This window comes from Amblyomma mixtum, chromosome 8 (genome assembly GCF_055824585.1).
Source record: "Amblyomma mixtum isolate Tamu chromosome 8, ASM5582458v1, whole genome shotgun sequence".
Classification (NCBI taxonomy): domain Eukaryota; kingdom Metazoa; phylum Arthropoda; class Arachnida; order Ixodida; family Ixodidae; genus Amblyomma; species Amblyomma mixtum.
In genome coordinates, this window is record NC_143019.1 from 45,225,450 (window position 1) to 45,297,538 (window position 72,089).

A 72,089-nucleotide genomic window follows, 5' to 3' on the forward strand; every position below is an offset into this window, starting at 1 on the left:
TCGTGTTTTTTTTGCGTTAGAATTTTTTTTTTTTTTTGCCTGTACCGCTTTAACGTTATGAGAAGCAGGCGCCCATTGCCATAACAATTCAGCCCTATTTCGTTCAGCTAACCGCAACTTAGCAAAATGCTGCCTTTTGCACTTTGACCCGACGGAACGTTTGGATTATAGCAATATGTAAACGGTGCAACTCTTTCCTGTCCCCTCAAACCCCGAGCACAGCAAGAGAAATTTAATTCTCTCAGGCAATGCGAACTGGTGTTACATGAAACCCGCTTGTATTTTGCCGCGTTTGTGCCGTCTCGTAGCTCAGATAGTCAGGGCCGACTTGGCACGCAAAGCACTCGCCTTCCATACACGTGCTTTGCAGGGCGACGTCCTTTTTCGTAACCTAGCGTTGTATAAGAGGTTTGACACCTGTGCGGTCGCCGCACACAGATCGCTCGTTTCGAGCGTAACCCAAGAGGTAAGGCGATGAGTGGAGACGCAAAAGGCGTTTAGACTCCACGCGAATTGCTCCCTTTGTAAAAGGTGCTGGGGTTGAACGTCTTGCGTGGCCGGTTAGACTTTATTCTTATTTTTCCCCATGTATTGCCTTTTCACTGCGTGTTGCCGTACCCATTACAGAGTGCCGTCCCCTTTAATTGCTGTTACGTAAACGCGATGCCTGCATCAGTAATCCGTGTGCAAATCTAGCCGGGGAGATTTGTTGAACTTATGTGCTCAGGAAGTACAGCGACAGCTTTCGCTGATTCTAGCGCGTTGGGAAGCACAGCGGAACCATATATGGCATTGTTTTCCTTTAGCCACAACCAGACTGCGGGCTATAACATACTTCGTAGTGGACAGCTGCGGATTATTTTCAACGCCCAGTTGTTCTTTAACGGGCTCTCAGATGTCAGCACAAAGCTATTCTTGCATTTGTACTGCTGTAGAATGTTTTTGTCGCGTCGCGATCCAGCCCTCGAGCCTGTCTTCAGCAGCCGAACGCCACATCCACAAGGTCACATCTGTGAACATTCTGCTGTACTTCTTCAGGGTGAAAACTTCACTTTTGTCCTGTTCATGTTCTAACACAGTTCAAAGGTGCTACGGCAACAACACCCTACGAAAGCCCACGCTAGACCGTCTGTAGGGCGAGCTATTGGATGGCTTGGAATTTACCCCGGCGTACTTTTGAGATGGAACAAGATAAAAATAGAAACCCTCTCTCTCTTGACGGGGTGCACTGTCTCCAACACTAATGAGTTCGCACGTTCACAGCACTAATGAGTTCGCAGAAGCGAAAGCCCCTTTGATGTTTGTCTCCGGAGGTGCGCCGTGCATGGATCAAAGCCTCCGCCGCCTGTCTTGCACACTTTTCTACTCCTTTCTTTCTTCGCCGTGCTACCGCTTTTTCTGGGAGCAATGCCACTGCTTTCACTGTGTAGGCTTTAGCTGCGCTGCTGTAGCTTATAATGAAGCGGAGGAGTTAGGAATCGTGCAGCTGCAATCGCACAGCGCTAAGCAAATGCAGGAATCACGAGGTACTGGGACATAGTGCAATAGCAGTGGTTTAATTTTTTTTTCATCCTTCGATAGAGATGTTGATCGACCCGTAGGGGTAAAATACGGTGTTTTGTTGTGTTGGGTTTAGTGGCGATATGCATCTAAAGCTGTCATGCGCCAAATTCAAGATAAATATTTGTCCAATAACATACCAAGCGTAAATAAGCTGCAACATGTCTTAAGCACCTCTCCTAACACACGCTTTTGGTTCATAGAAAGCATTCCGTGATCTGTCATCTTCGCTCATGTAAAGTGCGGAGGATAGTATTTCATCTTATCATGGTCAAAGTTGGATGCGAATGAGCACAAGGTAGTATACGATGGCTCGGTGCAGTTTATGTTTACAGGATGTACCCGAATTTCGGTGCAAAAGGCACTCGCCTCCGGAGCCGCTATATGGCTGGAGGGGTGGGTTGTTTCCTTTCGAAACTGCCGACTTATCTCTGGGCCACTCCTGGTTCATCACCACAAGAGTGCGCGGTGCATGGAACGGTACAGTGCCTGGCACAGTCTTGTTCTCGCTTGTAGAAGAGTATAGTGCCAGTTTGGGCTTGTTGATAGCACATCACGTGCAAAATAGCGCAGCCAACACAGGGACACGAAAGAACACGAACGCAGTGCTCATGTGCTACCTTTCTTTTCCTTGTGTCCTGTTGCGCTGTTTTGCATGCCACGTAGGAGAGTCATCTGTCTCCAAACTCGAATGTACAAGCTCAACATTTTTGTCTTCTGTTTTTCTGTTAGAATGCGAAACGACTCTCGTCGCCTACATAATTAACTACTCACAAGCTGAATTAAACGCATTACATGACAGATGAGTTAGATCTGATCTCTCCTACCTACAGAACATTAGTTCGTCCTCGCTCTACTGACAGCTTCGTTGCCGACTGTCTCCCGTCTTAACGTATTTATTTTGCGACAGTAACTCAGGGCTTACCTGAACTGTTGAGATGACTTAAAGTTAATTAGCATATTCCTTTGACAACTGCGAAACAGGAAAGCGTAACCGATTTCGTCACTTGACCGTGCACTGGTGAACCTAGAACAATGAGCAAACAGCTCCGAACTTCCAGCATACAGTCTTAAAAAAGCGCTACCCTCGCATGAACTGCATGACTTTTTTTCTTTATTGAGACAAATGCCGCTACGATTTCGCCTGTGTAAAGACGTTTACTTACCCTTGGGGGAACTAACATCTTTTAATTTTACTCATAATTTTGTTACATAATGTCTTATGTCTTCAGTTGAGAGAGGCCCCGGCCGTTCACAAAAGTGTAGCTAATAACCGGTTGTTGCCCTAGCTTGTTGTCTCTATTGTCGTTTGGTACGAAAACTTCAATGAAATTGACGGTAAGCGGCGTCTTGAACTGATGTTGCCAGGCTAAGAGTTAAAGCAGCTTTCCGTCCAATTACCTCAATATTCTGCACAAGAACAACATCATACTTGAAAAGACTTTGCGGCATAAATTAATAACACGTATTCCTTTGTTTGAATGTGCGTAATTTTGACATCATGATTATGTGTATATATATATATATATATATATATATATATATATATATATATATATATATATATATATATATATATATATATATATAGCTTTGTGTATCTTCTTTCTACTTGATTTGTATCTCGGTTGATCATAAATGCGTTTCCTGTACATAAAAGTTTTGAGCAGCTTCTTTTGTCAACTAATGTCGAGTGATAACGGAGGCATAACATCATGCAAATGTTAGTGTATACATTTTGTGGCTGTATTTCTTTAATGCTTGTGAGTGCGCTCTTCCACTGCTGTTGTGATTAGCTGCTAGGCTATAGAGGGCGCAGGGTGGCCCTCATGCTGCACGAACGCAGCTTTTTGCCTTGCGTCCTCTCTCCTCTGTTACTAATGTAACCTTGTGAGAGTTAATAAAGATGTATGAATGTATGAAATATAGCTTTTAGTTCTCAATCGAAATACTAACAAATAATAAAGTAGTTTTTATGTGCCAAAGCGGTGATGCAACTGCACCTACGCTTTATTGGTGGTCTTCGCAATAATTTCAGCCTCCCGGGTTTATTAATGGCACCAAAATCAGAGTACACGAGTGTATTTGAATACAGGCTCCATTAAAATGTGGTCACTTTTTCTGATTTGAGGCCGCAACCTCGTGCTCATCTGCACAAAGCCACTGCCACGCATTCGCCGCGGTGGGTGATTTAAAATTTTTTGCCCCCATTTCGATTTACAAAGGCAGCTCTCAAAAGTCACTAGCCAGGGGTGACCACGGAAACAAGCAGTCATGAATATTATGCTGAAACCAAACGTTTTCATTACGGTCGTTGTTCTTGCTGCTCTTTACGCTAAATTCATCCGCACTTCGAAGTGCAGTCATTCTTTGAAATGATCGTCGTGACAGTATCGCATGCATCTGCAACTATCAATGATTCCAGGATCAGCTCAGCAAACATACTCTCAAATGACATCGTAACTTCTTTTATGTTTGTTCTTCTGTATCACAATTTATATTTGTTTCCTCGATGATATTGCTATTGCTTTGATTTTTCTGCGTCTGGCAACGTTTACAACGACTGACGCTTCTAGTATGACCACTCCATTTTTGGCTTAAATGTGTACTTGCCATATGCCATGCATTCATGCTCCTATTAAGCATCTAGTACCTTTACATATTTATTTCGTTACGTTTAGCTGTGTACAGAAGTTTGTGCTTAGTTTTTGACTTGCATTTCATGTTTTATTGTTCGGCTTCTCCCGTACATACGTCGTTTATTTGAGCAGCTTACTCGACGCCCATCTGTGCCCTGTAAGGTAAAATAAATAAATAAATAAATAAATAAATAAATAAATAAATAAATAAATAAATAAATAAATAAATAAATAAATAAATAAATAAATAAATAAATAAATAAATAAATAAATAAATAAATAAATAAATTTTTTCAACGAAGAAGTGCACGCGTGGCAGTGGGACTGCTCTCGGCGGGCGCGTGCTTCTGGTTGGTGCTGCTAGAACCGCTGACAGCCAGTGAACGCCATTCTGTTGTGCTGTGTGCTTTGTGCCCAAAAACTCATTGCAAAATAAATAAATAGATATGCAGGTGGTTCCAGCGCAGGTTATTCGTTGAAGAATGTAGCTGTGCTTTCATTCGCAAGCTCCAGTCGTACTCTCCTATAATTAAATTGCACTTTTGCCAAATGCGAGAACTAATTGATGTATATCGAAACCGTGGGACTAGCATAGCACAAAAATGGTGATAAACGTAGACTTAAACGAATCGATCAGCATTGATTCATGGTGCGCCGAGGCAGATTTCACCAAAATCAACCAGAGTGCACGGAATCCCGGGTTCGATGGCAGGATCGTCGGTGGTCGAGCAGCGAAGGATGCGTTTTTGAAGCGAGCGAAATTGCAGTTTAAAAGCGCTTCCTTCCGTCCGAATCGAGCGCTCCACCATCTCCATGCTTCAGCAAACGTGCAAATCAAGCTTCGGAATGCGGAAATGCACCAAGTACAAGTGAAAGAAAATGGCACCGTGCAGGCGACGCTGGGCAAGAGAGAGAGAGAGAGAGAGACAGAGAGAAAGAGGAAAGGAAGAACGAAACGAAAAGCGTCTTTTACCGTCGAAAAATTTATTGGACGATCTTTTTCCAGGACGTAGCGAAAAGCTCTTGCTTTTTTCGGGTGTTCACCTTCTTTCACAGTCAGAGACATTTACAACGAACGTCTGTTGTACGAAATGACCTGCCTAACAAAGCAGACAGCTTGTTCCTGCCGGATTCTTGTTCTAATAATTTGCTGTGAGCGCTAAAACAACGAAGACTCCTTCAGCAAACTTGCCGGTTTGATGGAAAGGTTTGGCGCTCTTTATCGAGTCTTCTTTATAATGACCCTGCGTGGATTATCCTGAACGCTCCTTCGCTAACAGTTTCACGCTAGCAATGTGCGACTATTAAACTGCAAAGAGAAGCCACTGCATCTCGATATAAAAGCAGCTCGCTCTTCATCTCTCAAAAATTTACTCTCTGCGCAGACCTCTCTTCCCGGTTACAACATCCGCATTCACGAGAACGCTGGTGATGATCACTGAGGTACAGGGTCGTCGACAACAAGCGGGAAAGCACATGTCTTTGCACCCTGCCACACGCAGCTCTAGCTAAGGGGTCCACACTTGGACAGCGAGACCAGACGACAGGATGAGATATTGTGACACAGCACCATTTGCATGAGTGCCAACCACGAAGTCGCGTATCCCCGCTAAATGTGGTCCACCTTTTATACAATGGTGTACTATGATGGCACGATTCAGAGGCAACCACATCTGCCAAACATCACGGGTTACTCTTGTCTACAGGACGTAAAAATGACTGAAGATTTACACCGTTTAAATGTTATTTGTGTGATGGCGTGTGCCTTAGCAGAAGAGTCTACCTGCCATTTGCGTTTCTTGCCCAGAGGCTCAGATGCATGGATGACCTATCTGCGTCTATATGTTTGCTTTCTCCACGAAATCCAGGGTTTCACGGAAACCCGTCCATAGGTTTGTGGCTTCGGGAGGTTTCTGGAGCTGTCTGGGTTTGTGGTGGATGGATCCCTCTGGAGATTGGTTGGAGATGGGTGGAGGAATCTGGGGAGTTGGTTGGCGGGTTGTCAGAGGGATCTCGCAGGCGGAAGATGAGTCTTCACACACCAAAGCCGGACTCCTTCTGCGATAATGTGCGCTGAGTGATTGGTGGACGGAGCCTCTGAAGTATGGATGGCGATTGGTGGAGGCTCTCATTCTGCCGGAGTCATAGCAATGCATGTTGAAGCAGGTGAGTTTTGATCGGGTAGAAGTCAGAGTGAACAAGGCTAAGTTGTTTCGGCGACTTTAAACAGAAAACTCATGATCGAGCTCATGAAGGATGTTTTTTTTTTTTAACCAAGTGAGTCAATTATAAGCGCGAATTTTTTGGCCTGCGAGTAATCTCGTGGCTGATCAGTTCTAACGAATGCCTGTAGAAGTTGCTCGCATGAGAGCACCAATAAAAAAAAAGCATTACACCAGTTACAACTTGCTTGCAGCGAGTTTTTAAATAGCATCCGAGCAGGCTGAAACTATTCTTCACTTTGCATGTGCCTTCGGAGAGAAAACCATTAGCTGTCACGTGCACACATGCTCGTTACGAATGTAACATCTGACCTACAGTCCGGATGGAGGTTTCGATAACACAATGCTCAGCAACCTACTACGTCCTTCATTTTGCTTTTCTTGCAGAAGAGAAAAGCCACACACAAGCTTGTTGGTGCATGTGACCATTGGCTGACAAACCCGCTGCGCGATTGACAAATGCCACACAGAGTAACTGCCACTGGTTTCACCACGCAGTAATGATGGCACAGACGCTCTGGAAACGAGAGTTCTTCTCTTGCGTCGTATTCAGAGCGAGAAAGAGTTAAGAGTCAGTAGATTACTGGCTAGTCTAGTGAAGGTGGGCATGGAAAACGTAGTAAATCGACGTTTCCTCATGCGTATTTGTGCGCATTTCAGAAATCGATGAGCGTATACGTCCCCTGCGGCTTTCAGTGGTGTATTCGTTTTCGCTGTGACAGAAGGCCCGACTTATCTGTGCATGTCATTTCTACCAGCGGACCATAACCTGACCGCGCGATTATTTCGCGACTATGGGCTGTATTGAGCGGAGTGGTCATGAAAAATAGCTCTCAGGAAAGCTGTCGAAGACTACTAAATCGGTGCATTCGGCGCTCAAACTTTCAACCTTGTATCTCGCAGGGTGAACAGACATGAATACGTCAACAGACACGATGTGTTTGAGCGGCTGTGGCAGACGGCTGCAGCGTTCGAGCGTTGAAAGTCGTGTAGATTTTGAGGCGATTCGCGTCTTGCTGAACACAATCAGTGGTTACCCAAATAGCGCCAGAAACTTTTCACATAGTGATGCAACACTGAAGCTGGCTGAAGCAGGAGCTAGGCCTCAGTCAGCGGACCTAAGCCTTTCAATGATAGTTTACCAGGAGCGTCCTTTATGTTCCTGTTTCCAGCTTCAAGTGTGAAAACAGGGCGGGCGTTGTTGGTGTTAATCAAAACTTCACCTTTTCGTGCAAACAAAGGGTTTGAGCGTTAATTTTTTTAATTACTTAACTATTCCTTGTTAAATTTTAAAATTTGACGAAAATAGCGCTCTTTTAACTCAAAAGCCTATTATTCAAACGAAGTGTCTAGCGTTCCGTCCAGACGGAACATTTGCTGCTGCTGCAGTTCCGTCCAGACGGAATATTTATGCAGCTATAGTTCCGTCCATACAATAGACAGTTTTAGTTTCACGTACGTAGCGCTTACGGGTCACCAGTGCGCATGCGCAGAACGTGAAGTGTCTGCGTGGGTCGCACGGACGTACGTGAGATTCGGATTCGGTACGTGAGCGTTGCGGTCTTCACGTTGCTTGCTTGCGTACGTGGCGTTGGCAAGATGGCGGCGCCCTGCCCGCCCGCTTCAGAACGATATCAGCTTCGTCGCTAATCCCTCGACGTGATATTGTGCTGTAAACTGCTGTATTTGCCTTCAGTTGGTCCATTCTTGCTCTCGCATGAAGTTTTAGGTGAGAACTAGCTTTTGTTTTCCACATAGAAATCCGTTTCAGCAGCTCCTAAGCCTGACAGAGAAGAGTTTGTGGTCGTCATAGCAACGAGTGTGCCGACGGTCTCGCAAGACCACGCGAAGCTCAAAACCTCGCGGGATATCGCGAGACCCTCGGCACAGTCAGCGGGAAAAGCAAAACGGTGCACGTTTTGACTCCATACGCACACGTCGTCAACATGAGTGGGACACCAGCGCGCCTTCGCTTCTCGAAAAGCAATGATTTAAATATGCCGCGGGACGTAAAGGAATGCAATCTCTTTGAAGATAACATGCAACATACAGTTCGGTGGAATGAAATCGCTCAACGTTTGTCAGAAGAAAGGGGGAAAGTATTATAGTGCCTAGAATATACTGTGGCTTGGCCTGGCTCCGCTCCAAGCAGCTCGATTAAACAAAATTAGTTTTCTTTATCTGTACTAGATGGCGCGGCACAACATGCTAGCGCATTTTTTAGGTTCTATGGCAGATCTACACAGTTAGCGTCCCGTACGTGCAGCTAAAACTGTTCGAAGCGACACGAGCGTACGCTACGTAGACTGTTCACGGTTACGTGCGTGAAGGTTCTACGTACGTAAAACTAAAACTGACTAATGTCCGTATAGTCCATACTATATAAAATGGGTGATTTCTACCCACATAAAGCATTTCTTTGCCTCTGGAATAACCAGTTGACAAAGCTGTATCCAGATGTTCTCTCTACGCATGTATACAGCACCGAAATATCTGTCTGCGTACTGCGTTTAGTTACAACCTCGAAGGTGTAACTTCCGTGCATGCATGCAGGATCGGGAAAATGACACTGTTAGAAGCAGAGTGCATAAACTCTTAGCGAAGTGATGTGAAGCCCTGTCTCTGTTTGTGCTGCAAGATGACGTAGCGCGAAAAAGACTAAGACGTACACATACGGTCAACAGGCATTATGCGAACGCACCAACAAACTAAGCCAAAACTCGTTCTATTGCCATTTCTCACTGACTGCTTGGAAAATAAAATGATGCAGCGGAATATCCTGTCACACATTAGGCGGAACAGGATTGCCACTTTTTTAAACGGACATGCAAAAGTCTGCAAGCAAACTGGTTTCCCAATCCCTAACGCCAGCTTTAATCCGTCTTGACATAACTCTTGTGGCAGATAATGCTGGACGGAACTGTATGGTGTCAGATACAGTTCCGTCTGGACGGAACCCCATCGCTACATGCAGTTCCGTCTGGACGGAACTTTAGCGCAAATTGTAGTTCAGTCTAGACGGAACTCTAGCGCAAATTGTAGTTCCGTCTGGACGGAACTCTAGCCACAGCCTTATTCAAAAAGTTGTAAAGACTTAGGTGAAAAATCCCTTAGCTCGTAAGCGCATGAAGTTGGGCTCGCACTCTATAAATAGTAATTCAAAATAAATTCCTCAGGTGGCTCTGCTTTATTAGAAACTAAGAATAAATCCTCCCTTGAAGCCCAAATTCCAACGTTGGAAATTTTTCTCGAGTTTTCTTTTTTGTTGCTTACGCTATGATTTAAAGTTTCTAAGATTGTTTGTGAGGATTTTCATTATAAGAGGTACTCTTCCTGAATGATTGCCTACTACGCACGACAAATTATGGTCGGAAAACACATCGGCGAAATCCTTGATAATTGAGAAATCAGAAATTGCCTCAAGGCTCCCGTAAACTTGAGCAAAGCGGTGGGAAGAGCTGTAAAGCATGCTGTATGGCCACCGCTCAAAACGTCGTGCTGTTGAAATGCGTTGGGGCATTTGCGCGGTACTCAAGAATTCCCCACGTATGTTGACACGCTGCAGAATGCTCGCGTCATGTTCACTTTTTATTCGTTTCTGCGGTGCCATATGGGGCAATATTCACTTCGTATACTCTCACGTTCCAGACATGGCGGACTCTGTGTTGAAGATAACTTCCGAAAACGAAAATAAGAAGAATAAGCCAACAGATGGGGACAAATTGCCGACAGAAACGGGATACCGAACGTGTGGTTCTCAGCGGATTTCGCGAGGAGGCACATTCGACTAGAAATTCGATGCCGGCTATATCGTCAGCGCGAGCATATTGGAATCCGCTCGACCGTGGCTCTTTCTAGCGGGGGAAACAAAATCGCACATGACGAGCAAGGAGAAAGAAAAATGCGACGTTTCCGAAGCTCGGCGAGTCTGAGAGCGAAATCGCCGTGCCATAACAAATGGCGATGGCCGTCCTCGAATTTCAGCCATTGCGTCCGTCGTCGAGAAGCTTCTAATGAATGAAACTCTGAACGTGTCCACTCGGCGGGCAAAGCAAGTCGCAGGCTTACACACGCACACAAACCGTGCAACACAAATACATAGACCGTATTGGCGCGAAGAACCGCAGGTGTTTAGGTCCTGCGCTTCATCGAATATTCTTTCCCGATAATTCAACCACTTTAGTTGGGGCAGAAGGGAAAGGCAACGTATGTTTTTATGTTTTTCTCGCGAAAGAGTCCGCGACCGGCAAGGCTCGTAATGTGAATATGTGACTCGACGGGACGTATTGAAGGTTTGGTAAAAAAGAGGGAGGTACGAGAAGATGAGGAAAAGAGGCGCAGATTCGTCTTGTTCTTTCTTTATCTTCTCATGGTCTGAAAGTTTAAAAGTTTATTCAGAAGTAATTACAAATGCTATGTTTATACAGAAGGTTACAAAAAAAAAAGGTCTCAAAGTTTGACACTGTAGCGGGACCTCTATGCACAAACGCAAAACTGAACAAATAGCAATATGAAGCAGCATTGCATATCAATACAAACTTGTTAGCGATATTTAAAAATACAACGATATGAAGTGCAAACAACAATTGCACTAAAAAGTGAAGTTACAATCAGAAAGCAAACCAGATAGGTATAATATCGTTTTTTTTTTTTTTGGTGCGGTTATTAACACTAAGACATGAGCTTTTCCAGTGGTTTGCGTTGATATTTTCAGAGCTTTTTTACTGCCACCTCCCAAGATCGTGTTCTATGTTTTTGAGTAGGCAATTGGTTCTCAATTAAACCCAATTTCTGCCAGCATATAACAAAAAAAAGACGAGCAGAAGGCAGGTGAGTCTACGTGCCCGTTGGGAAACCGATGAGTACCCGGACACACCGCAGTCAGCCACAAAATCTCCCGAACTGGAGGCGGATGCTGTACCACAAGTCCGCCGCTTCTGTTAGAGCCTGTCAGTTTCGAAAAAAAAAAATTTGTCAGGCTTAATGAGCAGCTACATCGTTTGCAGTCAAGCAATGGGCTCCGATTGCGACAGTTTGTAGTGGTGTGAATCGCGTACGCCGCCCTCTTTAAACACTACGTCCTGCTACCTTCATGCGTTAGCACTAAGTTAATACTATGTTAAAACTACGTTTATGAATCCAATGCGAGGAATGCGGTACTCTCATCCTGCTCGCTTCGAGAGGACGATGCGGTTCAGTTCTTTTGAAAGCAGGTCAGGTTTGAAGCATTTCTTAACGTGGTCTTTGACAAAACATATGCCACCACACACTATTTCGCTCCAAATGAACTCAAGACGAGGGAGGGGATCGAGAGTGATCTATGTTATTAACTGCATTACGGCCGAAAAAGTGTGCCAACATATACATTTCTAGCACAGGTGAAAACATCAAAATCGTGGTGAGTCATCATACAAGCTGAAGCTCTGGGCCGGTGCTCTGGGTTGAGGAAAGAACTTCAACGAGGTACTCGAATTGCCAGGAGTCGCATCGTTTGCTGCCGTTTACAAAACCTGCAGATTATACGAGGGTCATCCCAAAATTAACGTCTCCAGTTCTTTTATAAATTGAAATAAATGTTTATTTTAAGCAATTTACAAATCACTTAAAAGGCAGACCATTCTTCTACTTTTCCATGTAATAGCCGTTGCGGTCTATGCATTTTTGCAGACGCTGGGGCAGTTTTTGTGTGCCCGTGTCATACCAGTTCGCCACCATGCCATTGAGGAATCGTTTGAAGTGTGACCGGCAGACTGTGTTCGCTTGAATTTTCGCGGCTTAGGCGAAGAGGAGTGCCGCTACTCGCGTGATTCTTGTTTGGTCTCAGGTGTGAAGAGGAATGCCCAGGTTTCGTCATCCGTAGCAACTGAATCCAAAAAAGTCTCCTTTTCATCTCCATACCCCCGAAGAAATTAGCGGGAGGAGTCAACGCGTTGCCGTTGATGGTCTTCTCTGAGCATTCGCGGAACCCATCTTGCGCACGCCTTCCGATATTTCAACTTTGCTGTCAAAATCCTATGAATAGTGCTTCTAGAAACGCCAGGAACCAAAATTCAGAATTCGTTGAGTGGGATCCTTCGATCTTGCCGCATCATTTCTTTGATATCCGCGACTGTCTCTTCAGAAATTGACGGTCTCCCGCTTCTTTCTTCCTCGTGAATTTCAGTACGACCAAGTGCGAACTCCCTACACCACTTGCGGACGTTTTTAACATCCATGCACGACTCTCCATACACTTCCGTAAGCTGGCGATGATTTTCGATAGGTGGAACGCCTTTTGCGTTCAAAAATCGAATAACTGCGCGAACTTCGCACCTGGCGGTAGCGACCAACGGTAGGTCCATTTCAAATGGCTGCCGTGCCAAGACTGACAGTCCCTTTCGTGCTGAGTCATGGCTTGTTTGGAAGACGGGGAACAATGAACACAGCAGTATGGCTAGCAGCCACGCAAATAGTTTCCCTTCGGCCGCAGCCCTTTGGAGACCTTACTTTTGGGATTACCCTCGTACCACCTTATTATTGGCAGAGCACAAACCTGCACCTTTGTTCCGGTATATAAGTAAAGCCTTTCTGCGTATTTTTTCTAAGCCTGTGTGCAAGATCAGATTTTGCCTTTCAGCGAGCTATATGCTATTTCCGATGCATAGCACGCACCAGCGTGTGCAATTTATACACTGTAAACACAAATACATAAGAGTAAACTGGGAGTAAACTGTCCTTTACTTCCATTCTAACCTTTCTGTTTAGAGTGTATTAGCTAAATTGTTCTGGAGTGAATTTGTCACATCTGCAGCGGAAAGAAGCGCCTTTACGTTCTTACGCCAGCTGCATGGCACATACAAGCCCGTACTACTAAATCGCTCCAGCGGACGCCAGGCTTCAAAGTCTGTGACGGCTTATCGGCACTGCTGAGGTCTTACCAGTGCACTTTTTTTCCGATGCATTTGTGCCTCCCACCAGGGTGTGCTCTCAGGAGTATAACCAGATAAGGTCATCATTCGGTCTGAATTTTGGAGGCAAGTGCTCTTGTTTTATGATTGGCTTTGGGTCCTATGCTAGCAGGAAAGTAAATACGAGAAGGCAGCAACCTGCAGAAGACTGCGAGAACTCCGGCGAAGCCACGTGATTCTGGCGGCAGTAGATGCCAACGCACCTGATACATAAAAAGCGAAAGAACACGACCACATATGAAAATATCACGGTGCTTGGAGATGCCTACATTCCCCAAGAAATAGCTTCCATCTTGGCAAAAGGTCCGAAGTTAGCTCCTGTCTTGTTCCCTATATGGGCTGAGCTAAAAAGTATTCCGCATCGAAAAAAAAAATAGCTCTCATACTCTCTATCTCTCTATGCAGGTGTTTCGGGGAAAACTAAGTAAGTTTCAAAAATAGGAATTTTGAGGTAAAATTATGGCTTTTGCGGCATAGTATTGCCAGGGTCGGTAGACACGAGAAAACCAGTGTATCATCTTAAGTACTAAGCTGGTCAACTAACATCCAATAATTAACTTTTTAACTATTAGAGTTAGGGGCCCGGTTGCATTTAGAGATTTGTAGCTGATCATTAGTAACCGTCATGCCAGTTTCTAGAATTTCGAAAACGCGATTTCCATTGACGCTTTGTTCCAACAAATTTCGGTTACAACGTGCCGAAATACATGAGCATTCAGAGAGCATGCAGGGAAAGCAACCCTTCCAGCGCAGTAACTACTAACTAGGCGAAATGATGCACGATGGCGCGTCATTTTTCGCTCTATATAAGTCGGATCTTGAAAAGACACATCGAAAAAATTCATTAAGAAGCGCAGCTTACACGCCGTAATGTCTATACGGTAACTATAATGGCCCTCCTGACACGTCCTGTACGCTGACGATTCTTGACTGCCGCAAACCTTCCTCGATAATTGAAATTACTTGCTTTTTGTGGTACTCACAGTCACTACACCCTGTTCTTTGCACAGCCCAACAATCACTCGCAGCCAAGTTTATAACAGTGAGCGGATTAGAAACCGATGGCGTTATAGGGAGTTCGCGCTTTCTACCATTACCTTCGGTAGCTTCTTAGTTTTCACAGTCGCTAATCCCTGAACGCTTTTGACAGGTCGCTATTACACTGTCGACATAAAGCGCATTCGATGCATTAAACAGTAGAAAGGTCGGCTCCCTGGCGGTGCTTCGCCTGTACCACCTGACTCTTCTCCCGCTCTCGTCACAAAAACAATAAAAACAGAAATCCTGAAAAGCAGAGCAAATCCTGTTCCTCACGTCCTTGGAAAAGCACTTGATTATGGTATCGAGAGCTGCTCGTTTTATTCCAGATTATTCAGGAGCGGCAAGACTGCGTGAGAAGAACTTTTAAACATCTCCTTTTCTCTCTGTTTTTATTTTGTGAAATTAATGCATACAAAGTTGATTGGACCTATGACAGCTCGGCTTGCAAAAGGTTCAAATACAAGATATTTACAAAAGAATTACAGACACTCAAACAACAAGTACAAAAACAAGTTAAGTACTTCAACGACGGCATTACAAATATGCAAAAAACGAACTTGATGATGAATTGTGCATAGCCTTTTCGACAAAGTGCGCCTAGTTCTGTTCATGCATTAACCCTGATACGCCCCATATTTCTTTCTGCAAATGCACCGCGAGTTTAAAATCAAAGAAATAAGTACCTAAAATATGTTTCGGAGAGTGGGTTCCCATCTAGACGAGCGAAAAAATGTTCATGGCAGCACGCAAAAAAAAAAACTGCTGTATTGCGAAAGGCGCGCATTGTATGCCCTTTTTTTCTTTAATCTCACGCTGAAACAAATGGATGCTAAGCAACAGATTAGGCAACGCTGCTACGTCATGGTTCAAACACACTTAAAAGAAAAACAGAAAAGCAGGGTCCTCGCGGCGCCTTTTAAGTAATTGAAAAATTGCATGCTTTAGGCCGTTCTTGTCGGCTTTAGTCTCCTTTCATACGCTTCGAATGATTTGTCGCGTGCCAGAAGCAAAAAAACAGACGCGGCCCACGCGTGACGATCAATCCGAACATCGCACGCCGGCGTGCACGCTATTGACCGTTCCTGCATAGTGCTTTTGCGCAAGTTTAAAACACTGTTTCGCTGCCGCGGTGGCTGTGTGGTTACGGCGCTCGGCTGCTGGCCCGAAAAACGCGGGTTCGATCCCGGCCGCGGCGGTGGAACTTCCATGGAGGCGAAATTCTAGAGGCCCGTGTACTGTGCGATGTCAGTGCACGTTAAAAAACCCCAGGTGGTCGAAATTTCCGGAGCCCTTGACTACGGCGTCCCTCATAGCCTGAGTCGCTTTTAGACGTTAAACCCCAATAAGCCAATAAAACCGTCTTTGCTAGATGTAGAGCGCACCGTCATTTTGTTTTTATGAATTTCACAAATGAGCTCCTTTTAGCGGTTTTTTTTTTTCGGAAGAAATGTCATTTGTGCTCTTGCTTTCGAATTCCAAGTTGCGCATTGGGTAGCATACAGTTTGGTAGATTTGCTTCTTCAAAATTTCTTGTCACTACCCCGCACTCTAAACACGCATAGACCTATATAGGAGTGAAAATAGAGTAAACTGTCCTCTAGCGCACCCCTTTCTAGGGGTGCGCTAGAGGACAGTTCCTGTGTAGATTTCGATCCTTAAATATACAGAATGCTTACTCTTGGAAACGGAGGCGTATCCCCATCGCAAAGCACAGTAATCCGATGCAGTTAGCAATGGGAGGAGGCTTTTAAACGCCGAACTGGAAGTCTTGAGGCTGGCAAATAAAGGAGGTGGAAACCTCGGTGATAGCAGCTGCATCTGCGGAGTCTTATGGTTAGCACTGTTCGTTCAGTAAGTTTCGCTACATCGTTGATGGAGCTGACTTAGCGCTATTCTAGAGTCAGGGTTTGCTGGAAGTTCCTGGTTCGCGCCCATTGCTGACTTGCTCTTTGGTGCTCATCCCTTCATACTTTTTGAAAGTAATCTAAAGCAGCCTTGTTTTTCTGCTTGCTGGAATTGGAGCGTTAGAAGCTGCTTCTTGGTGTCTACTTCATCTTCCTGACCAATACTTTACCTTAGTCATTTTCGCAGTATTCATCTTGGCACCCTTGTCTTTATACCTCCGAAGACCTTGTAGCTGTCAGTTAGTTGCCAGATCTTTTCCTGGTGTTATTCATGGCTGAATACTAAATATAACTTTGTGTTAGCAAGACTCTCCCAACGCAAAGAAACGCATCGAATCTTGGTTAGCAATTGCGGCGCAAAGATCACAATAGTTCAAATAGCCAGCCTGCACTGCGGAACACTACACTTTTCTTCAAAGCAACATGCTGCCATGATATATACAAACGTTTCTGCATTAAAGCCGTTTCATTATGTATATGCAGAGTGTTTGAAGTTATTCAGTACAGAATTTTCTTTAAAAAAGCAGTGAAAGATATTTCGGTGCAGTGTATGTAGTTTGATTTTACGCCAAAGGGGGTATTATTTGTGCAATGAAAATATTATAATATAACTAAAATTAAATTTTCATTGTTAGTTTTATGGCGCAACGTTATATCGCGAAACTGAATGCCGTCAAATTCGAAGGAGAGCCCAGTTTTTTTTTTTTTAGTTCTACAATCGGCACCATGTTTCGAGATATATAACGTGAATAAAACGCTTTTGAGATCTCTTTAAGTTAGCTTTCCCCCATTGTACATTGATAAAATAAGTGTTCATTGAATCATATGTAGACGCGGTATACGACTTTTGTGGCGTAGATGATGTTGACGTGGTTGCTGCTACGATACCATGTAACGCGGAAAGGCAACTTAACGAGCTGTCAAACTCGTATTTTCTGCACTCCATATTTCTAAGCCCGATGCTAATGCAGATATATTTTAAACTGGGTTCGCCTTCTCTATCGAGGGCCTTCAGTTTCTTATCATTATCTCCTGCCTTAAAGCCAAAAATAAAGTTTTTCAGTTTATTTTATTCAATTACTCGTCTTTTCGTTGTACTCTGTTACGTCAATAATATCCGCCATGCCGCATAATAAAATTGCACGGACCGCACAGACGTATGTCAGTGCATGTTAAAGAACCCCTGGTGGTCTAAATTTTCAGAGCCCTTCACTACGGCGTCCCTCATAGTCAGAGTTGCTTTGGGACGTTAAACCCGCATAGAACATAGACGTATCTTTCAGGGCTTTACAAAGGAAAATCTGTATTGAATAATTTAAGCCGCCCTGAATATTTGCATTATAAGAGTATAATTTATAAAAGTCTAACAAGGTCACAATAATTTCTTTTTTTTTTCACTGAAGGAAGAAGTACTCCCAAAGGAGTACTTCATACAACTTGTACTTTGTAATCTTAATGAATAATTTGAAACCAGTAGCAGCTTCACGACAATATCTATATTTTTGTCCATTTTCTAAATGTTATTAAACTTGAGCTTTCATGTGTTGGGCGGGCAAGACGTTAGTCTGCGGAATTCTAACGCCAGCCGACGCATACCGCTGTTTAATCAAGTTGGCGAGGCCATCGCAATTCTCTGACCGAGCTGCTGGCGTCTGCGCTTCCGCCCTGACTCTGGCACGAAATTGCGCTTGCCTCATGAAAATTTAACTGCATAGCTAGTCTCGCAAAATCTGTGCAGCACTGCCAGAGCTATAGCCGCGCGGTCAGCTATTCGAAGCGCTGGGAGCCAGGGCCCTTAATTCGAGGGACTTTTAGCACGTTTAAATACCACTGTGTTCTTTAAGTATTGGCAGGTATAGGCTACGCACTGCATATTGCGAATATAGGCTATTCTTACTGGCGGTAATGATCGGCGAATCACGCAGTGCTGTTGTGCGGAAAGAGAACTCTGGACAGTGGGGCGCACATTTGAAAATAGTTAAGATGGGCAATAGTGGTGCTTTATCCTCTATTGCACGAGCTTTAGAGAGTCCTAATAGTTTGAGAGGCGACCGTGGGCACACGAGAGCTCTACTTGTCAATCACGAACTGCGCTTAAACGTATGGCAAATGTTTGTGAAACTAATCACGGGTCCATAGGGCTCTTCGCACCAGTTCGTGATTCCCTCTAGCCTGTACGTTGTCGAAGCGCTAACCGTTCGTGCTGGCGAACTCGTTAGAGATGAACGTCTCTGCTTTTAGCTCTTTGTATCTCGCATTCACTCTCCCTGTTTGAGTGTATGCAACGCTGCATGATTTTTTGTGAGCCAAGATGTATACTGCGGGTTAAAGAACGGTCTCATGTAATGAAAAGGAATAAGGCAAAACAGAAAGAAAGAGATGATTAAGAGAGTGAGGTCTAAAACTTCGGTTGTTCGAAATTAAGCAGTCCTCTAAAATACGACCGCAGTCGGCGCTCTCGTCTGGGCGCGCAAGTGAAGAAACCCGAGCGAAAAGATTAAAGGCCGCATAGCAGCAGTAGCAATGCATGGTAAACTCTTAGAATGAATCATCATCATCCTGACTACGCCCACCGCCACCCCTGACCTCTGCCAGCTGCGGCCGTCATATCCCCGAAGAATTCTTAATCTCATCCTGCCCACCTAATTTTCTGCCGCAACCTGCTAAGCTTGCCTTGTCTTGGAAAAAAAGAAAAAGCTTGAACAGCACTGCTAGACTAGCCTCACTGGATGACTTCTACGTTAAACGTCGCCAGGTTCAGTTTCCAATGACAGCCTGCCCGGAGACAGAGATTCTTGTCACCCTCCGCTGCCTCACAACTCTCACCGCCTCCTTGAACATCATTAATTAAAAGAACAGTTGTTCTGCAGCCGCTGGGGCTTCGGACCGATGGCTAATTGGTTTACTCATCTAGGAGGTTATGGCCAAGTGCTACAGCAGGAAGGCCAAATCTTGTTCTGGTGAGGGAATGCGTTGCCGGTTCTGGCCACCGAGATCAGGCCGCACTCCAGGCCTGCTTGCGGAATTCCATCGATACGCAGAGTTATTTTTTTAATTCACTGAACAATGGCGCAGCGCTGGGATTCGAACCCTGGTCCTCTTGCATGCGAGGTGGATGCTGTACCTGTAAGCTTCGCTGCTACAGGGATAATTTATGAATATGTGTCTGTTAAAAACTATACGAAAAGAAAGTGACAAAAAGAGAAACACACCAAGCAGCTGTCTTTCAAGCCGCATGAAGGACGCCAAATATAAACTAAATGCTGCGGGTGAAATCATTATCAGAGGTTCAGACGTTTTTGAGGCCTGGTATGTAAATATCTGTCGGCCCGGGCTATGGTGTTTTTGCGCGGTTTCACAAGATCTCCTGGTTAGATCTCCACCGCTTATAAACGACGGGTGAGGCGACTCTTTTCAATTGATATATAGGAAACCCCCACCGTCGGTGTATTAACGCGATTGCATTAATAACCCCGATACCCAGCAAATGCGGCGTCGGTGTTGTCGGCGTTGTGAGCGAATAATCACGTGCATGACTCTGGCAGGTGGGGCCCAGAGAGCAACCTAGGAGGCAGATGGGCCACCTAGGTCACGTGATCTTGCGGCGTCGTCACTGCCTGCCCACCATGACAGGTGGCAGTTAAATTAATGATTTGCCGCTCCGGAAGAGCAACTTCGGTTGCACAAGGCCCGCAGCCGGGAGCATCCGCCATTTGAGGGCAGTGGCGCATCGTTTAAACGCTGCACCACTGTGCAAGGATGGATATGAGGACTCTCATGGATCTATGAATACAAAGTAGAGAACGACCTTCTGCAGGTATAAGGGAATTAACACATCATGCTATCTCGTCATACCCTTAAGGTGGACCTTAAGTGCCCCTCCAACTTTAGCCTGGAAACGCAAACCGACGCTCCAAAGGATCAACGGCGGGTTTACAAAAGATAGATCCTGGTTGTCCGCAAACCCACTCAAAAGGCTTTCATCTACATAAAATCCGGGAAGTGGCTATCTGAAGTTTAGTTTCTTTGAAAGATTCCCCCTCCCCATAAACACGCCGGCGCCCCCTCGCATCTCTTTCCCTCTAAGTCATCTCTGGGCCCTTCCCAATCTGTTATGGTTGCTTCTCTTTGCTTTTACGGTGCCTCAGACGCGTCAACACCCAATATATATTCGCCGCATATAGCGCCAGCAGAGCAGGGCCCAGAAGTGGGGAGAAGCCCCGAAGGGCTATTCGGGCTGGCAGGAAACCAGTTCCGTATTTCGACAACAATGGCGCGCCGGAGAGGCTTCAGGAGCTGTTCATACGAGAGGCGCTGCAGAACCCTTCTTCTGCTGTGGCCGCTCTGAGCTTTTTATCCCTATTTTTTTACTACCTCTTCCCTAAGAGCCTGCCCCGGTATAGGCCAGTGGCTGTCCTTGTGGGGAGGGGGGGGGGGAGGAGGGGGCGGTCACTCCTTCCCCCCTTCCCCCCCCCACACCGCACACATACAAAAGCCTTTGCACATTTTCCCGAACGTCCATTTTCGGGCTCTCATAGTAAAGCTTTTTCGTCTCTGATGCGTCAAGCACTCACCTACTTTGTACGTTCACCGTATTAGCCACTGCCTTATTTCACACAATTCTACGTTCTACACGTTAATAAATAGATATGAATTACATATGAATATTGTTCACGTAACCGTTAGCATTCAAAGCATGAGCTATGGTATAACATCTTATCATTCGCAATTGATTTTTCAACAACAAAGTTCACAAAAATTGTTGTACAAATAGAGTGAAGATGAAAGAATTTTTGTTTCTATTTTGATTTATTTTTTTTATGTACGGAAGTCCGTCCGCCCTCCCTAGAACCAATCGCTGGGACCGCCAGTGGTATAGGCGCCGATGTTATTTCCTTTTTCCCCATACCCTAGTCCTGTCCCGACGCCTGGCCTTAGTGTCGTTGTTATATACGTATATCGCAGCTTCCCTGTTATCGCCGCTGCGTCTCAATTAACGGTGATTTGGACTGTCGCTGCATTTCGACACAACTCGCCGAAGCGAGCGGGACGGTCGAGCACATTCTTTTCGCCTAACACCATGGCTGGGTGGTCGACTGGATATCACAACATTACCACTGGACTCAGTTTAACATTGAAGCTTTGGTCAAGATATGTATAGAGTAAGCACATTCGTACAGAGTTGTGTCAACGGTTCAAGCAAGCTGGTGTTTGTCTTCGTGCTGCAGCTTACGTTCTTCGCAGGAAGCAAATGATCCGGCAAATATTTTATAACCTTTAACTCAGGGCCCGTTGAAGTGAAGAGGCGTTAATGTGGACTGCGGCACTTTCTCTGTGATGCTCTTGGCGGTGTAACGCGGTTACGAATGACGTCATGGGTGACGTCCAGCGGGGATCATGAGCGCAGGCGTCGCCTAACTAGTGAGTGTAAGCGATTGCACTGATCCTAGAAAGCAACACTTATACGAAATGGATGAAGGAGCGCCTGCAGCAGCAGAGAAAAACGGCAGTAAAAGCTGCTTGGAATAACGGCAGGCTTTAGGTCAGAAAGGGTTGATGTCTTAACAGGCATAGAAGTAAATTTTCTCCTACAGCGTTTCATTTCCTTCAATAACACTCAGGACGTAGACGTATCATTAATCACCTTGAACAGCATCGTTCATAAAAGCTCCATAACAGCCCCACAAATTCCTTTAACTTCGGGCCGCAAGAATTTCTGCACCCTAGGATGAAAGTTGTTTTACTGCCTGGTTCGCATAATCTCGTCTAGAGCTTCCAGCCATGACTACAAGAAGCCTAACAGTAGGGGTGAGAAGAAGGGTTGAAAAAAATTACTACACACTTTAGTAAGCGGCGTTGAGTCCTGAAACTCGGTGAGGGGTTGAATAAATCACAATTATTTTTATGCTCTGCTCTTGCAACCCTTCCTTATCTTTCATTCACGGTACCGTCCAAGTGTCCCCTGTTGCCCGCCGTGGTGGATCAGTGGTCAAGGCGCTCGTCGACTGAGCAGGAGTATCGAATTGTATCGAATTGGGTATCGAATTGTGGTGCTTCAGATGGGCAGGCAGATACGTGCACAACTATTAGCGGACCGAAGAAAGTAAAAATGAAAGCGCTGAATGCCTTAAGGTTATTGCAAAAAATAAAGATAGAAAAAACGGAAACGATAGCTGAAGATGTCACAATGCAACGCGTTGCACACATGACGCAAACATACACGAACAGCACTGCCACCTAGCTTCCGTAAATGCCGTTCAGACAAGAGTAACGCAAAAAAGCACACCTACGGACGCTTTGGAACAAATGAAAAAGAAAATGTGAAATAATGTCCTCCTCTCCAATTCTGTTTGTAGCAAACCAATTCGGAACACACGACAGGGAACCTCCGTCTAGCTCAGATACACCCATAAATAAAAATTTTCTCGCAGCAATCCAGTGATCAACAGCGCCATCTATGACATCCTGCGGTAGGTTTATTCCTGTTGCCGCGCCCATCGAACAAACCGTGGCAAAGGCTTGAAAGAACGTGGGAATAAAGCAAATCATCAAAGAATGTTATGTGTGAAAAGTATGTTAGAGACCAAAATCTGAGGTCTTACTGCTACTAGACGATTGGGCTGCCGTAAAAAAAAGTACGCTCGAAAAACTGAAGAAAAGAAACCTGGCACAGGAACCAATCAAGCTAGAAAACTATCAAAGAGCTAAGGAAAGGAAAGGTGACCATGACTTACTAGGAGGCGCTGGAGACGGGAGCAGATCCAGCTAGTAAGTCACAAGCTTGCGAAAACAAATGTATGAAATGGGAAGACAGCTACAAAAAACAAGAAAATAATGAAAAAACAAATAAGTATGGCCAGCAACGGTTCCAGGAATGTCATTTGCGATCAGATTATGGCGGCACGTCAGAGAGAGCGAGAAAGAGGGTAGGCTGACACCGGATAGAACAAAGGTGATATCCCCCGCACCACTTAGAAGAAAAACACGGCCGCCCCGGGAAACAGAACGCACAAAGCGCACCGTACACGTCGCGCTTGACGACATACGAAAGCCCCCGACGCAACTGCTCAGAACCAGGCGCGGTCAACCTAAAGGGAGCGACCACTGGCTAAAACCTACATGAACGCAAGAACGCAAAAAAAAAAAAATGAGGGCTGTAAGCACTGCACGCAGCCTGAGGAGCAGAACGGTTCTTGGACCCTTTCGTGTAGGATGGACGATACCCCATTTCCGGTTCCAGAAAATGTTTCCGGTTGCAGTAAGATTGCCATTTCGAGTGGAGCAGCGGATTCCCTGCACCGGAAAAAGGCATCTCGCATTTTTGCTGCTCGTCTTGCCCGCAACTCCCTAAGCGCCCACCGAGCCATCGCTTTCGTAATTACCCGCAGCCCTTCACTTTCCTCGGTGGCTGCCCGCTTTGCGCAACATCTTCTCCGCTCCGCCGAACAGAGCGGTTTCGTGTTCTCCGAGGGACGTTGGCCACTCTTTCGAGAACATGCGATGCGGGACAAGTCATACGTTCGCGGTCGGCTCCACTCCAAGCGTGCCGTTCTCCCACGTGCATCTTTTTTTTGTACTTTTCCGCCTCCTTCTGACCACAGGTTTTCTGCTTCTGGGAATCTTTCTGCCTAGGATTAGTAAATGCATCTCCTTCAACCCTACTTCTAATCTGCACCTTAGTTTCAATAGGGCAAGAAGTCTGAGGGCACTTCGTAATGAATGAATCCTTTGGGAGCTGATGCAGGGCTTTCCCTTGGTTGTTTTTTTATGCATCATGATTATCGCGAGGGCAGTCGAAACCGCCAAAAATAGTTAGGCAGGATTTAACCACTGCTATACCCAAAGGTCGAGCGATAGCATTTAGGCCGTGTCCGTGGCGAAATTTGGAGGTTGCCAACGGGTCCGGCACCGTCAATTATGGTTACACATTGATTTTGGTCCGTCGCCGCGGTGGCTCAGTGGTTATGGCGCTCGGCTGCTGACCCGAAAGACGCGGGTTCGATCCCGGCCGCGGCGGTCGAATTTCGATGGAGGCGAAATTCTAGAGGCCCGTGTTTTTTGCGACGTCAGTGCACGTTAAAAAACCCCAGGTGGTCGAAATTTCCGAACCCCTCCACTACGACGTCCCTCATAGCCTGAATAGCTTCGGGACGTTAAACCCACATGAACCATATACGTTTTTGGTCCAGATCGGTCAAGGTCAAATTTCAGGGAGTGGCCCGGGAGAAATTTGGGAAATGACCGGGGCGAAATTTGAAGGTCGTCGTCTTGTCGGTAACGCTCAATTACGGTTGCACATCGGTTTGTGTCCAAATCGGTCAAGGTCACCTACGACGACACGATTCCGATGAACTTCACCCACACATCTGTCCCTCCAAAAGCGCTCATGCTAAATGCTCACAGTAAAAAGGTGTAGAAAGACACTTTTCGTTCTTTCTCACCCACAGATCTGATTAACAAGAAGGAGGATTAAAAATAAAGCCTGATATTAGAGCATACATCAATCACAAGAGCCCGCTCTGAGAAGCACCAGTCCTGTAATTGAATTGACACTGATCCCTTCGATGTCGTTTCCAAGTTCATTCTGCATTTTCGAAGATCTTATGTAGTTTCTATTTACACACACTATTGACGGTCGCTCGAATGTACATTAGAGGGACTAAATTTACATGCGAGGGAGGGGGGGGGGGGGGGGGCTAAAATCGACGCTGTCAAATAAAAAGGACACAAAAAATACCGCTTCGCGCTCGACGGCACTGAATTCAGATCATCTCCAAATTGAGAGCTTGGATAAAATCGAGCATTATAATCTGAGCGTTAACTTTTAGTGCCTGTCACTTGTCGTTTATTCACATAGTCTCCTCTGAAATATTATTTCCTTGCAGATCGTTCTTTCCCGTGCTCTCTTATTCATACCTACAGCATACTCGGCAGAAAAAGCGGCCTTAAATGTCGCTACAGTCTTACACTTTATAATCTTCTCTCTCGCTGCATGTAACATTATACGATGCACTCGAAATGCCGGGCTTAGGCTGCCCAGCTCTCCTCTTGCGACAGTTGAGTTCATCGCTTTATTCCACTCAAGTGAGCACCGGTTCACGAAACGTTGAGTTCGCTAATACAACTGGTCGGTTTCTAGCATGACCTTTTTCTGGGCTCCTAGGCAGGCAAAAACGAAAAATTTGGTCAGGAATCACCAAGAGCTGTCTGGTCTAATTTGGACCGCGTATAAAACAAGCCGAACAATGACAGATGACAGCCCTTCAAAAAAATTTTTAGACAGTCTGTGGACTGTCAATAGACTTCTCTCTATAAAGTCTATAGAATCGCTATACACAAATCTCAAAGAACAGTCTATAGGCAATACAAATACTATAGACTGTTTATAGACAATCTATACGTTTATGACTACACACTTTCAGTAGACTTTTGTCTATAGACAGTCCATAGATTATGAATGAACAAATAGAAATATATATATATATATATATATATATATATATATATATATATATATATATATATATATATATATATATATATATATATATATATATATATATATATATATATATATACGAATGCAGTAGAGTCTATAAGAAGTTTATATACTGTCTATAGACTATTTTTGTAAGGGAATACGTATTATGTTAACAAAATTGGTCTAAAAATTGTGGATTTGAGGAAAACTTGGAATAGTCTTCCTGCTCAGAACAAACTATAATGCATTCTTATTTTCGGGCACACCAGATCCTTAATCAAGATTCTGCTTCCTTTTTTTAGCTTCTCTATCGAACGATAAGCTAGCACACGAGGGAAAACATGTTGTGAACTTGCGATGTGTTTTATTCCGCATACCTTATCAGTAATTTTCATTGTACTAACCATGGACCGCAGGAATCACAAGTCTCCACCTTAAGCGGAATTATGCCTTTTTCATTATCAGCAGATAGTAAAGTTTTTTTTATTGACAAGAATCGGGATATAAAAAGTTTACGACGACTTGAACGTAAGGCATTTTGAGTTAAATTTTCGCTTTTCTCTTTCTCAATATAGGTAATTGTTTTTTTTTTGCGGCCAACAACCAAGTCGAAACGTCCAGTATAAGTACCCGTAACGACCTGTAACATTACCTTTTCTACTTAGTTCGTCTGTAAATAACGGGCGATAACAAAACCTCCCGAGAACCTGCATAAGAGCTTCGGCTTGCGAACTATTGGGACTGGATGCAGAGGAGAGGCGCTGTGTGGTCGTAAGCGCAGATGATGAAGCCAGGTAAATATAACATATTTGGATTTACGCTATACTGTACCATGGGTGCTTGCATACGCAGAGCTTAGACAACTTAAACGATGGGCGGAAATAATGCGCCGTAAGCACGTACATTCCCTACGCCCGTGACCATCGTCCAAATGTAGTGGATATATTGTCATAGCGGGCCTCTGGTAGGGTGTTCGGACTACTCCACACGGTACATATTGTGCAGTATGACCTTGTGAAGAAATGTTAGCAGATCACAACAGGGCATGGTAAAATAAATTGTAGCGGTGTTTCTGGTAAAGGAGGCGTAGAATTGCTCCCTTGATGGAGCTCGAGCAAGAAGAGGAAAACATTGAGTGCTAACTGCTCTCTCTAATGTGGGTAGGGCTGCGCAAAAAAAAAAAACATAAAACGTCGCGAGAGCGACCGCGGTGCCACTAAGCGGTCACGTTGGGACTTACTCTATATGCGAACAATGCAATGGCCAGTTTTAGCATTTTTTTTTAATGCGATGTTGACTGTCTCAGGGCATAAAAAGGTATGTAATGATAGATGGCGAAATGTAATGGCGAAATTGAAACACCTTCTTATGTGAGAAATCAAATATTTTCCTAGAAGCGCTCTTTCAGTGTTCATAAGGGCACAAGTAACAGTGGAAGGACTCATCAAAGTGTGCCTTTGTCGACGACACAACCTTGGTATTTCCGGCGGTCAATATCAGCAGTACAAAGAATATTTGCCCGTATTTTGCTTAAAGTACATGCTTTGTTCGGGCGATGCTTATCTTTAAATACAGGCGCAAAATAGAACCGACCGGTACTCCACAGTGCTGACCACGTGAAGGCGACCGCCGTCGCCACATCCATCATCCGGACCAGAGGCAATTTAGAAGAGAAATGACCGCGATCGATATAGCTTTCTCTTCCGCAGCTACGTGTTCGCCTATCTGAAAACATTTTTTCCCAAAAGCACCGGACAAGTTGCCCGATCAGCTCTGTTTATCTCCCACCAACAAAGTTTTGTGAGTGGCCCAGTCAGCCACTGTGCGGCTCCAAATATGAAAGCGAGACCCGCCCGAATGAGTATGATGGAGGGGACGGCTGGCGTCGAAGGCTGGCTGCTACTGAAGAGACAAAGGAGACACCCATGGCGTCCCTGCTGGCGCTGACTTAAAGCCACCGATTGGTTCCGTCTCCACTTACACCTCGTTGGGATTGGAGAACACGATTGCACGCATAATGCCCGTTGGTGTGGAGACTGCAGGCTTATAATCCTCTGAATGTGGGCGGGTATCTTATCGGAGAGCATAAACCGTTTCCTTAATGCACCTCTCATGGCTGCTGCAATTACAACTACTGGGAGCTGAGAAAAGGTTCTGACGCAATGGTGGGTGGGTCGCAGTCATTTCAGTAGCCACGCCTCCTAAGTCACGAGGTAAATTGGGTTGCCAGCAGGCACCAAACTCCGCCTTTGGCCACTTTTCGCTCTTTTGCCCCGCACACTCCTTCCACCCCATCCCGTTTTCCCGCTGCTGCCGATCAGTTGATCATTTTGTTCATGTATAAAGAAGCACTCAGTTCTCTCAGATGCTTTTTGTTGCACGAGGCTGCTTTATCGGCGTTATTTGCTCATGCTTTAGATTTTACTCCTTTGATACTTTTCAGTGCAGCAAGCACTGGACTTTCATAGAATGATGAGCACAAGAAACCGCTGCTGTCGCGAAGCGCCCACTCGGAAGAACAAAGCGATGTGCGGAGATTCCTTGATATACTGTCTTTTGTAACATAATGTTCTAAAAGTCAGTGTGTGTGAGTGTACGCCAGGATGTCCTTTATGAATGCAGACTTGTTGCTCCATTTGGTTTTGGAGTTCCTCACGTTGAGACTTACGCTTTGTCGAATAGAGCTTTGCTAAGAATCGTGTTAACATTGAGATTCATCGTTGGTCAGCGCATCAATATGCCGGCAGTAGTTCTGCAGGCACTTTAAATTTTGGTTAGAAATGTACTAGTTTTCAGCTCTCCTGCTTACGTGCGCCAAACATTCGATTCTAAAATATTCGCTTTTCGTCGGTAGCAACAGGTCGTGAAGAACCGTTTGACAGCCTCAGAAGGAACTGATTTACAACTAGAACTGCACTAGCTGTGAATAATGTTGGCGCTATCGAAGTCTTCACCTCTTTTTTCGACCGCGCTTTAAGCGCTTACACGTCAAGAGGTCAAGGTGCAAGATGAACACATGTGTGTTATGTGTAAGTCATGCACACATGAGACTCCATGGAGCCCTCCAAGTATAACGGACGAAACCGACAATGGCATCCCACAGAAACCCTGGTGCAGCATTGATGACAGACTTATTCGAGAGAATAAACGCCAGAGGGGGGCAGTGGAGACTACCGAGGGAGTAATGATTCATTATGCACGATCAGAGAGCTTCAAAGACAGGCATTAGGCACCATGAAAACTGTCGAGTTGTAAGAATGGTTGACACGGTGTAACCACCTCGTGTCTAACTTAAATTACTCTTGATTTTTAATCAACTGTAAGTGCAAAAGGTAAAAGCTTTATACATCTCTGTATAGAGGGATCAGCTTCCTGCGGGTACCATAGCTGCGGTGCAGCCTCCGCGATGGTTCAGTGGTTGCGGCGCTCGCCTGCTGACCCTAAAGACGCGGGTTCGATCCCGGCCGCGGTGATCGAAATATAGAGGCCCGTGTACTGGGTGATGTCAGTGCACCCAGGTGGTCGAAGTTTCTGGAGTTCTTCACTGCGGCATCTCTCACATCCTGAGTCGCCTCGGGATGTTAAACCCCATAAATTAAACTAAACTAAGCGCATTGCGGACAACACCTGAAAGCGACCACAACACCGCCTCCGTCTAAGCAACATGCAGCATTTTAAATTCATTCTCCTCGTTTACAGTCAAATGCAGAGCAACATAATAGTGCAGCTCAGTTGAATTGCTGTTGCAATCGTTTTTGTTTTAAATGCACAGACTACGCTCAATATCAGGAATACATGACGGATGCCAACAGTCACTGAAACCAAGGGGCATAGGGGATGTCTTTTTTTCAATATGGGCTTTTTCATAAAGGAGAGAATAATAAAAGCAGAAGAAGAAAGAACCATATTCTGCTGGTCATGTCCGAACCCATTACCTCCGAAATTCGCTTCCGGTGCTCTAGCAACTGAGCTGAAGCGACGGCTGACGAATCTTCTGCTTTCGGGGATATTTATTTGTAGTATAACCTAACCTGGAAAGTGTTCACCAGCGCCATCCTTGTCCACAGTGGCGGATGCAGTACTCTCTGTACTACCGCAAGTGCCACGTAGGAAAGTTGTCGAACGGTGAGGGCGGAAACTGTGCGATGACCCTCTTGTGCTGTCTATGGCAACTGCCAGATTCGAGGCCTTCGTTGAACCACTCAGCAGACAAAAGGGTACTTGTCTGGGCTAGTCGGTACATTTCGCAGGATAAGGCAGAGCGCAAAAAGACAGGACTACAGAAGCGGTCAGACACAAGCGCTGCCTTACGACTTAATTTTCTTGCAAGGATGGCGCATTAAATAGGAGAACCTAAGCACAATAAACGCGTGGCATTGCATCGCTGATTGATTACGTCAACAAAACAGGAAGAAAGAAGGAAGGAGGTAAAACCAGCACAATTCCCTGAGCCACTGAGATAATTTCTTTTTGAGTGAGCGCAAGAGATGGCTTGATCACGCACTTTTCTTGCTGTTGATGAATCAGGAACGCTTCAACTATTTCACGCGTGCACTTATCTCTATGCTTGTACAAATGGTTGTCCTACGGAAAGCTGGGGTGCATTTGCACTTAAGCCAATGTAAAGCAAGATTGGTCTTGAGGAGTGGTGTCAAGGAGCGTTCATGTTCTCTTAAGCGGCTTAAGCAGTCAACGGTCAGCAGAGAAGGGTACGGAAAGAGGTGATCATTGTGACGTATATGACGAAACCCGACAGTCACCGAGACCAGTGATCATTTCTAGTAGATTTGAGTAGATTTCTGTTTGCAACACACACCAGTATCACCGACTCCGTCATTTTAGGGAAGCCCACGAGACAAGCAAGACGCAGCGGTTATTGTCAAAACTGTTCACCGATGAACACAATCAGCGCACGATGCAGCAGTTGGGAATCTGCTAGCATCCTCCGCGCCCGCGAGGGGATGGACGCAACGGGCGCGAGCAGAACGCGGGGAGAAAAAAAAAACAGGTGGTACAACTCTCCTGAGTTTTCACGTAACGAAAGCGAGCGATGAGCTACGGTTTATATACCCCATACCTTGACGTCACAACTGTAGATTGAGTCACGTGACACCACGTGATTACCACGTGGCTTCTTACCACCTTCTCCGAAAACTTGAAAGGTCCAAAGTCAATGTTAAAGGTCAAGTGGTGCAGCACCAAGGTGGACCGCACATGGTAAGGCAAATATGCAACCATTACTTATCTCAAGGTTGTTTCAAGGTCACTCGGAGGTTCACGGCGAAATGTGTGTCGTTTCAAGGACATTCGGAGGCTGACGGCGAAATGTTTGTTAGCTACCCTAGTGTAGCTTTCGCTACAAAAGCGCGCGCAGCACGCGAAGACAGTCAGTAATTGCGCTGCAGCGTCGTCATGCACGAATAACGCCTTAGAATTCCACCGTTAGTGGAGGAGTGCGGCGCTGTCGTCGCGCAGCTAAACTTTAGGTTGGGTTTCCTCAGAGCCCGGATTCATTTGCAACTTCCCCGAAGCTCCCTTTATCCCGATGAAAAATGAGCTCGCGCATCGTGGAGCTTTGAATTATACACCTTCCACTTCCTCGAATTAATGCTGGCGGAGTTTATTTCCTGACCTTGCGTCTTCGCTTCCGCACTTTGTTTTTCGTTTCCTAAAAACTTTCGTACCAACATCAGCGACGCCGCGTGCACCAAGGTCATTAGTTCCGGAGGTGCTGTGAGCACGCCGGAATACAGCCGCAGCCACCCTTGCGGTCTTCCCGCCGCCCCCCCCCCCCCCCCCCCCCCTCCCCATTTTTTTCTTCTCCGAGCCTTGTGCCCCTTGGAAAATTTCAGAGTCGTGAACGGGGCTACATGATGTTTTTCAGAGGTCAGAAACATGAACAGATGTAAAGAAGATGAGAACTAATAAACCACCGCGTCCCTCTCCTTTCCCGCGAAAATCATTATTGAGCCAGAGTAAGGCTCAAAGAGGCATGTCGGTAGAAAGGCTAAGGCATGCACCGAAAAGAAACTGGAAAGGAAGCATTGTACAGTCTTCGAGGGTAAGTTGCCGGAATTAAGAAAGGCGCCAAGGATGAGGGTGCCGCATTCCGCACATAAGAGGAGGTACGTCGAATCGTTCATTAACCTTCATTAACTGAAATTCAGTCAACCGCCTTCCAGGTTTCCGTTCAAGATGAGTGCCTTCCATCTTTACCTTTTATTTCTTATTTCATTTTTTTCGGGGGTGTTTTCTCTGTGATTGCAAGAAGCTGTTTCTTCAGGAGCTGTTGCGTAGAGAGTAAAAGAAAGGAGTACTTAATATGACTACGTGATCGCATGTAAACGTCATCGCGAATGACATCGCTGAAAATTTACGTGCTCGAAGACATACGAGGTTCATGTGACGCGTATGATGTCACATCCTGAGAGACATGTTTTTGGGAAAAAAAAGATTTGCAGGGCTAGTTGGTTCATTTCCGAATTAAAGATTTAACTGCGCGAAAGGGTTAGGACACCAGGAAGACACATTCACGACACTTAGAAGCGCAGATGCGCTTCTAAGTGTCGTGAATGTGTCTCCCTGGTGTCCTAACCCTTTCGCCCAGTTAACTTTTTAATTCAGGAATATTTTTGGGCAGGATCATCTTTCGTAAATGGAATGTGTTCTTTCATACTGTTATTTCTGGTTATTAGCGTTACTAACAAGAACAATTTATGATCATTAGTTGAAAGAAATCATGCGATGTCAAAATTATTATATTAAGTAATCAACGGATATTTCAACGTGGATTTCGTTAAGATATTTCTTTTCTGTTAGAAGCTACAAAGTAGCGCTAGGGTCTCAAAATAATTATTTTTCGCAAAAATAATAACTGTTGCAAGTAATCATTTTTTTCACCGATGGGGACGGTGTCAAAGCAGTTGCTAACAATGAAGCATTGCAGCAATTCTTTAAATTATTTTATATATATATATATATATATATATGTTCTACGTCACATCAGCGGTAACTCAGGCAGTGCTGGTCGAAAGAACCTGTGCAGGTTCCGCTTATATCCAATAAGAAGATAAAAACAAAAAAAAACCTGAATGACGTTCATGGTGGGCAATAATACTGTATGCACTACAAAGCTACGTCATGCAGAAAGCGAATGTGCGTAAACTGTTCGTGGATTAGTAAACGACGATGAACGCAACCTGGTCGTTCGAGTCATCTTCCATCAAAGACTGAGGGGGACACAGAAAAGAAAAAAACGATGCAGCCAAAGTGTGTCCTGACACGCAACATGCGTGGAATAAGCCGGCATAATTTCCTGCGAAGCTGAATTGCACGACGAGGCACTTGAGCGGTGCTCCGGCATGCTTTATTATTTTCAGTTTTCTCTTCTACTATACACAAGACAAAGATAGGAGGCAAGTCGATGTGCTTTGCTTTCGATCTACCAGTTTAAGTTTGTTCCTTCGGCCGTTCGCCATCAACAGTCGTAAATGAAATTTCGGCTCCACCTAGACGGCACAGCCTGTCATAGGCAGTGGCTGCCCGATAAAAACAAGGAGCAAAAAAACCAACAGAAGCTAAAAGAGTCAAACACTAATTCTATTGCAGCGGCGTCTTGGTGATGTTCATTTTCCGATCAAGATAGAGGAACGAAACAATAAAGACTGCAGTGCACGCCACTGCTATTATACACCTGCGCTTATGCAAACGACTGCAGGGTGGCGCTGACCATTACCATGAGCCCCTCCGACGAGAGCACTGCCTTTTAACCAGACGAAGCGTAACAGCGATCTCATGCACCAAGGCAGAAAACTGTCTCAGCCGTCGCCTCAGGGGCAGGAGCAGCAGAGATAGATTTACGGTCGTTTTCCTGATTTACTGCACACGGTTTGTTAAAAATTAACATACCTGTAAGAATCAAAACAGAGCGTTACTTGGCTTCTCGTACTTTTGCAGTGCTACACTGCAGAGAGGGCTTGCAACACTAACCTAGGAGCAAGGTGGACTACCTAGGTCGCGTGACCTTGTGGGGCAATCACAGCCTGTCCTACAGGATTGTGAGCAAACTGCGCACCGTGGCATGTGGCAGTTAAATTAAGGATTGGTGAATGAGGGAAAGCAACCTGGGTCACACGCGACTTACTGGTGGTAGCACCTGCCATCGCAGGGCAGTTGCTTATCGCTTAAACGCTGCACCACTGAGCCAGGAGTGGTTTGGGGTCCCCAGGGATCAATGAACGCAAAGTAGAGAATGTCAAATTCTGCATGTATTGAAATTAATCAATTACGCCATCGCGTAATGCCTTTAAGAAGAAGCTTAAGTGTCCCCTCCAATTTCTTGTTGCCATTTTGGCCGTATTCAGGAAAATATAGTTTGGGAGCTGCGGCGAACCTGAAGCCGAACATGAAGTCGAACTTACCCGAAAACTTCCGAACATTTCTGTTAAAACGGTAGCCTGCAGAAAAACAAACGTGAAAAATACTGTAGCTCCAAGCGGGATTCGAAAAAAAGTAAGGGGCCAAAAAAAAAAAGCAATTTCGTTTTGTGATGCCTTAGACCACTTGTCAGTTACGCTTTTTTCCACCCGGCTATCACCGGGTCGCAACGGCCACCACAGCGGGACAGTTCTCGCCGGGCGGCCGAGAAACGGGGGCAACAGTTCAGCAGCAACAAGATTGTCGAGGCAGCCCAACACGAGCGCTCGGTTCATTAATCTTCATTAGCTGGCGCGCGTGACTGAACCGAACGATACCACCCGATCACTAACCCGCGATGCCATTCCTGATTTAATACACACTTAGATACCTATAATCACTTTCACCGCCCTTTGTTCTAACACCGAATAACAGGCAACAACCTTGCGTCCTTTGATAGATATTTTATTCCTCGCCACGCCTTTCCGACAGATGTTCGCGCTGGGAACGCGGTAACAAAAATCTAAGCATAGGTCGAAAAGCAGGGCTGACTCAGCAACACAATTAAACTCTTGATTGATTGACAGCCCCCTCCGGAAAGCATTCAGGGGGAATACACTTTCCCCTTCTGTTATCCGCAGCTTTCCGCTTTCAATCTCCTGAAAGACGTTTTTCTTCCTGCTTATATTGGTCTTATAATTTTTAAATGCGTCTTCCTTCTGCTGAAACTTTTGAGATGAAGCCCGGGTTATTTGTCGCCTTTAATACATTCGTATTTGACAGCGCCCACACTGGATGTGTTGCAGATCCTTCAACTGGATACCGGATGAGCGCTTTTACTTTCTCCTCCGTGTGTTGCCCGCAAGGACGTCTTTCGATCTGTCTTTTGTTTGGTTTCGTTTTATTAGCGATTTTATCAAAAGAGTGTTCCAGACATCTTCCCCTCACTGAGGTACATGTTGGGCAAAGCTTCAATGGCGCCATTTCCGTTACTTCTTGCATTGGGCAAAAATTTGTGTTTTCCGCAGTTATAAGTTTTCCGCAGTCGAATTCTGAACTGCTGGAATTGCAAACTGTCCTCGACTAAATATACGACTTTGGAAGGCAGAGACAAAGTTCTTTTGCCAAAATCCGTTTTTTTTTTTGTGCAAAATATACATGGTCTGTTCTGAAAGTAGTAGGACTCATTTTTTTTAATGAAATTTATTCAAGAGAATAGTACAAACGATTAGAATTTTTCAAAGTAGCACCCTTCCGCACCTACATGCTGCTGCCAATGAGTTTTCCAGTTTTCGTACGGCTCCAGGAAAGCCTGGACCAGAATGATGTTTAGCTCCCTCGTCACGGCCTGTTGAACCGCCTCTACCGATCCGTGATGTTTCCCCCTGCGCGTAGATTTTATTCTCGAGAATAGAAAAAAGTCTGGCGGGGCCAAGTCGGGACTGTACGGGGCCTGGGGCAGCGTTGCCGCTTTGTGCTGGGCAAAAAATCAGGGTCCTCATTCACATGATGAAGATCCTGGCAGATCACTTTCCGGTTGGCCTTTTGCTCCTCTGACAACACTCCCGGCGCCAACTTCGCGCACACTTTCCTCATGGCTAAGTTTTCTGTCACGATCTCAAAAACTTCGGTTTTAGGAATGCTCAAGACATCAGCAGTCATTCTAATACTCATCCTACGATCACTCTTCAGTAAATGTTTCACTCGCTACACATTTTCGTTGGTCTTGCTGGTCGATGGGCGTCCGGAGCGGTCGTCGTCTTCCACTCTTTCCTGACCTTCTCGGAACAGCTTGTGGCACTAAAAAAACACCTGATCTACCCATGGCACCGTCACCGTAGGCCTCCTTAATAATTTCGTGAGTCTCTTTGCCCGTTTTACCAAGATTTCCACAAAATTTGATCGCGTATTACTCGTCTAGTAAACGCTCTATGATTCTGCGTGACGAGACGTTTCGACAGGGGTTCACAGTACAAGCGACCTCCTCTCTTCAAAGGCCGAGAGCCGACTGCCGATTTTCCCCAGCATTCCCAATATCCCCCTTCACCGATCCTGCACGCGCAGACCGCCTCTCGTCCTCCCGTTCGCCCAGGAAAAAACCAGTCCTACTACTTTCAGAACAGACCCTGTATATGGCGTTGAAAATAACGAGAGACGTTATTCTAAAAACTTGTAGGAAAAAAGAGGGAAGCAAAAAGCTTACGAAGGACCCCTGTGATGTCTAAGGATTTTAAATCAAGAAGAACAGGTTAGGAACCAGCATTTTCGTCAGTATTACGTGGTATAATTTGCGTGTGCGAACTTAGATAGAAAACGAAGCTAGACGTGAATATAGGAGTAGCACGCAGATGGGGAAATCAGATAGACGTGGCAAGGAAGGAAGGAAAGAGAGAAAGAGAGGAAGAAAGAGAGAGAGAGAAAGAAAGAGAGAGAGAGAGGAAAAGAGAGAAAGAAAGAAAGAGAGAAAAAGAGAGGAAGCAAGAAAGAAAGAAAGAAAGAAGGAAAAAAAGAAGGAAAGAAAGAAAGAAAGAAAGAAGGAAGGAAGGAAGGAAGGAAGGAAGGAAGGAAGGAAGGAAGGAAGGAAGGAAGGAAGGAAGGAAGGAAGGAAGGAAGGAAGGAAGGAAGGAAGGAGGAGTAAGTGAAAGCGAAAACTTCCAGGCCTAGCCAATATGATATGAGGTGTTTGCCACCTCTCGGTTTTCTCCGGAGAGGCCACTCGTTCTCCAAAGGGGTACGTGAGATTTTTATGGTTGTTATGGTCTTCAAAACTCTGTTCTATGTCGCGGCTAGTTCTGGAGTTTCCTTGTATTTAGGACAGGAACGGCCGCGAGTGATTTGTAATAAAAGTGGAGATGAGGGATTTATTGTAACAGACTACCATCAAACGCCCTGCGCTTCCTGAAAGCCACAGTAGCACTTCACATCATAATTTAGGGGCCGCATGTTTGACAGCCATGAAACTATGAAAGCATATTTATTTATTTATTTATTTATTTATTTATTTATTTATTTATTTATTTATTTATTTATTTATTTATTTATTTATTTATTTATTTATTTATTTATTTATTTATTTATTTATTTATTTATTTATTTATTTATTTATTTATTTATTTATTAAATACTCGCAGCGCCCGAGGGCTATATTGCGGGGGGGGGGGACACAATAACCTCTGCTCATTTGGCCGAAAGTACACATGATAACAGAAATACAATCACACAACTAATAAATGAGGAAAAGCATCAACTGAAGGAAGACAACCACGCTCCACAAATAAAATTGCACTAATCAAATGAAAAAGACACGCGCAAGACAACTGCGCACCATGTCACACATCAGATAAGTATGCGCGGAATTGACCTTCCGTGCAGCACTCAGTGACGCCGGCTGGTAGCCTGTTCCACTCATTGATCGTCCGTGGAAAGAACGAGGTTTTGTAAACATCTGTGCGACATTTAATCTCTGGGATCTTCCACTAGATGATCAACTCGTCTAGAAAAAAAGTGAGGTTGAAGCAGATACCGGTCTTTGTCAATGCTCAGCTTTCCAAAATAGATGCGATGCATGATTTGCAATCTCAAATGTTTTCTACGGTTAGCTAAAGATCCCCATCCAAGATGGTTCTTAAGAGACCTGACACTAGTTGAGAAGCTGTAATTATTGAACACAAATCTCGCAGCATTATTTTGGACGCGCTCGAGCATATCACATAAGTAAGCAAACTAGGGGTCCCATACAGGGCAGGAATATTCAAGAATTGGTCGGATGTAAGTGAAATACAGGAGTTGTTTGACATTAGACGGTGCTTTATTGAAATTTCGTTTGAAAAAATTAAGCATTCTGCAGGCTTTGGATGTAGTGCACTCAACTTGCCTCATCCATGTTAGGTTAGATGTAAAATAAACGCCGAGGTACTTATATTCAAGTACTTTTTGCAAGAGAACATTATGCAGTGAGTAATTTGTTTGTAATGGGGAACGCTTTCGACTGAAAGAGACAAATTAGCATTTAGTGGCGTTCAAAAATATTTGCCATTTTGAGCACCAGGACTGGATGGAATCCAAGTTTCGCTGCAGTTTTAACGCATCAGAGGAGCTTTCCACAGCATGGTAAACGACACAATCGTCAGCATAGAGCCGAACTTTGCAGGTAAGATCCAAAACAATATCATTGATATAAATCACAAAAAGAAGGGGTACAAGAACAGACTCCTGCGGTACACCTGAGGAAACATCTACATAACCTGAGTGCGAACCATTAATCAAAACACGGTGCATTCGGCCCTGAAGATACGAATGAAACCAATCGATGACACTGGGGTGCAGACCAAGACAACTTGACTTATGTAATAATAGTAAATGAGGTACAGTGTCAAAGGCTTTCTTAAAATCTAGAAATACGCAATCTATTTCGGAGCCATGGTCAAAGGAAGAAACCAGATCATTACTAAACTCAAGCAACTGAGTAGTACAGGAAAAAACTGACCTAAAGCCATGCTGAACTTCTGTAAAATACTCATGAGAGTCAAGGTGTTTTATGACTGCGCTATATATTATGTGCTCCAACGTTTTACAGCACACACTGGCTAAAGAAATCGGTCGGTAATTAACAACAGAGCTTTTTGAACCACTTTTATGCACTGGTACCACATTAGCATTTTTCCAGTCATTTGGCAGAGACGCCGACTTAAGTTCTGCTCGGAACAAGATTACTAAGTAATAAGATATTTCATTCACGCATGACTTTAAAACAAAGTTAGGAACACCATCAGGACCACCGGCAGAAGATGAATTGATATCACTAAGCAATTTTAACACACCTTTGTGAGTAAAACCAATTCAGACATGGTTTCAGTGACAGATTCACGAGTTAACGAAAGTTCTCTGATGTAGTACATTGGCGCAAAAGAAGACTAGAAAAAAGCATTAAAGCAGCATGCCTTATCACCATCATTAGTAATATCTTCACCATCGTGGACTAAATTCGATATTCCGACTGGTTCACGTCCGTTGTGTTTCAAAAATGTCCACAATTCCTTTGGATTATTACGCAGTTCTGATCCCAAGTCATTTAAAAAGCTATCTTTAAGAGCTTTAATTTCAGTTTTAGTGTACTGCCAAGAGCACGAATCGACTGCAATACTGCAGGGCTCAGATTTTTTTTTTTGTATGATTCTAGAAGGCGGTGTTTTTTTCCTGATAAGCCGTCTGGTCTGCCGTGTGATCCACGGTTTGTCGCAGCGGCGCTTTCCGGAAAGGCTTTTAGACAGGAATTATTGATCAATTAGGCATTCCAGCTTATTCTTGAATACTTCCGAAAGGGAACTACAATCGAAATTCTGGTTAAGATTTATAAATTCAGGAAGGAAAGACGCAAGTTCGTTCTTCATTGATGTACAGTCTCCCTTATTAAAACAGAAAACCTTTCAAGGTCGACCTCTTGAAATTAAATAAGGAAAATGCCGAAGATTAGCGACAACACAACTGTGGTCTCTTATTCCTGGTATGACCACAGTGTCACGCACTACTGAAGGCCGGTTGCAGAACAGTAAATCTAACACTGAAGATGAGTGCTCAGTTTCTCGTGTAGCCTCAGTGACGTACTGATATAGGTCATTAGTAGTAATTAATTCATAAAAAGATGAAGATAATGAAGAATGATTCGTACGAAGAGGTTTGTAGTCTACCCATTTGAAATCAGGCATGTTGAAGTCCCCACCAAAAAGAAAGTCATTTTTTAAGCTGAGTAGAAATTCAGACAGAGAACTAAAAGCGTAAGGGTTGGTAGCGGATGGAGGACGGTAGATTGAGCCAATAGCCAAATTATTTCCATTGTTTAGGCGAAGATTGCACCATACTGACTCGAAACCAACTAGAGGCGCTGTTATTAATGAAGAGCTAAAACATTGGTCAACAAGTAAGAACACCCCCCCCCCCGCCCCCCCCCCCCCCCCCACCATGCAAGTGTCGATCGCTACTGCACGCGTCATAACCGGTGGGAAATACTTCAGAGCTGAGAACGAAATTTTCCAGCCGTTATTCAGTGCCAATCATAACATGAAGTTTTACAGAGAAAACAAGAGTAGCAAATTCATCAGTTTTATTTTTGATACTCCTGCAATTCACGACAAGAGTTATCAATTTAAAATTTGATGACGCCAAGGGCACAGATTGAAAGGTGGGCACGAGCAGCGGAGCGGGCAGTTGCCTCCCTTTCTGTCATTCATGTACTTGGCGCATGATGGCCTTAGTTGCCTATGTGCCATTAAACCCAACACAACACCACACCTTTCTGCCATTCTCGAAGCTCGACGACACGGTCATGTTCAAAATCATAGACAAAACACTTTTTGTTGCCGAGAAGCTTATCAAATCGTAACTTGGAAGGAAAAGGCAGGTCACGTGCGTATTGTGAAAGCCTGAAGCGTGCCTTTCTGACTGCGGGGCGTGAAGTCTTCGCGTATGGCAAACTTAGTGTCCTTTAGCTTCAAGCCGCACGATAAGATATTGTCTTTGACTTCATAACTACAAAATTTAACGACAATCGGTCGGTGCTTTCCTACACCAAAGCGACCTATTCGATGAGCCCTTTCGATGCTTTCAGGTGGAACATTTTGGTTAAGATGAGAGGAGAAGAATTGACGCACATTTTTTTCAGATTCAGACCAACTCTCTGTTGCGGAATCATTTAGACCTAGAATAAGCAAGTTATTCCTGCGGGACCTATTAGAAACATTTTCGAAACCGGCCTTAAGGTGGGCAACCTCTCGGGTCAAGGCGCCAACACACTGATGATGCGTTTGAATCACCAGCCTTTGCGGCCAGCCGTGAGGAATGCATGTCGTTCTCTAGTGTAGCGATCCTGCCCAGTAAACATTTTAAACACGTACTTGTAGCGTCCTGCTGCTGTTTAAGCATATGCAGTTCCTGAAGTAGCTGCGACTGGCGAAGTTCTAGTCGTTGTATGGCAGCGTGAATGCCATCAATGGCTTCATCATTCGTATTCATTTTGTGTGTATTGAAACCGGGACCGGGTTGCTCTCGACATCACCGCATAGCAACAGTAAAATTTTACATAAGAGACCATGACCATACTTCAACTTAGCAACACACTTTTTCATAGCACATAGCAAGTCGTCGGGGCACGACACCGCAGTCCGTCCGTGTTGCCAGATCAACAGTGTGGTCGAAGCCAAACTGGGAGGCAGATGCGCAGGTGGTACGCAGTAACATGCCATCGAGGCATCGTCAGCAGCAGTCGAGCTGAGCTTGAACTCGACAGGCGCATGCTTGGGTGCTTTATGCAACGACGATATATCCAGGCACGACCAAGAAAAAAGGGCGTGGGACAGGACCTGGGCGAAAAACAGTGGTAAGCGCATAACCGATGCGATGTCGCGCCCCGATGAAATGAAATGACGGCGGCAGAGAATTTGAAATTTTAAAAAATCGCAGTCTCAAGCAGCGCTTCCACTTTCTTTCTTCTCAGCCTTTCAATATCTATTGCGTTCATAGTTATATTAAACTAAAACACAGTCAAAGAAGCTGGGAACTGTGATTTAAAACTGGTATTACTCTGCACGTTGAGATCTTTGCGGTTACTCGGTGAAGAATAAATTAAAGGAAGTACAAATACAACGCCAATTTTTTTTTTATTTTCTCCCGCCGGATAGCTAAGCCTCAAGTTTTAAACTTCCTTTTCCATTCTTCCTCTCGCTGGTTTCACTCTGGTGCCTGAAGATAACTAGTAATTACTATATAATTGCAAAACATGCTGCATCGTTAAGCAGTCCCCTTTGTATTACGTGGCATTGAGCGTTCTGCGACGCCATCTGAAAGCGTAGTGTCTAAATGAGAGAGAATGCGTTTTAATACGGCAGAAAACCGAGAGGCAGACGAAAAATGCAGAAGAAAAGATAGAAACAGGAAGCGCAGCTTGCCAGCGGATGCGGAGAGCCGGAGTAGAGGCCCGTGGGAGTATTTATCCTAATGAGGACTTTCCAACTTCGGTGTCTTCGTTAATCGCCGCCAAATGCAACGCAGTTTGGGATCATAATGGCTAGCGTGGAAGTTCTCGCTGTCACCTACTCCGCATTTCTTCCTTTCCTTCTTTCTTTCTTTCTTTCTTTCTTTCTTTCTTTCTTTCTTTCTTTCTTTCTTTCTTTCTTTCTTTCTTTCTTTCTTTCTTTCTTTCTTTCTTTCTTTCTTTCTTTCTTCCTTCCTTTCTCTCTTTCTTTCTTTCTCTCTTTCTTTCTTTCTTTCTTTCCTTCTTTCTTTATTTCTTTCTTTCCCTCATCATTTCTTTCTTTCTTTCTTTCCCTCATCATTTCTTTCTATCTTTCTTTCTTTCTTTCTGTCTTCCTTCCTTCCTTCCTTCCTTCCTTCCTTTCTTTCTTTCTTTCTTTCTTTCTTTCTTTCTTTCTTCCTTTCTTTCTTCCTTTCTTCCTTCCTTTCTTTCTTTCTTTCTTTCTTTCTTTCTTCCTATCTCTCTCTTTCTTTCTTTCTTTCTTTCTACCTTTCTATCTTTCTTACTTTCTTTCTTTCTTTCTTACTTTCTTTCTTTCTTTCTTTCTTTCTTCCTTTCTTTCCTTCTTCCTTTCTTTCTTTGTTTCCCTCATCATTTCTTTCTTCCTTTCTTTCTTTCTTTCCTGCTTTATTCCTTTCTTTCTTTCTCTCTCTCTTCCTTTCTTTCTTTCCTGCTTTATTCCTTTCTTTTTTTCTTTGCTTCTTTTTTTCTTCCCTTCTTTTTCTTTCTTTCTTTCCTTCTTCCTTCCTTTCTTTCTTTCTTGCTTGCCCATATCAAACAGCTTCACAGTTCGCGGAAACAAATAAAATAAACGTACATGTGGGTAGTGTGTCAAGCTGAAATGGGGCAATTATTCGTTGGATACGTACAGGAATAATACGCACTCAGCACTTTAACGTTTTAGTGCTCAGGGAGGAAACCAACGCTTCGGGCACAATCTACAGAGCACAACGTCTGCGGCAGCTCTTGGTTCACTTATTACAGGCGTAGACGCGACTGCCCTGAAGGCCAAACTGGCCTGAAGACATTTGTTCAAGACGGACTGGTGTAGCCTGTCGAATAACACCGCCGGATGCAAATGTGACGGTGCAAATTTGGTACAACTCGAGGTGGTTAATCACGCCGCGTTGTGACAGTGAGTAAATTCAAGAAAATTTCCTCTGACTTGGTGCCGCGCTCAAGAAATGTATTGTAAATAATTAGAACGCAGCACTATACGCCGACGTGTTTTGACGGATGGGGGTGCTTATTGAATGCTTTCTTTATTAAGTACGTACAGTCTTTGCCAAACGTAACCGATCAACATGCTTTGCTTTATAGCCCAGTAGCGGGGCCCTCATAGCAGCCCTTATGCTCTAAATCTGTGTAAGACAAAGAGAACACTTTTTCTCATCAATCGGAACCTTTTGGTTTCTCGGACTGCCGCAAGGGTTTCACAGTACGCCTGAAAAGGCAAACCTCTATGCTTGGTTTCTTTTGGCAAAGGAGGTACCTGCTAGTGGTAGCTACGGAATATAGAGCTTATGATCGGTTCGGTACTCGCTAGCTCCGATGAATTGGCAGAACAGCAAGCAAGGTTTTTTTCTTTTCGTTTCGTAAAGTGTTACGTATTGCCTAGATGCAAGACCTGCCTCAGTACAGAGGCACAGAAAAAAACAAGTGCGCCCGAGTGTTGTTTTTCACCACGGAGGTTCTCGTTCAGAGTAGGATCGGTCCTTTTCGACTAACTCTGAAACAGAAAATACATGAATGTACGCGCGCTGTTGCTTCTTTGCTGGTGTATTTAACGATACGCTGGGACTGACTGTGTAAACTCCACTGCGAAGCCCACCAGCTGTACCCGTCCCTCCCTTGCATGCATTTATGCCAGTCCATGCAGTTTCTTTTGGGTGAGGAAGATTTCGGAGGCCCTTTAGATGCCTTGCATCTTGAACATCTTGAGCAAATACTGAACAGGCAGCCATTTTGTTTTTGCGAGAGGGGGGGGGGAGGGGGGGGGGGAGGAATTGACCAAAGGATACAAAACTAGCAAAAATAGAACACTTAAACCATAGGTCAGGCTGCTTGTAAGAAAATAAGGAAGGATTAAGATGACAGAACAGGTTGGAGAAAAATGAAAGGAAAGAGAGAAGTGTGGAGAGGAAGATGGAAATGGCAAATGGCTGATTTCCCTCGGGCGGGTCGCTTCAGGGGTACCGTCTATGAGAAGCAGGGGCCAAAGCGGAGTGTTGCACCAGCCGACGGGCCTTAAAGGTCCAAAAGCTCGGCGCCCGCTCAGCCACCAGGATTCCTTTAACCCCGGCCACGGCTAAGCAGCGCATTGCCCGAGGTGTGGGTTGGTCCCACCCACATGTGAGCAGAAACCCGTGGTGTCGCAATTCACTCACCTACATCGAAAAAGAAACATCAAAGAACTCTAAGAATCTGCGCGAGATGGGCATTGCACGGAGTCACGAGACAGAGAAGGGATAACAAAGTATGGCAAGACTTCAGAGCTTAAGGCTCACCCACAGTAAGTGCGCGTCGATGTGGGAGCCTTGTCGTTAGCACGTCCAAATGTGTACGAGGAGAGACATCGTCCGGATGTCACGTCCGCTGCCCCTAACGAGCTGGTCCGGCCAGAGCCTGATGAAGGAGCCGGGATAGCGAGCGTACCATTTTCGCGACACCTGTGTGCAAAGGAACCTGCAAGCACACACGATAAAGCGCTAGACAGAAAGAAAAGAAGGGGATCACGGTCCGACCTCTCCCAACGGTACGTCCCACAGTTTGCCTCGGGCCACCGATCAGGTCGGCCATTTGCGGGGAGGGCCCTTTTTCTCGAAGAAGACACGCGCCAAACTGCGGATGGCGCGACTTCCAGAGATATGCCCCGTATTTCATACTTCGACATTGCTAATGCTGTGGTGAGCATTGCAGTAGTACTGGTAGGTAATAAAAAGTGAAAGGAATTCATTAAAATAAATTTAAAGCCAAGAACGTCCGACATAATGGAAATGCCCTTTGGTTCTATGCTACTGTGATGTGGGGCTGAAGTGATCGATCGATCATGGCAACAGCGTGGACGTCGTGTAGCTCGAGCCATTGAAAAAAAAAAACAGCAGCAACAATCGAAAATATGCTTTCGAACTGCCGTGATGTATTACCCTAGTAAGAGCAATTATCGTTGCCGCAGTGACAAAGGTAAGCTGAAGCTTAACCTTGCCGCAGCCCTAGATGATGAAAGACGGTAGTGTGGTCGTGTGCGACTTAAATACAGCAGTTGTTCTTTAAACAACCGTTGTTACAAGAATTGACTGTACTTGTGATGTTCTTCTGTGATGAGTGGAATATGGTGACGTATTTATCGTTTGTTCGGGCCACGGTATTTAGTTATTTACAATTTTAATTAGCTCAAGGGGCTAATGATGCCATTGCCACTAAGTGACAGTTTTCACCAGCAGGTAGGACGCACCCTCGGTCATTTTGCAGGTTCCAGATGCTTTGACGTATTTTTTTATTTTAAGTTTGAAATCAAAATTATACGCAGAACAGCTGAACACAGTCATAAGCCGCTGTCTCCTGAAAAATTAAGAACTTTGTAAACAGAAAATTTCCTTGTACCTTTTTTTTACAAAAGTGCCGTGGCTATTGCTTTTCCTCATTTAGTTTTGTTCGTCTCCGGTTATTACGCACGCGGCGGTTCCTACATGAACCATGAAGTTACCGTGCTAACAGCAAAAGACTAGAAGCATCTGTCAGCTGCTATGTTCGCCAGTTTAATTCCTTCCAATTAGGCGTCCGTGCCATGTTTATATTCATAGTGAAGTCCAGCAGGATCACAGAGATCCGGTACGCATATTCATATTTAATAATACTCTATTGCAACAATTAAAGGAACTGGACAAGACTTACGCCTGTCCAAGCCTCACTGGGATTGAGGGGCAGGACCTGGCAGGGAGCAAAAAACCGCACAAAGTACAATTGACAGAACTTCAAACGAACTGCATTTGAAGTCACAGGCAAGAAAAAAAGAAAAAAAATAACAATAGCAGCTTTTAAAACCCGACGTAAAGTAGCTTAGAATGCAGCATTTTCCACATGCTTTAATAGTAACGGCTGGAAAGAATGTAATAAGTTCTGAAGAAAAAAATAAACAATTACATATGATGCCAAGAGACTGAAGCACCAACCAAAAATACGAACGACTTCCAAACTTCTAAAAAAAATCAAATGTTAGAACACCAAATGTCTCAACATTTTTCGGAGGTTATAAGATCCTTTCTACGCCAAAGAGATGGGATGGCAGTTTGTCAAACTAGCAGGCCTCGTAGAAACTGATTCTTTTTTTACCATATCACGTTCTTTGAGCAGACATGTAGGAGCGATACACGCAACTTATCTACGGCCAGTTAGTCAAGCTGAACGTCACCGTGACTATATACAGCTCTGAAACTGCGAGTCTCAGTACACTTCTTTCTGTGTGTTTTTGCCCAAAATTGTCATAAAACAGCAGTTCCCGTTGGAACGGAATATAAATTCGGGATTGATAAGATCATGAAGCTATCGATACTTGTAGGATACCCGCATCGCGCCAAAATTCATGCACTGTCGAGAAGCTTGCAGGCAAAGCAGTGCACGTAACTCCAGTGCACCTCTCCAGTGCATCCTCTCCAGTGCACGTAACTCGTCGAAATAGCCAAATTTTTTTGGGTCCCAGCGAGGATGGCAACCCTGTTTTCAAAATTCTAAAAACTCATATGCATATTACTTACGGTGTGCTACGCACCTCTCGATAATTAAGGAGCCTAACAATATGGTTAAAAAGTTCACTAAAATATTAGTTAACCAGCATGCTAGTTAGCATATCTTTGCAGTATACTGCTGTACTATAGCACTGACAATACTGCGCCGAAAAAAAAACGGTTTTCTAGATCAAAAAACCTATTTGCAAAGTTTGTAGGTAGTCTTAGGTGAAACACCCCGTATACTACAGGCACACATTTGACTGTGAAGGTGAGAACACAAAAACAAAGTAACAAAAACGGCTGACCGGTGATAACTCGCAAATTTAGGTTCTAGTTGCTAAACGCACATTATCATAGGTGACGTCAGGGAACCTCTGCAGTGTATCTACCGATCGCAGCTTCATTAGGCCTAGCAACTATTTGTGCGCGTTCCTTTCCTTTCTTTGCGCGCAGTATTTTACTATTACGCCCACAGAGCCCCACTACACTTAGACAAATGAGTTGCCTGAAAAAATTACGCCAATTTGGGATTTTAACTGTTGCCCTATTTGGCTTCCTAAATTTTTTCCTTAGAATGTCACTTGGTTTGCTGTATTCTCTTGCAGGTTATTGCTTTTAATTTTGTGCGTATTTCGTTTTACAAATGTGCCTTTTGATTCATGGGCCACAGACACTGTCAAGCTGCTTAGGTGCAGCGTTTCGTCTAGTGCCCATACTCCACGTATACGTGAAAGAGAAAATTCAACTAAGGCGAACGGTACTTTTGTCAACATTTTTTTTCCTTGAGTGATGAGTAGTACCTGGCCTTCATGAATTCCTTACCCTCATTGGATCTGCCTCAGACCTTTATAGATGGCAACGATCTCTTGATGGTGAATACTATCCTGATGTTGATGATAACGACTACGGCGGACACCCCCAGGGCCACAGACGACAACGAAAACGAGCTATGAGCGCGTAAGTTGTCGTCTTGTTGTTGTTATTGCATCCTTGAGCAGGGCAACTCTCGGCGCGGACATCGCTTCGGATGAGCTTCGCCGCGTATAAGGGAGCAGAACGAGTGAAAGGAAACTGAAGGACGACACTAGGCCTAACTGCTGAAGGATGGGGTGGGAAATAATAGAGCGATGTATACGGCTGAAAATTCTTCTCAAAGCCTGACGCGCAGGCAAGACATGCGAGCAAGGTTCGGGAGGACTTATCTCTCCTCTTTATTTGTTGTGTCGGTGGCATTTCGTATCTCCTTGAGCAGTGCGAGTGAGATATCAAATTCACAGCAAGGGAGGAAAATAATATCAATAAAGGAGGAGGAAAGGCACATTATTCATGATTTTTGGTCGTCCCCATCGCCGAGGCATGTTGGAACGCTCGGGCCGGTTTTAATAGCGCCGTTGCTTTTCTGACGCCCTCACGGGATCTCCCCACCTTCCTCTGCGCGATGCGACCGCTGGGAGAGGGAAACGCCGTCGTAATGACTCCGTGCCACGCAGGATTTGCGTCTTCCTCCAGATTTCGGACGCTCCCTGACCGAAGGGAAGCAGCGAAGCGAGTCGTAAATAAGCAAGCAAGAAATATAGCAAGCAAAACAGCTTTTCCAGGAAAGGGATGATAAAAACAGCCACAGCGGCCACTTTCCCGAGAACACTTTTTATCCTGGAGTTTCTGCCTTTACACGGTCGGATGGGCGTGTTTCTTTGCAATGTAGAAGAGTACCGCAGAGAAGCGCCAGAAGCAGGGGAAAAAGTTTGGTTACGCGTGCTCGCTCTAAGTGCTCCCAAGAGCGCGCGCCGGCTGGCACCGAGGGCTGTACCGACGCCGAATAATAATAAAGTGGGCTCTATGAATAAATTTGGATTTACGCAAAGATGAACAAACGAAGAGAAACTTGAGCGTGCGCGTGACGCTGGGGGTGAGAACTGCGGAAGGGCGGCTAATAGACTGCTGTGTCGAGTAATTTCCAGGCTGGCAACGGCACGCACCACGCCGACGTTAAAGCTGCCCCAGCGGCGATTGCATCATAAACTCGACGACGCCGGCTTGGGCTTCATTGCGCGCACTTTAAGAACGCCAGTGCTCGAGGTGAGGACGAAGCCTACACCACGCGCGCGCCCAACACGACCAAGTTCCTCGTGCTTCTTTTGGAGAGGCCCGTGCTTTTTTTTTTCACTTTTTTCGTTTCTTTCGAAGTTAAATCTTTGAAAGCTGGTCGCGCTTTCGTGAGTGTTATATAAGGGTTGTAGTTACATCGCGCGCTAGCCTCGTCCGGACCAAGTGCAGGCTTGGTTCTCGCCTTAGCACGCTACTGAGGCTGATAGTTAATCTAGCGAACGGGCAGCAAACATGGAGCCCTAATCGGTCGCGACGAGGAGGAGGGATCAAGTAGAAAGCGGTTTAAGTTTCTCGTATCAAATAATCCGAAGGCATGGTGTAATGTTTGAATGCGAAAAAATTTCTTGGCTCATCAGGACAAACTGTTCCAGACATGTGTTGCAACTCTCGCTGCCGATTCATTCTATACCCGTTTCTAAAATGATGTACTGCCTCCAAAAATACTCATGCGCTAGTAATTCGCCAACGCCACACTCATCGCTGGTAATAAAACGCATGAAAAGTGTGTAATATCATTTTATTTTGTTCTCGTGTTTGCTCATGATGTCGATATTTCCGTGCTCATGATGATTGCCTTGTAAAGGAGGCTGCGAGCTTTGGTTAACCGGTTAGTGTAGAGCTTAACCAGGCTCATAACCAGGCAGACCTTTTTTTTATAAATTAAAATCTCTCCCCCTCTCTCTCCTCGACACCCGGCTTTTCCTCACGCCCTATCAAAAGCCTCTACCAGGGTAAACATGCAAACCGGAGGGCTCACAAAGGACGGCGAAATGTGAACACCGCCGTCTTTCTTACGCTCACCGCATGTATACAGATTGAGACACCAAGATATATGCACTTCCCATCGATCAGCTCACGAGGGAATAATACAGTGGCGCTCCCGCGCGACGCGCGCTGCCGTCCCCTGCAACAATAGGCACCTTTAGCATACCGTGTACCGTGTTACCGTTACCGTTACCGGAATATCGGGAGCCCTCCTACCGCCGGTGAGCACGCGCTGATTGGTCCTGATGCTGCAGGCGAGCGCGCAGCTGCCGCGTACGTGGCGCCATCTGGCGACGTCAAGGATATTTGCGCAATCTCCTTGACGCTGCCGTCCCCTGCAACAATCATGACCGGGGACGACGCTACTGGTGCAGAGACGAGCGCGCGAATCGTTTCGCAATGCGACGTGGGACGATGAGCTCGCGATATGGACACCCGAAATCGACGGGAGCCGCAATGTACCTGGATGTAAACACACAAGTCGCCGCAGAGATTTGCGCACTGTCCGAACAGCACCAGGCCCACACAAAGCGTGCACCGCTGCCGAAGGTACGAGGCGAATGGGGACTGTCACTCGTGCGCGACAGAACGCAGACAGAGTTATGACAGGGCTTAAATCCCAGTTTGTGCCGCACTGAGTTCTATAGAAATTGTGCGATGATGAGGTATCACTGCTTTATTTAGTTTGCAAGTATATAGAAGAATTAGTTTGCATACTTCAGGTATACATGAAGCAGCAGCGTCAAATATACGTTCACGTTGAAGAATAGTGGGAAGAAAGCACGAATGACGGACAGGACGACACAGACACGCGCTATGTATACAATAACAAGACGTAATATGTGTGCGACCTAAAAGACACACAATATGTATACGACATACAAGACACACAACAGGCATGCAATATACATGACAAGAGCTATGTCCTATAAGATAGCACTTGTTCGCGTCGTCCTGTCCGTCCTTCGTGTTTCCTTCAAGCTATTCTTCACCATGCACGTACACCAACTCGTCCAACTGCCGGTTTTGGCAAATATACGCACTAACGTAGTGTACGCCCGCCGATAAAACTTGGAATTACGCTCAGAGCCCGAAGAGCCGGCTTCTACAAAGGCGCTGTTCTTATGCCGTCACAAGTTAATCTCACAGATCTCTAAGTCTGCACATCGCATTCGGTAACTTCCACTCCAGATCAGACTGTGAGACAGATTATAGTCAGTCATTGTACACATTTTGCGTTTAAAGCGCATCTGGATCGACTGAACCCGCTCCCCGGAGCCCTTGGCCGTTGTTGGTCTTTGCTTCTTCTCTTTACTTTCATCTCCTTTCAACCTTTGATTCCTGGCGCTGCACAGTATTCTGCTTCGAGTTTAACAGCAACGCACGTGTTCTTTCTCTCTTCACAACCTTCTCGTTCTCCTAAATGTACAACCATCTCCTCCCTCTTTTTTTACCCTCCGCAGTAGCAGAGAATTTTCGCAGGGATGCATGTATTTACGTAGAGAGAATGCCCATTGAGTGTTTGACTACATGGTTAATTGGCAGTTGGCGGCCTTCTTCGGGGTTGAGAAGGAATAAAAAATCATTCCTTGTGGTTTTGTTCCGTGTGATTTCGTACCCCACCTTCCATCGCCGAGTACAAATGAATATGTTCGGCGAAAATAGCGAGCGCACTAAATATTGTTGCCCCGTTGCTTTTTCAGCTTTGACAGTTAAATCGATCTCGGTTCTTCCTTTCCTCTCTGTGCGTTCCAATGACTGTTCGCGCACTTCATTTCGCCCAATCTGCTCTTCCATACATCGTTTTCCAGAACTTCGCAACCACTTCCTTTTTCTCGATTAGTGCACTTGGCTCGCAGTGTGAACTTTTCGATGCACTTACTGTACTTTCACACCAACAACGTACCGCGCCTTTGCCCTCCTGCCGGCACATTTTCCTTCCTCTCCTATGGTACCCAGAAGACCGAAAACTGTCTTACTGCCGCTTTTCTTTCCTATACGCACATCTGCGGCCATAACTGGGCGGCACGTTCCCTGTACTCTCGCTTTTCTTGGTTTGGTTTATGGGGTTTTAACGTCCCAAAGCGACTAAGGCTATCAGAGACGCCGTAGTGGAGGGCTGCGGAAATTTCGACCACTTGGGGTTCTTTAACGTGTACTGACATCGCACAGTACACGGGCCTCTTGAATTTCTCCTCCAAAGAAATTAAACCGCCGCGACCGGGATCGAACCCACGTCTTTCGGGCCAGCAGCCGAGCACCATAACCACTGAGCCACCGCGGCGGCTTCTCGCTCTTCTTAGGAGCTCGGCGTTTTCCCTCACTGTATCGACCTCGGAAGGAATGATCGAGGCACTTGCGTGCGACAGCCCTCTCAATAGTGCTTAACGAGTTTATGGAGAGGCAGGGGGAGGGGTGGTATCTTCGGGAGGCTAACCTCTCCCAATTTTAATTTCCGCTCTCGGACGGCCACTACCGATCAGTTCATGACTGATTTCCCGCCGGGGCGCCTTTGTCTCCACGGCAGCGGGAGACCGGCGGTGCTATATGTGCGCGCCGCCGGTGTCCGCACGACCGACCTGAAGCTTCTCTCGGGATTTGCTTTCGAAAGTAGCGCGCGCGCACACTGTGGGCCGGACACGCTCCAGCGCTTAAGCTGTGTTTATCAGTGCCTCGTTGTTCGAACACTTCAACGAGGATCTCTCTGCGCTAGACGAATGACCATGCGCGAAACTGCGGCAGGCATTGCCTGCTTCCCGACCCCCTTCTCTGTGCGGCTGCCATGGTCTGAGCGCCACCAGGAGGGAGATAGGACGTGGCGGAGACTGAGAGGACAGCCCGCGCAACTTTCCGTGCACGCACTAATGAACGCTAGGGGCTATCGGCCCTTGTTCCCGGCCCATACTCGGACAGACAATTTTTACAAGTTACACGGTTTCGCACCAAGCGTGCAGCCAGTCCCGCGCACTTGTATCAAGTCGGCAAGAACTGGACGTAGTATGCGTCACGTCTATCGCTCTTTGCAGCAATGATGCGTTGTTGCACTGACTGCCTTTCCATGGATGACACGGAGGACGCATCGTCTTGACGTTGACTGATTTACCCACAAGCGCATACGTCGTGATACAAACCAATTTTTTCGTACCTTGAGCTTGGCGCATGATAGCCTGAGGTGCTTATGAGCCAGTAAACCCCACACCACACACACACACCTCAGAGCAGCGGCGGGGTGTCATGTACCGGTGCCCTTGCCGTTGTGTCCTGTCTAGCTGAGGTTCTGGTACTGGTCTTCAAGCCGTGAACATCGCGGGAGAGGTCAAGGTACGCCTTATACTGTTGAATTTCACGCATGGGCATGATAACGGTGATCGACGTTAGCCTCTGAACCAGACCTTCAAGCACAACTAGCACAGCGCAGTCGAAAGCGTGATGACTCAAACGTTCATTTTTTTATTTGCTGCAGAAAGAACGACTGCCCTGTCGGTGCGACCTGTCATACATGCCCGAATTCACGCATACAGGTGCCCTTGGAAGTTTTAGTAGCGTGGCAGTCACGAAAGGGCAACAACTTTTTTTTGCTGCTTTAGGGCGGCTTGATATTGACGGGCACACTGTCCACGTCGTGCGATGGAGTGCAGAGCTGACAAATCAGTTCGTGGTGGTGAGTTAGACTACCAAGAAATTAAGTTTTTTGGCAGTTTCTGTGCTCGAAAAATTTAGCGAGAACTTGCACATGGGGTTAAGGGCTCGCTGCCTCAATCACGAGTGATGAGAGCATAATGTCTATCGTCAATCAAGAGCACTCTTTCTTTAAAAAAAATGTTTACACAGTCTATAGACTGTCCACAGACTTCTGTCTCTAAAGTCTATAGACTCATGCCGATAAACAGTGCGTTAGACGATGAGCTCCCTGTGCTTTACATTGCGTCTTACGGAGGAATATATATTGCGTTTTTCTAACACGCTATTTATGAGCTTTCTACAGTGAAGAAAAAAAAAGCCGCTGCTCACTTACGGCTGGCGCCCGGGCATGACTTGATGAATATATAACCGATTGATAATCCAACCTTCCCCAAGTATCGCATTCATTGAGTGCCCTTTCTAGCGCCACAGTTCAAACATTTCATACTTGTTTTTGCTGTAATCTACAGAAACCAGTCACTACTCTGCATCATGTCCTTGATTTATTGTCAAAATGAGCTCATCCTAACCAACTGTAGAGGCTGTTGGCTGCGGTTACCTGTAGGTATTATTTGCTGTGACACTGGCGCTTCGGTGCAATGCGTACTGTTTGGCTCTAGCTGATGTCTTTCAGGGGTGGTTGAAAACCTACTCGAGCAGTACTTTAGCGACAGGTGTGCGCAAACTGTAGCCCAGAGCTGACGCGTGTTGCCGATTAGTGGGGGGCCCAGCGGCCTCACTGCCTGGAGGTTATCCATAGCTTAGGTGCAACGAAAGCGTACAATATACGTACCACCTGTTGCAAAAGTTCTCAGGCCAGTAGCCAAGACAAAATTGAGCGTTGTTGTGCCTCGACACAGAGACCACGGCCTCTTGCTGCTTTGGTAAAAAAAAAAGTGTTGAATAGAAACACCATTACCGTTCGCTTCTGCGTGCGACTACACTACAGGCATTGGCGTTCTTGGAGCGGATTCTTTGAGAAGATGTTTTAGCGGGTGAGGAGAGTTGGAATTTCATTTCTGTAATGAATGGAATGAACATTTGGTACTATAAAAATTTGAGAGCTTATGTGCTCTCCTTACTGAAGATTTCACACCTAATGTCCCTCTCCCTCCCTATGCCTTCAAGCTATCTTTGGCGCAGTACTCGGTTCGGTGTCGATTTCATACTTTCCATCTAAGAAAAACGCACACCAGGCGTTATTACTTTTTTGTATTCTGGTACAATGTTCTCAGGACATTAGCCCCTAACAGCGCATAGCAGCCAGTCGCTGTAGACACAGCGGTCGATAAGCAAAAACAGACAGGAAGCAACCATGACCGTGCAGCTCCCTTCCAAGAACGCGGCATTACAAATTGCTCCCCGGAAAACTCCGAATATTACTCACCGCATCAATCAGAAACCGAGCCGACCAGAAATAACGCGAAGACTTTGGTATCGAATTACTTTCCGCATCCGGCATTACTGACAACAAGGCTCCCCGCTCGACGGGCGAAGTAGCGGAAAGGGCTAGAGTTCCAGGGAGGGCTGAGCCGGGGGACACTGACAAGTTCTCCGGCTTCGGGAGACGCATACATCAGGGACTATACAGAGCCGCGCTGTGGAAGTGTCAGGCCGACAAGAGGGGCGCGGCGCTCGAGGCCCAACACGGCCACCGTCCCCGCCGCCACCAGCCCCACTGGTGCGCTGGGAATAAAGTAAATAGAGGCCAGAACAACGAGTGACGAACAGGAACGCGTCCCCAGCACTGGTGCCTTCGATGCATCGATGCGACGGAGGAAAAATGTACCGCACGCGCGCACTTCGTCGCAAGAACGCCGCAGTACGCGGATCCATGCATGGGCCGATTTTGCTACGAGTGAGTAAAAAAGAATGAAAACAAAAAGGAACGGAAATGAAATTAGACGATAGGCTGTCAAAAAAATGCGAAAGCGGGAACGAGGCTACGACTTGTTCATCCATACACGCCTCCTGGGGTCTCTTCCTAGCTGTCCACTGCATGCGGCGTGCGGTTGTGATGAGGCCTCAGCAGCCGACTTTTCTCTCCTCCGATTGGTGCAAAGTTTCGGCTTCTTAAAGTTCACCGGAGCATGAAGAAGCTCCACACGACGAATGCAGGGCTGGGTGGGCCTTTAAGAAACATCGCGCCCACATAGCACGCTCCACAGAAGCCACTCTGTTCAGCCTGGTTCTCCGTCGCTCGTAGCCGAGCCTCCAGGCATGACAAAAAAGTGTATAGCAATATCCAAGAGGCGGTGGTGAGGCGAACTTTGCGCACCAACAAAGTTGCCGTCATGTTACGGACGCCGCGACAATGACGACACAGTACCTTTGTCTGACAGTGCTGCGTGCTGTTTGCTGCTAATGAAGATGAAAGAGGCCGCTTGCCTGGGACGTGGCTTACGTGGCTTATGTCGCGAACAGGTCTCCCAAGCACGACAGGTAATCTGCCCTGTATTGGAAACGTATTGACAAAGGCAGGTCCTACAAAGGACCAATGTGAAACTATTCATTTGCAATATTGGGCCATTACCTGTGCTGCTTGGGCTGTTTCTAGGAAGAGGAAGGGGCGGATACATAATGTTCCCTCGTGGCGTAAATCCAGGTTGCGTCATCGTCTTGAATTACTGAGGCTTTGGTCAGTGTCGAGTGCAGCGTCAACCCTGTCTGCATTCGGAACACTGCGCAGAATACGGTTCTATGTGAGGAGGCAACGCCATGCGACGTGAAAAGGGCGAGCGCCAGAAACGGGAGCTTGTTCTTGAAAAAAATTACAGGATTGCACTTTAGTCTGCTTAAGACCGGAAAGGCGAAAGCCTACCAAGCCGGAGTACCCGAGCTGGAACCCGACCGCGGCGGCCGCGTTTCAATGGAGGTGAAACGCAGTAGGCGCCCGTGTGCTGTGCGATGTCTGTGCACGTTAAAAGTCCCCAGATGGTATAAATTATTCAGGAGACCTCTACTAGGGCATCCCTTTCCCTGTGCTCTCTTTCTGCTTCCTCTTTGGGTTTTTGTCATTAATTTTGTTTGTATTTTTATGTTTTGTTTTATGTGAGTTTTTATTTACTTCTTTTTTTAATTAGTGATTATTTAATGAAGGTTAATTAGTGACTAGTTAGTTACTTAGTGGCTAATTAGGAATGACACATCCTGCGGAGGCCACTGATGAGCCAAGAAAGGACTGTTAGCCAGTTTAGCCAATGTATGGATTGTTATGTGGCTAGTGTTCGATTGGCTTTGGATACGCCTTGTCGGACGAACGACACTTCTGAGCCAAGAAATGTTTTCGCATTAAAATGCGGCAAGTGTTTGTCCACGCTATCGAGACCCCTATTTATTGCCAAGAGCACTTGTTTGACCGATCATGGCTACCAATCAGAATTGCTCAATAGAAATAACCAGTGCGCAGACTATACCTGCCAGTGTCTAAACAATACAATGGTACTTACATGTGCTTATACGTTCCACATCTATGGGCCCTGACTTCCAGCCCTTAGAATAGCTGACTGTGCGGCTGAAATTCAGGCAGTGGTGCATGGTTTTCGTGATGTTGGCTATTCGTGAGGTAAGCGCATTTCGTGCTTGTGTCAGGGTGGAAGCGCAGACGCCAGCAGCTCGGTCAAAGAAAGGCGATGGTAGCGCCAACTGGATTAAACGGCGGTCTGCGTAGGCCGGAGTTAAAAATCTGCAAGCTAACGCCTCGTCCGCGCGCTGCTTCAAATCGGACGCTTGATAATATAGCAGCAATGGATGAAAATAGACATGGTCACAGCGCTGATAATCGTTTCATTTATTCATTCGAGCAATAAATTATTGCCGTAAGAAATACCTCTCACGATGTAAAAAACAAAATTTTGTTGCGACTTTGTTTTACGTTTGAGAATAATAAGGTTCGTAGTGCGAGCTGAAATACAGAATAAACCGACTTTCATGCAGAAGCCTTTAGAGCGATACCCCATTGGTTTGATAGATGGCGCACGATGCTACAGTGCCGACTCTGCACAATTTCTGTACTCTTTGCACAATTTATGTGTGATAAGAATCACTGCCTTTGTGTGCGAAGAAAAAGTCGAGACAAAAACCATGTTACAGTTAGTATCCAGCCATTAATAACGCCAGCAGAGTTCTGGCAGCAAGCTGGCTGCTACAAAGTCTGGAAAAGTACAAAATCAAGATTGCCAAAACTAATACTGCAAGTAGGACTAAACCACACTGCAGAACAACATAAAGGAGGTATCAAGCGGGAGCTTCTTACCTGCGAATTCCAGCCAAGAAAGAAACAAAGCTGCTCTCTCGCAATTACCAAAGAAGCATGAACGCATTAGGGCCAAACATCGAGCCCTAGCGATGTCCTAAGAAAGCTCGCAAAGGAGCTCGTTCAGGTATGCACCACATCATACGTAAAAACAATGAAGTTGAGGCAAAAAGCACCCTAGAGGACCGATAAAAACTAAGCTCAATCGACGATGTGACGAAGCCTGCTAAATGAACAGTATCAACAGTGAGATTTCGCAGCAGCAAGAAAAGCGAGAATTTTGCAACAGAGAGAAGGAGATGAATTACTACGAAGCAAATAACCAAGAAATAAATGCAACAAATTACACAGATTCCAAGAGGCAGCTTGATGTGCGAATGCAAGACCACGAACGAGCAGGTTCTAAAAAAAGAGAGAAAAAAAAACGAACAAAAAAGAAAGGATTAGAATACGTTTGTGGTGGCATAAATTCTTTTTTTTTTTCTTCCAGAATTGTGAAGAAAGCATGCATTCACCTCAATAGAAAATGCTGGGTTATGCTGCTGCTCTACTTCTAGCAAGTATGTGCAAAAGCCCAGTGCAGCAACGTTCGATGGTGTGCGAGCACGCGTGTAATGTTCCAATTGATCATCGCGCGTGGGCGGCGTCTGTTCCTTGCTTCTGGCACGCGACAAAATGTTCAGAGCGCATTAAACAAGAATAAAGGTGACAAGAACGGCCTAAAAGTGTAAAATATTTGTTTCAATCACTTTAAAAGCACCATGAAGAGATTTACTTTTTTATTTTTGTGCTTTCACCGAGACTCGACAACGTTGCTTAACCCGTTGCGTAGCGCCCATTTTTGTTAGGGCGCCGGATTTTAAGAAAAAAAGAAACAAAAACAAGAATATACGATGGGCGCTATTTGAAATATGACAATTTGTTTGCGTGCTGTTATGAACGTCTTTTCGCTTTTCAGGTAATTTGAAGAGCCCATTACAGCGTTCTCCGAAAAACGAGGTGTTCTTTTCCTTTTGGTTGAATGGGATAAAGGGAGAAAGTAGAACCACAGCCTAATGGAAATGTGCAGTAAGATTGATTAATGCTCCGATGGAAAAACTAGAGCACTGGGACTGCACGTTCTTTCAAACCGGTTCGCCGAATCTCGAAGTCCTAATTTGATTAGTTATGCTTTGTATCAACGACAGGCTTTAGAATAACGGCTGCTACCGAAGTTGGTACATATTCCATCTCGTGACAGAGAAACGAAACACTTTCATAAATCTACTGCAATATTTATGATGAAGCTAAAATGTGGTAATAAGCTCCTAGATGTCGACATAGGCACAATCACTCTCCCCGAGGCCTCAGGGTTTAGAGATAACGAAGTTTGTGTGAACGAATCTACGGTAGAAAAATGCGATTGAAAGATCGGTAAGGATACAAGTTCAGGATTAAAAATTTTATTTACAAAACATGAAGATGACAAGTTGGACGGTCTGCTTAAAGAAAATATAGGGACTAAAAGGGGAGCATCGATCCATCCATCCATCAGCCCGTCCGTCCGTCCGTCCATCCACACTAAAGCGTGTAGGATGCCTACAGCGCCAACGAGATAACAACCAGCGAAAACCGTATGTTTATTAGCGACGATGAAAGCTAAGAAAGTGGCGTTGGTAATGAAAAAATGCGTGGTGTGCACCACTTAATGTCCACGGTGTCTAATCCACTCGCTGTTAGAAACTTGTTCGCGAGTGATTGTTGGACTATGCAAAAACCCGTACCTGTTGCCAATGCTTCAAAAGCAATATGCGTCATGGAGAAAGAAATACGGCAATGCAGAGGAATCGCATCACAGGATATGCCATGACGGCCCTTCTATGCATGTGTTTCTATGTGCATGTGTTTCAATTTTGGTGTGTTTCTCTGTTGCAATTATGACATTGCAACTCTGTGTCATAACATTGGCTATTCTACGTAGTAAGTAGGTCCTTATAGTGTGCGTATATGTGTCAGATAATGAGTTCACAGTTTGTCAGACATATTTTATGTGAATTTACTGTGTACTCTCACCTGCGTATTATCGTTGCCTTTCTTTCTTTTTCAACATCTTTGTAATACGTGGTAGATGCACCACTGCTGTCGGACTGTACACAGAGGGGCTGAGGCCTTTGTCAGGCCACAGAGAGCCTTCAGTCTCAGCCTCTCCTGGAAAACCGAGAATCAAATGAAAGTAAATGAATTGAACAATTACACGCTGAATAGCGCCAGAGCCATATACTGACTAGAAATAATATGATCACTTTTATTAATCATGATCGTTGTGACCCCTCGACAACAGTTCGCAAGGAACAGGACAAGTGCTGATACGAAAGTGGTAGTGGAGATCAGAGCAACGCATTGAGTATTTATTTTGCTGTGGTGCTCTGGCATCGATGCTTATACCACCCACCCTCAAAACAACGTGGTTCCTATGAGTACACCGCGGGCAAACTAACAGCTCTCCTTTCTACTTTTCGATATAGTCGCTATTGTTAGCCTCTTTAGCGACAAAGCAGTACGGCGAAAGACAGCAGGCTCGGCTGAACACATTCTTACAAAACAGCACTTCCGCCTCGAGAGGTTCAAAACGATTGCTTCAAATCAGTAAAAATAAGCCTGTTTCTTGCGTTTGTTCCCGAAAAGACGAGATTAAATGGAGAGAAGAGACAAAGTTGTCAGAGAGATCGCAAACGGAGGAAAAGATGGAAGAAGGAAAACCCACGCCACTCCAGGTAAACACATCCAGGTGAACGGATCAACTGAGGCAAGAGAAGAAAAAGGCTCAATTTCTTCCCGGTCCGATAGTTCTGCGAAAGTTGTTCAATGGAATCTACTTTGGATGCCGTGACGTGGGAGAAGGAAGTCCACCAGCCACCTGGCTCCGAAGAGAAGTCAAAGAAACAAAAACAAAAGAACAAAAGGGGAGAAAAGGGAAATAAGCGAGCGCCTCTGAGGGCACAATTTTTTCCGTCGCGCGCATCACTGCTCCTCCGATACTAAGCAGCAAAGAGGGTGCTCGCTCGCGTTTGACAGAAGACGCCGTGCCTATCTTTCCACCCCACTTTGCTTTGTGCCGACGGCGGCGGCGCCACATCGTCGTCGTTGCTCTTCCAAGTGGGGAAGCGCGCGCTACAAGCTCCTCCGAACGTCGCCGCCTCTTTTCCCGTCCGGGGGAGAAGTTGAAACGTCAGGGCGAATCCCGCTCCCTATTTGTAAAGGGAAGTTGACGTGGGGAAAATTGCCGCCGCTGTGCAACGGCCAGCAACCTTCTCCTTGCAGAGACCGGGAGCTCGCGCAGTCGTCCCTTCATCCCTTCCCCATCCTTTGCGTCCTCCTTTTTTTATGAGTCACCTCGGTGGCGGTGAGGCTGCTGTACCAATTTAAATTAAATTAAATGAATTGGTTATTGAGGAAAGGAAATGGCGCAGTATCGGTCACACACATCTCGGCGGACACCTGAACCGCGTCGTAATGGAAGGGAGCAAGGTGGGAGTGAAAGAAGAAAGAGAGAAAGTGGTGCCGTAGTGGAGGTCTCCGGATTAATTTCGACCACCTGGGGATCTTTAACATGCACTGACATCGCACAGCACACGGGTGCCTCTTGCGCTTCGTGTCCATCAAAACGCAGCCATTTTACCGGTCCCAGTTTAAGGCGAAAGCCTTTAATGGCTCATACTGCCATCCGTTAACAAAGCGTGTCACACGCGTTTAACTCAGGAAAAAAAAAGATAGAAGAAAACCAATGGATGCTTCGGATAGAGGAGGAAAAAGTGAACCTAGAAGCCAAGTGCGATCAATGTAAAATAATTAGTTAATTAAATATAGGCAAAAGGGTCAAAATTGCGTCGATATAGCCACGGGAACGGTTTGACGTCACATCCACCGGAAGTCGTCACGGCATAGTGAAAATTGTCCCAGAATTGTCGGAAAAACGTCGGATGTGTGTCAAATTAGATGGGAAAATGTGTAATTAAGCGTAATTAACACTTACTATCCCCGGAATATGTATAATTTGGGTATTAATATAGCCACGGGAACGGTGTGACGTCACATTCCCCGCAAGTCGTCCCGGCATAGTGTTCTCGGCATTCATTTCAACACGTTTGTTGCCAAAGTGTCGTCACAAATTTTTGCCCTTAGCTAGCCGCCCTGCTTATTATTCCTTGCGAGCGCCTCCACTAAATGTAAAAACTTTTCCGTAGCTATTTATAGCATTTTATAGCATTCTTGGCTTAATAAGTTGTTCCATAGCTCGTGCAATCCGCTTGGGCACGTCCGATTGTTGCGCGCAAGCAATCATTTCCGAAGTATAGTTAGTGTAAAAAATCTGGAGAATGACGGTAACATGAAAGAATTGCGCTGCTTTTTTAGGTAGAGGAACTTTTAACCGAACTGAAGACAGCTCCATCCAATTATTCTTCTGAGAAAAAAATTGATGGCCTGGCTTTTTCTGGCTAAGCTTAAGTTTGCACTGCAGCATAACACGCGTTTATCATCGAGAAAAAATGGTTGCAAAATCCATCTGCCAATCGATTCAACTTGTGACTTCCTCATCAAAAAGGACCATTTGTGATCGTTTAGATATGAACGGTGGTGCAGCGTAGCTAGGGGCAAGAAACTGCAGTTAGTTTCAGTTTCAGCTACTTTAGCGCACGTGGAGACTGGAGGAGTGCTGATGTTTAAGGATGAAAAATTTCTCAACATTCCCGCCTCTCAAGAAGCTGGGGTGATGGCCGATATCTGTGAGGCATCGGGACCACAAGCTGCTGTAGCTCAAATACTGGTCTGGAATGAAGTTTTTTCTCGTTGGACACCGTTTTCATGGCAACTATACGACGTTCCAGTTTGCTTTACTCCAGCGGATATTCAAATATTTGGCGCTAAACTCTTAATCGATTGGACAGTGATATACGATAAAGGAAGTTTCGCTCACAACGCCGACGCCGACAACTCCGACACCAGGTTTTCTGGACAAGAAGAGCTGTAACGCTCTCGCATTAAAACATGGAAAGGTTCTTGAGCACTGCGAGGATTACGAAGCGATGACATTTTGCCTGGAAGGAAGCAGAATAAAGCAAAGCCGAATATAGGAAAGAATGCCATGCACACGTATAGCACTACGGCCACTCCACAGCTCGGCATCAATCAATGCTTGAGGCGCGTATGAGCTTTCTTGTACGAGCGAACAGCACCGCGCGCGAGTTGCATACAACGTCATTGCTTTCTCATCTGCCGGCATTGCCAGCCTTTCAGTTCTTCGGCGCCCACCCGTGATCACATAGCCGCTAGAGCAAAGGTGCACATTTGATGAGAGAAGAGCTCGATAGATGTGCGGGAGCGAAGGCCCTTTGCGGGACAGACAGGCGATGATTGACACAGGGATCAGATGTACATACCTCATCACAGAGGCAAGCCCCGAGAAAGAGTTTGTGCCGAAACAGTTAGGAGCAGTACTGACGTTGTGGCGGAGGCATAAAGGAAGCCAATAAGCCAGAAATTTGGGCCCCTTTTACTCAGCGGCTTTGTTTATTATTAAACGCTAAACACTCCTTTTTGCTGATGATATAATGTCGAGAAGCGACAGAGGCACCACTTAATCCTTGCCCAAAAGAACAACATAACACCGTCGCCAAGGGGCCCCCAGAACAAGAAAAATTTTAGTAGTGTTAAATCTCATCACGTCGGTAGTTACACGCAAAGAACAAAATTGTGTTGTAGTTAAAGTGCGTCAGTACCCGAGCCAATGAATTCTGGCTGTAGCACTGAAATCAATTCCCGTTTTAGCATAAAAAGTTACAAGCAGCTCCAGAATACCTAATAGCACTGGCAGATGTCTGCGGTGAGTCTTGTGAGTGACGTGGATCATAGCAAGGAGAACACTATGTTTTATGCCGCACTGACTGCAATGCGTATTGGGAGTCGCCAATGTGGTAGCACATTGAGAGTTACTCGTGTAGGTGTTGTTAAATATCACTCGTACAGGGCCCGCTAACTGTGTACAGCCCAAACTAAACTAAAAGATAACGTCGGTTCCAACACATAAAGAGCGGTGGACAAAAATTTACAAACATATGTCACACGGTGACACAATGCCGTCTGTGTTGAGACCACATGCCTAGAGAAAATACTTAACACAGACATATAATAAGCAGTCCCGATAACCCATGCTCTCTAAGAAAAGCGGAATGGACACAAGAAAAAGATTACGCAGTCACTGAAAGCATAGAACCAGATGAAGTTTCAGAAAATTAATAGGCTTTACACGGCTTGTCGACTAACTCCTGCCGTGTAAACCGAACCCAGCGGTCTATCATTAGGAATCACAGCATGAGTGCCTCAGGTTTCCGTTGTGTTACCACATCTGTCGTCTTCACTGCCAGACTGGGCGCGATGACCACCTTATTTGCGCGTTGCTTCATTTACGTAAAATGTTTCACAGAAATAAGGCGCCAGTTATGAGCCCGATCGGTTCTTCTCTCCTTTAAGAGCATAAAACTACAAGGACTTCGGTGCGGGTCTGAAAGAAGACGTAATGTCAAGTCTACAAACTACTGACCTAAAATACTGATGGGCAGTGAAATTTGGTGGCGAAAATACTGCCGTACTATACAACGATGTGTTATCTTCGAAAATATCAGACTTTAAAGAGTGCATTTCCTTACAGGTACCATGTCAATCGTTGTCATTACAAACCGCTGCTTTGCGGTCGCACATTGCAGCGGAAGAGCATGCATACTTTGCCCTAAGGACGGAAGAAGCATTTAGCGAAGGCCAGAAATGGTTTGCAGGTCACTCCTGGAGCGGGTGGTCCTATTGGCGCATTGCACATCTTGAACTGCCTTCTTGAAAAACCGAGCTTTTCATGGCTTTCGCGAGCAAAACGTTCTCACCGAGGGCGCGGTGGCTACTCGCCCTCTCCTTAAACCAGGCCTACGGAGTGCTTGCACTTTTATTCTCTTACCAACAGCTGCACCCGCCGTGGTGGCTCAGTGGTTATGCCGTCCGCCTGCTGGTCAGGAGGTCATGAGAAATCGCGGAATTGCATTTTGATGGTGGTGAAGCGCTAAAGCATGCGCGTGCTGTGCGTCGCTGCGCGTGAAAGTACCACAGGTGGCCGCATTTACTGCGGAGACCCCTGCTGCAGGACTTTATACACTTATTTGCTTTGCCTTCCTTTCATTCCTCATTCATCCCTTCCCTCACGGTGCTATTTCGTATTGAGTAGCAGAGTCACTCCGCATTTTGTTTTCTGGTATTCACCCAACACACTCGAACCAACATCTGCCATTTACGCACTCGAATTAGTCGCTTCAGAACTACTTGCACGTGCTTCCACGCAGTGGCGTTAATGTGAATGGCCATCAGACGTGCATGACCTCCGAGATTATAACCGTTAGAGTCGCAAGGACAGTTGCGCGATCGCGGAGGCTAATCTCTGGAACGTTTTTTGAAGTAGGGACAAACTCTTCTTGAGAACACCTATCCTTTTTATCCGATGAAGAGTTTCGGTTTGAACGAGAACATCGACGGAAGACCGTCTTGATTCATACCGGCAGCGAAGAAGCACAAACACAAAGAGAAGACCGACTGTTTGCGTTTGTAGCATACAAGCTTATGTGAGTATTAGTTGCTGGCGTTATGCCTTAATTTTTTCACCTTTCGGTACCTCACTACAACTCAAAATGCTCTACGACTAGCCATAGCGATTACTTGAGGCCAGAGGTGAATTCAGTCCTACGCAAAGCCTCTGCACTGGACTACTGAGGCAGTGCGGTGGAGATTGCGATTGTCCGTTCGTTCGAAAACCAGCCGCAACGATTAATGTGATACTCTTTTAAAGTATTAACGCGCATTGAGACACGCTCGCTGTTGTCAACAGCATGCATACCTCCCGGCGCTGCTGAGGTTTGCGCGTCGCTGTCTTTAGCAAAGTGAGCGAATGCTTGTGTTTTGGATCCCTGTAAATAAACGAAAAAAAAACAGGAAGGAAGGAAGGAAAGAGGGAAAGAGGGAGGGAAGGAGGCAGAAAGGGAGGGAGGAAGGAAGGAAGGAAGGAGGGAGGGAGGGAGGGAGGGAGGGATGAAGGAAGGAAGGAAGGAAGGAAGGAAGGAAGGAAGGAGGGAGGGAGGGAGGGAGGAAGGAAGGGACAGTAAGAGAGAGAAGGAAGGAAGGAAGGAGGGAGGAAGGAAGGAAGGAAGGAAGGAATGAAGGAAGGAAGGAAGGAAGGAAGGAAGGAAGGAAGGAAGGAAGGAAGGAAGGAAGGAAGGAAGGAAGGAAGGAAGGAAGGAAGGAAGGAAGGAGATAAAATATATAAAGAGGAGCATATTGCCCGATATTTTTTTCCCTGAACTAAAACTGAGCGCCATGCGAATAGGAATTATAAAGGTATAGCGCATTTCTCGCTCTCCTGCACTTGGTGGTAATCGCCATAATTGTTGCGTTTCTCATAGCGAACTGCTTCAATAAGGTTGGTTCGCCGACATGCGCCGCTCGGTGAGTGAGCACCACAAGCTCTTCCGAGCGCCTGGAATTGCTAATGGGTTGCCGGCTCATTGGGCACACAGGATGAAGGTTCGAACCTTTTTCCAATTGCCTGAATACCTGCGACTGACAGCTTTCGGACGGAATTATACGAGAACGGCAAGACTTTCGGCGAGTTTAAAGCAGGCTGGTTGAGGTCAGCTTACAAATATTTTATGGTGAAAATTCAGTGGGTACCAAAACAAAACAATTCTTCACAATAATTCAAAATTATGCTCTACAGTTTCTTCATTATTTGCGAATGCACAGCTGGGGAAAAGACGAAGAGAAGTGCAAAAGGCGTCCGGAAAACGCGGCGCCGCCGAACAATCGATCCAAAAACTCGCAGCCCGCTTGGTCGACTGTGTAGCGAAGAAAAATTTCCGCTTTCACGAAGAGGCCTGTTTCCATTAATCTCGAGGCTGGCAGGCAAACGTTTCACTCTCCGTCGCCTTCGCCATCACCACTGCTCCCAACATTGGTGTCGAGGAGCTCGGATTGAATTCTACCACGTCATCTCGTTATTCAATGATCAGCGGCAGCAAACCTCGCCTCGTGGAAAAATGCTCCGCTAGCCAACGCCAATGTTACAAGCATCAATGCCCTGTCGCACCGCGGCATGTGCACTCTCCAATGAGTTCTTGGCGCAAACCATTTTGAAGTCTCTCATAACGTCACAGACTGAAAGGGAGGCTTTCTCGGCTTGAAGTGGGGACGACAAAGCTCCCGCCGAGAGGACAGGAGGAGAGATGAAACGTTCGCGTCTGTCGCAATCGCGACTTCATCCGTCACAAGTGGCGGGGCGGTTTTTCATTCTCGGCCGATGAACGCATCATCCTCGACGTCTCCGGCCGCAACCCCGCCGCTATATCCTCGCAGGCGTCGTCACACGAGAGAAGGGTCTTGTTGGAATCACCGACCAGCGGCTCGCATCTCTTGCAGTACCCTAGTGGTGCAAAAAATTGCTGTTAGCTCGTTTGAGGCAGTACTGGGTCTTGAATCACATGATGGCTCATTTTTCTTGTAGCAAGTGGTCAACGCATGCGGGGTGTTCCATCTACTCGACAGCCCGTAATTATTTTCGAAAGGAAATTATTGAAACGGCCGTTACTCACTCAAGTATTCGTGCACCCCTCAGATTTTAGTGCGAAAGTATTACTTTACGGGTCAGCCGCGTCAGCCGCGTCTGCCGACCATGTTTTTAAACAGGCACCGCGCAACTACCACACGTTAAACTGCACCAACACTCGTGGAAGTAGCGTAGCGTAGGAAGTAGCGTGCGTTTGCGATTTGTCGCGGTGGGGTACAAGTACGCACAACCAAATCAGTGACCTGCAACTGAAATCAAATGGCGAATTTTGATTAAATTAGCCGAAATAGCGATTCAAACCTGTGAATTCGAGGACACTCTGGTTCTATGCTCCTTGTGCCCTTTTGCAGCAGAAGGAGGAAGGGGTGAGGTGGAGTTAAATGCGTGATAATACGGTAACTCTTTGCAGGCGTAGTTACTGCCCTCGTGTTCAGGCAGCAATCAGTCTCAGGTACTATATATATTGTGGCGCATGCGCACTCGTGCTCGTGCGCAAAGCTATATCGTTTTGTCGGCGCGAGGCCATCCGGTGGGTTTTCAACCCGCTCGTCGTCGTCTCATATTTCGCCCGCATCCATTCGGAAACCAATTTGTCGGCGGTGCTTCGCGAGACATGAGAGAAACGTAAGTATAAAGAGAAAGAAAAGATGAAATCCCTTCCTGAAAAGCTTGGGCAATAATGTGAAGCCAAGCTATAGAGGCTTCGGCCCGCGCTCTTTTCAAAGCGGCGTTTGCTATTTCGTTCCCTCGCGCAGTTTCGGTACAAGCATGCAGCCGTGCGTAAGCTGTAGCGAGGCGTTCACCAGCACAGAGTAGAATAGTGTTCCGAGATTAGAGACATCTTACAGAGCCTGTTCACTGCTAAAAAAAAATGGTTTTTTACCTTTGTCGCGTAATGCGAATTTCAGCGACAGCTGGACTGGTGGGAATTTTTATTCCTTGATAGAGGTGTATGCTTGCCTCTTCCGTTCATGCTGCTACATTCGCATTACTGCCGGGGTTCAGTATTAGGTAATTAATCGCGACGTCACGGATGACAGTCTGTCCAATCCGTGAGGTGCGCTGTCTTGACATCGTACGTAAGTTACTTTGTTCTGACCAATTAGCGGGACGTGTTTTGTGCATGTTGTGTCACGCCTGTGAAACTGACGCCACATAAACGAGAGATGTGGCCTTAACAGCTTTCGATGAAAGATAAAAAAAACAACAGTTCTGTTAGTGTCACAAAGTATTTGCGTAATTCCTTATTTCATTTAAGGAAAGGAGACTGGGAGGCCAGGCCCCGGTCCGGGACTCCGATCGCTTCTGCTAAGCTGCAGCTGCAGACGAACTTGGAAAAAGAGGGCGATTTCGTGATTCACGACGGAACTAAAGAACGCAGTCGGAGCACTTTGCTTGGCCACAAATGAAGCAGCGGTATAGGGCAGACACATCTTGCGAAGCCGTCTCCAACAAATGTGCAAAGACTGGAGGCCTACGTGAAGATGCCTTCGTATATGATTGGGGAAGATGGGACTAAAAACAGCCTCATAGCAGCAACGTATCCCATTGCGCTAGCCCGTCTGCTACTGTGGGAACTAACCCTCGATTTGCTTCTTTAAACTAAATGAGATTTAACTGCGCTAGAACAATATGTGTGCACCCTTCGCGTAGATTACATGTGACGCTTTTATCGGCAATGAAAGCGGCAGCCAACGCGACGTGGTTTCTGCCTTCCTACTTGGAGGCTGCTGCCGCGAAACCGGTTTGCCTCTTTCATAAGGACTCCACCAGGGTTCACTAGGACAAGGGGCGATTCTGACACCTTTACTTTTTAGCATTGCCCTAGCGCCACTGGCAAAGGCCCTTGCTGCTATCCTTGGGCTCCACACAGCCATATACGCAGATGATATAACCCTCTGGACAACAGGAGGATCCTTTGGAACAGCTCAGGATATTCTGCAATCTGGCATAGACATCACCACCACTCATTTAGCAAACAAAGGCCTCCGTTGCTCTCCAAATAAATCGGAACTCCTGCAGCTGAAGCCCTCCCCAGTGACCCCCAGATTGAACTGCATATGTACGGGAATCCAGTGCCCATTGTGTCTCAGGTGAAGATTCTCGGCCTTCTCATTAACAACACACTCGATGCAACCGCCACCCTTCAGCTCTTCCAAAGACCGACCAAACAGGTCGCTGCACTTATCAGGCTGGTGGCAGCACGCAATCATGAGCTGTCTGAACGCGAGACCCTCAATATGACAAATGCACTAACCATTAGCCACATTGCATACCACCTCCCATACCACATACTAACTCAGCGGCAAACACAACAGGCAGACATCCTAATTCGCACGGCTGTCACCTCCACCCTACGTCTTCCACAGACGGTTAGCACAAAACGTCTCCTGGCCACTGGTACCCACAATACAGTGATCGAATTAATAGAGGCTCAACGCACCAACCAATTAGTCCGCCTCAGTCGCACAGAAACAGGGCAACGCTTACTGCGACAGCTACGTCTCAACCCACCCATTCCCACCCAAACAAGTCCTATACCTTACATGATTTCTCTGCGCACTCAGGATCACATATATCAGAAGCCCCTACCGCGCAATATGAACGCTAGTCTCCGTCAGGGTAGGCGGCAGGCACAAGCGAGCTATTACACCAAAACATACAGCAACCGCTCCGATATCCTTTATGTCGACGCGGCACAAAATTCTCAAGCAGGATATTTCACGGCAGTCGCAGCATATGAAGACGGCAGAGGGGGGGGGGGGGGGGGGGGGGGGGGGGGGGGGGGGCGCCGCCACTATCCGGACTAATTCGCCTGCAGAAGCGGAAGGAGCCGCCATCGCACTTGCTCTGGCCCACTCCACCATTGACAAAAACGTAGCCGAAATTTGCACGGATTCCCAGGCCGCGTACCGCCACTACCTAAAGGGCGTGGCGACGCCGGCAACACATCGTATTCTTGCCATAGTCACCTGTCTCGACCGAACGGTTACTCTGTCGTGGGTCCCTGGGCATGCCTCGTTCCCCGGTAATGAGCGCGTTCATGCGCTGGCCCGAGAACTCTGCTCCCGGACCCCGGATGATCAGGCACCCAACCCTGCACAAGAAGCCCCATCGGTCCTCTCTACATATCACCAAATCACCACCTTTTACAAAATCTGCCTCATGACGCTACCACCACTCCACAGTGCCGCGGTGGCTCAGTGGCTATGGTGCTCGGCTGCTGTCCCGAAAGACGCGGGTTCGATCTCGGCCGCGGCGGTTGAATTTCTTTGGAGGAGAAATTCGAGGCCCGTGTACTGTGCGATGTCAGTGCACGTTAAAGAACCCCAGGTGGTCGAAATTTCCGGAGCCCTCCACTACGGCGTCTCTCATAGCCTTAGTCGCTTTGGGACGTTAAACCCCTTAAAACCAAAACCAAACCAAACCTTGTCGCCCTCATCCAGCGCCACATGGCGACAATTACAGACAGGCTGTTTTATTTCCCCCCACCGCCTCTCATGATTTCACCCCACCTTTTCTCCTGATTGTACCACCTGTGGCGTGCCCAGATTCACACTTTTCCACTACCTTTGGTAATGTCCTTCCCCAAAGGCAGTACCCCCCATGCACAATCCCGCTCACTCTTCCTCGGAGGCTGCTTTACGGACCGCTCAGCCCGCCGGCCAGAAATGGCTGGTGGATCGGGCTTTACGTGAAGCACAAGCCCGTGGACTTCTGGACCAGTAGGGGACCACCCTGGAAGATTTTTTTTGTAATAAAGTTGTTTCCTCCTCCTCCTCCTCCTAGGACATATAACGGCTTTTTCTCTTATGACCCACCCAGAGCTAGCGCGCTAAAAAGGAAACAGGGATTTGCCTCTGTCCACTTTCCCACCTACCAACCATGGAAGGTGGCAGCTGGCAGATGGAGGCTTCAGCACCTGACACGATTGCTTTTTCACTAGCAAGTCATCTAGTGCTATCGCAAACACACACACTAAAAAACAGTGCGACACCAGACCAGGACTAAGACAAATAACTAAAAAATCATCCCTATTCGTTCTTGCATAGTGCCCCGTTCTTTTTTTACCAATCCTCCAAAACATCAGCGTCGAGTCACAAATTGAAATCGCAAGCCACGCCGATCGCGAATGCTTTCACGGCGCTCATAAAAGATACATCAGTTTTTCCGTCAGCGCCAACGAATTGGAGGAACTATGGGCGAAGAAAATGCGAACAAGCGCGTAGAACGCAAACACTTGCTGCTTTTTGAGTCTTGCTCATATCTTCTGGGCATTCGTGTGCGTGCGTGCGTTCGTGCATGCGTGCGTGCGTTTGTGTGTGCGTGCGTGCATGGGCCTCGCGCTTTGCTCATCGAATGGCCGCGTTTAGGGTTTCAGCCAATGGAAGCCTCTCGACGATGGACGCAGCGGCTGAAATTGGAAGATGGCCATCGCCGCTTGTTAGGGTGCGACAATTTAGCTCACAACCTCACCCAGCTTCAGAATGGTCCTGTTATTTATTTCATCTTGCTCGTCGTGCACAATTTTGTTTCGGCCGGGAAGACACGGTCGAAAGCGTTCCAATATTCCAGCAATGAGCTGAATGGCGTTCATCGAATTTCTAGTCGAATGCGCCTCTCGAAATCCTCTCCGAGCCAAACATCCGGTTTCGAGATTCTGTCTGCTGTTTGTCCTTTTTCGTA